The sequence below is a fragment of the Gossypium hirsutum genome, chromosome A05 (assembly GCF_007990345.1).
Source record: "Gossypium hirsutum isolate 1008001.06 chromosome A05, Gossypium_hirsutum_v2.1, whole genome shotgun sequence".
Classification (NCBI taxonomy): domain Eukaryota; kingdom Viridiplantae; phylum Streptophyta; class Magnoliopsida; order Malvales; family Malvaceae; genus Gossypium; species Gossypium hirsutum.
In genome coordinates, this window is record NC_053428.1 from 57,341,251 (window position 1) to 57,413,339 (window position 72,089).

Here is a 72,089-nt window from a genome sequence, read left to right on the forward strand (position 1 = left end):
TGGGAGATAAAGTGTTCCTCAAAGTTTCGCCTTGGAAAAAGGTACTCAGATTTGGCCGTAAAGGCAAGTTGAGCCCGAGATTCATTGGGCCGTACGAAATTTCCGAACGAGTGGGGCCGGTTGCATATAGATTGATTTTGCCTCCTGAACTTGAAAAGATTCACGACGTCTTTCATGTTTCGATGCTTCGGCGCTATAGATCTGATCCTTCGCACATAATTAGTCCGTCGGAGGTTGAAATTCAGGCTGATATGAGCTATGAAGAAGAACCGATTCGTATCCTAACTCGTGAAGTGAAAGAGTTGCGAAATAAAAGGGTTCCATTGGTTAAGGTGTTGTGGCTTAAACACGGGATCGAGGAAGCAACCTGGGAACCCAAGAGCTCGATGAAAGAACGATACCCAAACCTATTTACCGGTAAGATTTTCGGGGACGAAAATTTCTTATGTGGGGGAGAGTTGTGACAACCCAAATTAGACCCTGGTCGGAATGTGGTTTCGAGACCACATTACCGAGCCAAAAATTTATTTTCGTGTTTTAATTGCATAAATTGTTGTGTGACAGTGAATATATGAGAAATTAAATGCTTAATATTAGCATTAGGATTGTGAATTAATTCAAAAAGGACCTAGTTGACGAAGTTAGAAAAGATGATAGATGAATTATAAGGATTAAATAATAACAAGGTGAGAAAGTTTGGGTTTGCATGTCAAGGTGCCCAATTCTTGATAGGTGGCCGGCCAAGCATGGTTCCCTTCCTCCAAGTTTATGTTGATTATTATTTAATATTGGTAAGTGGAGTAGGAAATAAAAGAAATGAATTAAAAAGAAAAGAAAGGATGAATAAAATAAGGGAGGAAGGAGGAGTGTTTGATGTGATCCGGCTCGGTTGATTGAGTCGGTTCACTTGATTGCCCAATCGTCGACGAGGAATAGTTGAGTTATCGGAAATAGGATGAAATAAGGCTAAAGATACGGAAGCTTTCAAATGGTTTTAAAGGTTGGCTAAGGTGATGGTAAATTTATAAGGGTAGTAGGCTCGATTTAAGTATAAAAATAAGAACAATGGAAGTTGATAAATGAAGGCTCGGTTTTGTAAAAAGATATTATAGTTGGGTAAAATCTAGGATAGTCGGTAGAATGGATAAATGAGCTTAAACACCAGAAACGATTCAACACTAAAAGTGTCACCCCGATTTCTATTCGGTTCAAGGTGGGATTGCGGAATTGTAGAAGGTTGAACGCCACACCAAAGCAAGGTGATAAGTTCAAAAGAGAACGATAGACGCCACTAGCACGCTAGATAAGTCAGATCGAAACTCGTACGAATTTAGAGAGGAGAAAACTCACTCTTTGAACAAAGTTCATTCAAATGATCAAAAGTCAAAAGTCCTTTACAAATGAAAGAAAACAAATATTTATAGGCACATAGATGACCATTCAAATTCGGCATCTAGGTGTTCACACAATAATAAAAACGTTCACACTAATGTATTAAAATAGTTCATAAATTCGACAGATTCATGCACTAGCTGAATGGACACTTTCTTCCCCCTTAGTTTGTGCATGAATGCTTAGTCATAAAGAAAGGCTTCAAGTGACTTGTATGTGCACCAAAAGGTTGCATTCATCTCCTTGGGACGTTCATGCACTTGTATGGACCATGTATCTTCATAATTAAACACTTTAATGGCATGTAAGTTCATAAATGGTAGCATGAACCTAGTAAATTCGTTCTCCCCTTTGTGCATGCACTTAATTCAATCAATGTGTTGAATTATTGAGTTAATTCCTTCCCTTGGACGTTCTTGAACCCATCCATGCATGTGTAGTAGCCTATAGGTCAATTCAAAGTGTGAACATGTTCAAGGAGCTCTATGGTCAACATAGAATTAGTTAGCAGCTACTTCTTGGCCGAATAAGTGCCTTGGAAAGTTAAGAGACAGCCACCATACATGCACTTAAGCCATTCATGCATTCTATCATCCCATGCATTTGATCCATTCATGGACTAGCCTTTAATGTCCATACATGCATTCGACACATGCATGAATTTGTAGAAACATTGCATCTAGCCGTACATGCACCAGCATTTAATACTTCTTCATTCATGAGTGTGGAATGCCCAAAAGAGATGTTTCTTCATTCATACATTGTACCGTCCAAAGGAATGTACCTACATGAAATAAACAAGTCATTAAGACATCTCATGAACACTCATAAATTCGGCATGATGTGAACACATTAATGTCATGCATTAATTCGGCTATGTGAACATAATCAATTTATATAATGACAATGACATATTAATAACAAATATTAGTATAAGACAAGTTTAATGCTTAAATGAATATGTGCAAATTTTTATTTAATGTATTAAAGACAAAACCGAGTTTAAACTAAAATGAGCTAAGCTTTAGCTCGTGATCTAAAGTTGAGCTGAGGCTAAACTCCTAAGCTGAAGTTGAGCTAAGGTTTAGCTCGTGAGCTAAATATGAGCTAGGAGTGAGCTCGGTTTAGCTCAGGCAAGTTGGATCGAGCTTGAATAAGCTGGATTTGAGCTAGACGGAGCTCGTGGAGCTGGAAACGAGCTGGGATCAGCTTGCCAACATGTCAATGCTCGGCTTGACAGACTTGTTCGATGAAGTTCGTGGGGCGTGCTCGTATCATTCCCCCCCTTTTCCTTACCACAATAGCCGAACCTAAAGAAAGAAAAAAAGAGAAGAAGGTGAAGCAAAGGCATTCGGCCTTTTGAATGAAGAGGAGGTTAGTAAATTTTGTTAATTTTTCTTTTGAAATAATAGTTGTTTGGGTTAATCATCACGTTTTTCTTACCTAGCCATACTAAAATTTCGAATTTAGAGTGTTGGATGGAGCTTTCGGTTATGGTATGTGTGAGAAGAACTTGATTCTTTCTTACCTTTAAGTTTTGATGGATAAAGAAACAAAAGGTTGTTGATGAAAGAAATTAATGTGTTAAGAGATTATATGAAACTTATTCATGTTTATATATGTTATATGCAACGAAAATGGTTGATGATTTTGGAGGTGATTAGCTTGAATCGGCCACGGTATATCCATAAACACGATCTATGCTTGTTATGTTACTCATGGTTAAAACAATTCGGCTATGACATTCGGCCATGGATGGTTGTATTTCTTTGATGTTGTTTTTGATGCTTTAGGGCATTGAGGGTTGATTATAGATGAGGTGAGTTTCTTGATTTAAAATTTGATGGATGTTAAGCTAATTGGGCAACCAAAGGTTCAATATTTTTGTTATGAGGTCATATGTGCATTTCGGCCATGGTCTTTGCTTGAATATGAGATTTGTAATGTGATTTTCCTAAATTGTCTATGAATTTTTGGTTGTTGATTCCATGGTAATGGTATATTGAATCCATGAAATCTTAGTAAGGTTGCATTCGGCAACTTGCTTGGAATTAAAAATTGATGTCTAAGCTTAGGTGATTTCGATGATGATATATATATTCATAAGTATATTTAGTTGATTCGGCTTTGGTAGTTGCATGAGGTTATTAGCCGAATATACTCACATACATATACATGTGAAATTGGATTGTAAATATTTAGCAAGGTGATTAAACTAGTTAAATTATTGATTTAGCTCAAGGAGTTAAAGGAGGTGAATCGAGCAAAGGCAAAGAAAAGGTTATCGAGTAGCCGAGTTGGAACCGTCTTACCTAACACGAGGTAAGTCATTAAGCATGTAGTTGGTATTATTTCAAATGGTCATAATGTGTATGTATTGATGCTGATTGGAATGAATAAATATACATATATATATATGCATGTACGTATGTGATGATGAAATTGTTGAATGAAAGAAAAGAGGTAAGATGTACTGAGTTATTGATCTCGGCACTAAACGTACGGGATGACCATTTATGACCAAGAGATTGGCGCTAAGTGCGCGGGATTAAATTGTACAGCACTAAGGGTGCGATTCGACTATGTTGCACTAAGTGTGCGAAATGAATATGATGCACTAAGTGTGCGAATTGACCATGCGGCACTAAGTGTGCGAGTTGGACTATGTGGCACTAAGTGTGCGATTTGATTACGTAGCACTAAGTGTGCGAGTTGATTATATAGCACTGAGTGTGCGGGCTCAATAAATATTCGTGAATCATTATGGACACTATGTGATACGGGGTTGCGCGCGGACCAAGATCGAGTTGCCAAGTCACGAGAAACTCCTACGAAAACCCTAAACAATTAGATCTGAAACGAAACAGAAAATTAAAAGATTAGATTTTTGAATTTTCAGATCTGAAATAAAATCCCCAAATCAGCAAAGAATCAAATTGAGAATAGAAATAAGTGTTAGGGTTCTTGAAACCCTCAAGGAGATTGTGATTCTGCCCAATTGAACACCAAGATAGTTTTCCCCAAATTTCGACAATCTAATTTCACCCAAAAAGAGTATGGAAAAACCCTAGAAATTGGGGATTTTTGGGCTGATTCCTTAAGATAGAAAAAGGCTGAAAACACAATAAGAACAGAAAATAGATTAGATAATGATTCAGCACAAGTAGAAATAAAGAAAGAATTGACAGTAAGAAATTAAAAGATAAGTCCTAAGAAGCCTTGAAATCTCGAAAGATCTCACAACTCCCTTCAAACGGCTCTAATCTCCCCTCCAAAGAATATCAATGGCAAGAAGAAGGTTGAAGATGGCTCCCACAATCAAAAAGATTGTTAAAACAACTTCTAAAGAAAACCCAAGAGAAAATCCTTGAAGAACTCAAAGAGAATTTTCACTCAAATCAAATCTGAAATTTTCAATGTAATTGTAATGTAATGTAGGGTGGTTGGCCAAGCCATATAAATAGGCCTTTCAAATGTTTTCCTAATTTAATTAGAACACTAAAACTAAAACTAAAAAAAAACTCCTAATTATTTTAATATGGAAATTCGGCCAAGGGTCTTTTATTTGGGACTCTTGGATAAACATTTAAACTAAGTAAAATAAATAAATAAATAAAAATAAAACTTTACAACTTGGGCCACTTTGACAATTTGGCCTGATTTTCAACTAAGTATGGGTGGATTTCTTGATTGGGCTTGGAATCTTCTTATTGGGCCTTGCCCTCAAGAATTTGGGCTTTTGTGACTCGTATCATTCCCCCCTTCCTCAAAAAGATTCGTCCTCGAATCTGAAAAATCAAATGAACTCGACTTTCCTCTATCGAACGGGACTAATGGCAATTGAGTCCACTGAAAAGAATAGCCATGAGATAGTAAATAGCAACGGAAACAAGCTTGTAGTCCAATCATAAGCATAACAGAACAGGTATAACGCATGTGAATGGACAGATTCAGATTACCATGCAAACAATCTAATTTACTCACCACTGCCTCGTCAAATATTTGAAACAAAGATGGACATGTTTTAAGGCATTCAGTCGTCTCACATTGTTCCCACAAACCATGAATAAATTGCGAGTAATAAATCAAATGGTAAACATAATCGTCACAAGTAGGTATTTGAAAAGATTCACATGGTTCACAGAGTTGCATAATCATACCATGCATTAATCGACGGTCTATAGATTCACTCACACATGCATTATCAAAAACAAGAATCTTTTTATCAACCATCAAAACAGATAGATCATCAATAAATAAAATAGGACAGTCAAGCACGTTTCGATCTAAGTGTTCATCAACACGATCTTTATCACTATCCGAGGAGTACAAAAGTGTTTCAAAGGTTTCAAGCATCTTACCTCGATAAGCAGAAGAATAAGGGTCGATTTTACCTTTTTCATTTAAAACAAACCTTCGCTCATCGGGGGCATAGTGTAGTCGAATCTCCGTTGTTGAGTTAACCTTTGTCAAATGGAACTCAAACCTCATGTACAACCACATAAACTGTTTAAGGCACGAATATAAATTGAAAACAAATTTGGAAAATTTCGTTACCTTATTCTCCAAAACAGATTTGGACAAATTCGAGGATTTTACACAAGGTAAATCAAGAGAATAACAAATCACGCTTCTTTTCGTAATGACTTTATCAACCACAATCGAAGAGTAACAATTAATCGGATCAAAATGAGGGGATCTTTTAAGAACTAAGTCACCAAAAGTTTTATTAATAATTTTCAAATCTGCACTGGACTCGGTTTCTAAAATTTCCTTACCTCGCTTACCTTCGGGATCATGTAGTGTGATTTCATCTTTGCCTAAGTTGATCGTATGAAAGCGTCTTTCATTTGAGAGGTATTGAAGTTGAAAGTTATCTTTCGATCTTTCAGGAACCTGAAAAGTAGCAACACAAGAAAAATTCATATCTTGGTTAGTGGAAACATTCCTCACTAGCCTTTCCTCGTCTTTTTCTTTTGTTTCTTTTTCTAACTCATTTTCTCTTCTTTCTTCAACTTCTTTTTCAATTTTCTTTTCTGTTTCACATTCCTTTTCACTCTCAATCTCTTTTTGCTCTTTTTCATTCTCTTTTTCTTTTTCCTCACTTGTTTTAACAGAATTTTTCAGTTTGATTTGGTCCTCATGGACTTGTTCCAGAGTGAGCGGCACTAAGGTGAGTTTCTTTCCTTGATGCTTGAAAGAATACCTATTGGTACGACCATCGTGAGTGACTTTTCGATCCAGTTGCCACGGTTCTCCTAGCAACAAATGGCAGGCTTGAATAGGCATTACGTCGCACACAACTTCGTCTTGATACTTACCGATAGAAAATGCGATGCGCACTTGTTGAGTGACCCTAAATTGGCCTTCGTTGCTAAGCCCTTGTAGTTGATAAGGTTGTGGATGCTTGGTAGTGGTTAAGCAAAGCTTTTCCACCATCGTCGTGCTGGCTATGTTCGAGCAACTTTCACCATCAATAATAACTCTACAAAGCTTACCTTGTACATGGCAGCGAGTATGAAAGAGATGTTCTCGTTGCTGCTCGCTCCTTGGTTTTGCCAAAGATGATTGTCCACGATCATGAAAATCATCATCCATTCTAGTGACACGTCGAGGGCCGCGCCTTTGGGGTTGGTTATCCCTATCTTCCTTAATTGGATCTCGATATTGATGTTTTTGATTCACTCGTACCTCATTCAAAGTAGTATTCAATGCTTGAAGTGTAGCATTTATTTGTGTGATTGCAGCAGTATGTCCATTTAACTGTTGTTGGACTTTCATAAGTGCATCATTATTATCACCTTTAGACATCTTCAAAACCTGTAAAAAATAAACACTCAACACTCAAAAATAAAAGTTAGCAAACCTCACCATTAATCACTCAAAAAGAAAATTCAAATTCTCAATGAGGTCGAATTCAATCTTGTGAGTTCTTTATCAGAGTTTATATCAACCAATTAGAGAGTGTGAACCAAACTACCAAAGAATCCTAATTTGCACTAGGATGCCAAAAACTGACGAGACACCAATTGATTCGTGTTGCACCGAGGAAGAAGTTGTGCACACGTTTAAATCCTACTAACACAAGAAACAAGGTGTTAGATAACGTAAAGGAAGAATAAAGGTAAACAAATGAAAACCTACAGCTAAGAATCAATAAAAATTGCTGAAAACAGAAAACCCGAAAAACTGCGGAGTAACTTGACAACTTCGTTCGAGGTGTTCCCGATCTCAAAAAATCACAAAATTAAATCTGGAATGTCTTCAAATATTTAATTTTTGATCTGGAAAATTTGGGCACCAAATTCAACCCGCTGAATATTTTTTTAATTTTTTATTGGATTTCGTCTTTTTTCAATTTTTTGACTTTTTCGACTTATTTTTTTGCGGGAAATATTTTTTTATATTCAATAACAGTGCCAAAAATATGTATGTAAAATTTCAGATCAATCAGAAAATGTTTACCCACTCAAATGAATTTTTTTTTCGAAAATTTTTCTGGGTAAAACTGCTGTTTGTAATTTAAAAAATAGAGATCAGTTTAGAAATCAACCAAGAACACCCAAAACGCAACCTGGCTCTGATACCAAATGATACGGGGTTGCGCGCGGACCAAGATCGAGTTGCCAAGTCACGAGAAACTCCTACGAAAACCCTAAACAATTAGATCTGAAACGAAACAGAAAATTAAAAGATTAGATTTTTGAATTTTCAGATCTGAAATAAAATCCCCAAATCAGCAAAGAATCAAATTGAGAATAGAAATAAGTGTTAAGGTTCTTGAAACCCTCAAGGAGATTGTGATTCTGCCCAATTGAACACCAAGATAGTTTTCCCCAAATTTTGACAATCTAATTTCACCCAAAAAGAGTATGGAAAAACCCTAGAAATTGGGGATTTTTGGGCTGATTCCTTAAGATAGAAAAAGGCTGAAAACACAATAAGAACAGAAAATAGATTAGATAATGATTCAGCACAAGTAGAAATAAAGAAAGAATTGACAGTAAGAAATTAAAAGATAAGTCCTAAGAAGCCTTGAAATCTCGAAAGATCTCACAACTCCCTTCAAACGGCTCTAATCTCCCCTCCAAAGAATATCAATGGCAAGAAGAAGGTTGAAGATGGCTCCCACAATCAAAAAGATTGTTAAAACAACTTCTAAAGAAAACCCAAGAGAAAATCCTTGAAGAACTCAAAGAGAATTTTCACTCAAATCAAATCTGAAATTTTCAATGTAATTGTAATGTAATGTAGGGTGGTTGGCCAAGCCATATAAATAGGCCTTTCAAATGTTTTCCTAATTTAATTAGAACACTAAAACTAAAACTAAAAAAAAAACTCCTAATTATTTTAATATGGAAATTCGGCCAAGGGTCTTTTATTTGGGACTCTTGGATAAACATTTAAACTAAGTAAAATAAATAAATAAATAAAAATAAAACTTTACAACTTGGGCCACTTTGACAATTTGGCCTGATTTTCAACTAAGTATGGGTGGATTTCTTGATTGGGCTTGGAATCTTCTTATTGGGCCTTGCCCTCAAGAATTTGGGCTTTTGTGACTCGTATCATTATGTGTGCGACATTATTGAGTCGATCGCGGACAGCGGATCGGGTAAGTGTCTTGAGTACGTGGCTAATAGGTGCTATGCTTATACTTGGTGTTGAGCTCGGTAAGTTCGAACCTATGTGACAAATATACTTGAAGTCACGTACATAAAATTTATCGTAGGATGGGTGAAAGGCCGTATAGTCGTTTGATTGTAACGAAAATAAATCGATTTATGAAATTGCTTCAATGTCCTATTATGAGTATTTAGAATGTGAATGCATGAATTGATATGAAATTGAATCGATAGGTTGGAGGAACTATGGTATGGTTCGGTATGGATGGAGTAAATTGTCTCGTTCCATTTGTTTCCTCTTGTGATAATGTTATTGATAGATGGTAGTGCATTGCTTATGACTTACTGAGTTATAAACTCACTCGATGTTTCCTTGTCACCCATTATAGGTTGCTTGGACTCATCTATTTTTGCGGGGTCGGGCCGTCATCGAAGTCATCACACCGGATAGCAAGTTTTGGTACTTTCTTCTTAGTTGGCTTAGAGGAACATTTTGGCATGTATAAGCTATTACGTTGTGTTTGAATTTTGGCATGTAAACTTTAAGCCATGCGAAAATGGCACGAACGTTCGATTGAGTTGGATCAAGGGTAGGCATGAAATGGACCTAGTTACTTTCGTAACAGATGCTGGCAGCAGCAGTGTCATGAGATTGAAAAATCATTAAAAATAGTAGGAGTGGAATTAATTGATGAATAAATTATGTAATCGAAGCTCGATGAGTCTGTTTTCATGAGGAGGTAACGAAAAGATCATATGGGCAGTATATTAAGAGATAATCAGATTTTTGTGGGACAGGGCCAGAACGGTTTCTGGATTCCCTGCTCCGACTTTGGAAATTCATTAAAAATTAACCAGAGATAATTAGGGGTCGTACCATATATGTACAGATTCCTCTCTGAGTATAGTTTTCATAGAAACAAACGGCATCAGTATTGGAGCCCCGTGCAGGGAGATATCCAAGTCGTAATGGGCAAAGGTCAGTGTAGTCGACCCCTGCAACTGGGGAGACTTTGACTAATAAACTGTACTAATTGGCCCGACCAAAAATTCTAGAAAAAAATATATAGATGGTAACATGAGTCTAGTTTCTGGGAAAAATTACGAAACTGATTTTCGAGTTACAAAACTCAAGATATGATTTTTTAAAACGACTAGTACACAGATTGGGCAGTGTCTGGAAAATAAATTTTGTAAGGAGTTAAAGCCAGTTAACACCTCGTGTTCGACTCCGGTGTCGGTTTCGGGTTCGGGGTGTTACATGCCGAATTTGTTAGGCAAAACTTTTTCTCAAAATTCGTTCAAAGATTCGATTGGCTTCTTAGCGTCTAGTGTGTCAACCGTTGTTCTTTGTCGAAACCGAACTTATCACTACTCGTAGTGTGGCGTTCAAACATACCGAGGTTCCTATCTTGTTAGATAGTGGGTCAAGGTTTTTATTTACCAATTCCAAACCGAACTAAAAGAGCTTATAAACAACGGGTGATACCAAATCGATATTGGTTCTTGTTTGCACTTTTTGTTCAACCCCATTTCTCCATTTACCAATTGTACCTAAACCGACTATTCCATTTCTTCAATTCCCCCTTGCCTAATTGAACCAATTCCTTCATCCATACCTATTCAGACTCCAAACCCGAACTTTCAAATTCTTCTTACCTATTCTAATCCAAACCCAAAACCAATATCCTTCCTTCCTTCATCCGACCTTTTCAATTAAACCCAACGTAACTTCTTGTTGACGATCGGGCACACTAATACGACTCAACTCTTCGAGGTGGATCGTATCATCTGGTATTAGAGCTACCTAAAACGAGAAGCTTAGATGTTCAAAGCGGAAGCGGATCGTATACCGAAGTTTTCTCATTTTGATTGGTTTGTTGTTGTTATTATAAAAGCAAAAAATCTACGCAACCGAGAAAAAAAATCGTGTACAAAAGTGCTTCTATTGTATTTAGTTTGCTGATATAGTACAAAAAAAAGTTATACAAGTTTAAAAAAAATTCAAAAAAAAATTGAAAAAAAGAAAAGAAAAAAAGAAGTGATTTATGCAATTCAATTGTTAGTTGATCGTCAAGCTTTGATTTGATATAGTTTCCGATCCATCCTCTATCCTACTCATCCTAATACGCCACACTTTTAACCCAATTCCCTATTCTTTCAGCCTACCCGAAACTGAATACATCAATCACTTGTTACCCCTTTTGAACCGACCACCTAGACCAAGGATGATATGATCGCGACCTGGAGTGCATCAAGTTCGAGCAAGGACTCAATGGTGCTGCCTCAAGGACCAATTACGCGAGCTTGAGCTAAGCAATTCAAGGAGGCCATTTCAGCCTTAGTTAATCAAGTGTGGGGCGAGGCTTTGGTTGGAGAAATAGATCGAGTTGGGACCAGCTTAATAAAGTGTCCTTGCAACATTTTGCAAACTAATTTCAGCTCAATTTCCATTCCTTGAACCCTTTCCAAGTAAATTGAACTTTTATTTATTTCTTTTAGCTTTGCATTTAGTTTGCATTTTAATACTTGCATTTAAGCCTCTTAGATTAATAAATGAGTTGCTGGTCATTAATACAACTCATCTTAGTTTAATTAAATGAGTTTATTTGATGAATTTAATTTAATGAGTTGCTTCTTTAATTAATCTAGTTACTAGGTTAATTTATTGGTGCATGAGTTAAAGTTCATTAAATACTTCTTTTAATTAACTAGTTGTTGGAATAAATGATGCATAAGTGTGTGTTCATTTATTTACGTAGTTGTTAATTTGTTTAAAGCTTAATAATTGAATAAATGTGACGGTTACATATGTTTTAATTGCAGGTGACTTTTCAATTCACAAAGGCTGTTACGCATTCAATAAAGGAGACTTTTCAAGTTATTTTGGTTACAAAAGAGGGGGCTGTTATAAAGGAAGCATTAAGTGATACGGAGTTGCGCGCGGACCAAGATCGAGTTGCCAAGTCACGAGAAACTCCTACGAAAGATCCTAGACGAACAGATCTAAAATCAAAAACAAAGATTAAGATTAAACCGAATCAGATTTGAATTTAAAATTCCCAAATTCAATTAAAAGAGCAGCAAGAAGAAAAGAAATAGAATCGATGAATCAAACGAAATTGAGAAGAAAGAAAAGATGCGAATCTGCCAAGGAATTGATTCGGCCAAGAATGCCCAATTTCCAGCAAACAATTGATTTCCAAATTGAAAGAAATCCAATCGGCCAAACCCTAGGAATTGGGGATTTTTGGGTTCGAATGGGTGCTGCCAATAGGAGAACAACTTAAACGATGAGATCTTGAGTTTAATCAATGCTGGAAAACAAACAAGAACAGCAAAATATCAGATGAGAAATCGGCACAAGTATAAGTAAAGAAAAGTAAAGAAAGAAATCGAAAACAGCAAGAATTAAAGGATAAGTCCTAAAGATCCTTGAAATCCCGAAAGATTTCACAAATCTCTTCAAACGGCTCTAATCTCCCCTCCAAAGAATATCGATGGCAAGAAGAAGGTTGAAGATGGCTCCCACAATCAAAAGATTGTTAAAACAACTTCTAAAGAAAACTCAAGAGAGAATTCTTGGAGAAAACCCCAAAGAAAATTCTGCACTCAACAAATCTGAAATTTGGTAGAAAAAATAATAATGAGATGTTTTTACAAAGGGTGGCTGGCCAATGCTTATATAGGCCTCCAACAAATCCTAATCTCACAAGTAACTAATAAAAAAAGTAAACCTAATTAATAAAATAACAAGGTAAATTCGGCCATGCACTTATATGGGCTGTTTTGGGCCGAATTTTACATGTAATGCTCCTAAAGATTAAAAAATTAAATTAAACAAGTAAGATGTTTACAAATTGGGCCCTTTGACATTTTGGCCTGATTTTCAACTAAGTATGAAGAAATTTCTTGATTGGGCTGGATTTTGGTTATTGGGCCTCGCCTTCAAGAATTTGGGCTTGTGATCCATCTCCTACCGAAATTGGGTCGTTGACGCTCGTAATGGAGATCCAACGCGCTTTGGCTGCAAGATTCGGTTTCTTGGACCAAGATTTCCAAGATTTGAAATCTTGATTTTCTTGATTCTTGAAATCGCTCTGAACAGCAAAATTGGGCCAAGATTTGATTTCTTGATTTTCTTGAAAACAAGAAAGTGAATCTTGATTTTCTTGATTTGAGCCCATCACCTTCTTAAGCTTGGGTTGGGCCTTTGTGACTCGTATCATTCCCTCCTTCCTCAAAAAGATTCGTCCTCGAATCTAAAAATCAAATGAACTCGACTTTCCTCGATCGAACGGGACTAATGGCAATTGAGTCCACTGAAAAGAATAGCCATGAAATAGTAAATAGCAACACAAACAAGCTTGTAATCCAATTATAAGCATAATAGAACAGGTATAATGCATGTGAATGGATAGATTCAGATTACCATGCATTAATCGACGGTCTATAGATTCACTCACACATGCATTATCAAAAACAAGAATCTTTTTATCAACCATCAAAATAGATTTATCATCAATAAATAAAATAGGACAGTCAAGCACGTTTCAATCTAAGTGTTCATCAACATGATCTTTGTCGCTATCCGAGGAGTACAAAAGTGTTTCAAAGGTTTCAAGCATCTTACCTTGATAAGCAAAAGAATAATGGTCGATTTTACCTTTTTCATTTAAAACAAACCTTCGCTCATCGGGGGCATAGTGTAGTCGAATCTCCGTTGTTGAGTTAACCTTTGTCAAATGGAACTCAAACTTCATGTACAACCACATAAACTGTTTAGGGCACGAATATAAATTGAAAACAAATTTGGAAAATTTCGTTACCTTATTCTCCAAAACAGATTTGGACAAATTCGAGGATTTTACACAAGGTAAATCAAGAGAATAACAAATCACGCTTCTTTTCATAATGACTTTATCAACCACAATCGAAGAGTAACAATTAATCGGATCAAAATGAGGGGATCTTTTAAGAACTAAGTCACCAAAAGTTTTATTAATAATTTTCAAATCTGCACTGGACTCGGTTTCTAAAATTTCCTTACCTCGCTTACCTTCGGGATCATGTAGTGTGATTTCATCTTTGCCTAAGTTGATCGTATGAAAGCGTCTTTCATTTGAGAGGTATTGAAGTTGAAAGTTATCTTTCGATCTTTCGGGAACCTGAAAAGTAGCAACACAAGAAAAATTCATATCTTGGTTAGTGGAAACATTCCTCACTAGCCTTTCCTTGTCTTTTTCTTTTGTTTCTTTTTCTAACTCATTTTCTCTTCTTTCTTCAACTTCTTTTTCAATTTTCTTTTCTGTTTCACATTCCTTTTCACTCTCAATCTCTTTTTTCTCTTTTTCATTCTCTTTTTCTTTTTCCTCACTTGTTTTAACAGAATTTCTCAGTTTGATTTGGTCCTCATGGACTTGTTCCGGAGTGAGCGGCACTAAGGTAAGTTTCTTTCCTTGATGCTTGAAAGAATACCTATTGGTACGACCATCGTGAGTGACTTTTCGATCTAGTTGCCATGGTTCTCCTAGCAACAAATGGCAGGCTTGAATAGGCATTACGTCGCATACAACTTCGTCTTGATACTTACCGATAGAAAAGGCAATGCGCACTTGTTGAGTGACCCTAAATTGGCCTTTGTTGCTAAGCCCTTGTAGTTGATAAGGTTGTGGATGCTTGGTAGTGGTTAAGCAAAGCTTTTCCACCATCGTCGTGCTGGCTATGTTCGAGCAACTTTCACCATCAATAATAACTCTACAAAGCTTACCTTGTACATGGCAGCGAGTATGAAAGAGATGTTCTCGTTGCTGCTCGCTCTTTGGTTTTGCCAAAGATGATTGTCCACGATCATGAAAATCATCATCCATTCTAGGGACACGTTGAGGGCTGCACCTATGGGGCTGGTTATCCCTATCTTCCTTAATTGGGTCTCGATATTGATGTTTTTGATTCAATTGCACCTCATTGATGGTAGCAGTCAAAGCTCGAAGAGCAGCAGCCTGTTCATCCAACTGTTGTTGGAATTTTTTAAATATGTCACTATTATTATCACCTGTAGACATTTTTTTTAAAACCTGCAAAACACTCAACACCCAAAAATAAAAGTTATCAAACCTCGCCGTTAATCACTCAAAAAGAAAAAATCAAATTCTCAATGAGGTCGAATTCAATCTTGTGAGTTCTTTATCAGAGTTTATATCAACCGATTAGAGAGTGTGAACCAAACTACCAAAGAATCCTAATTTGCACTAGGATGCCAAAAACTGACGAGACACCAATTGATTCGTGTTGCACCGAGGAAGAAGTTGTGCACACGTTTAAATCCTACTAACACAAGAAACAAGAAGGTGTTAGATAACGTAAAGGAAGAATAAAGGTAAACAAATGAAAACCTACAGCTAAGAATCAATAAAAATTTCTGAAAACAGAAAACCCGAAAAACTGCGGAGTAACTTGACAACTTTGTTCGAGGTGTTCCCGATCTCCAAAAATCACGAAATTAAATCTGGAGTGTCCTTATATATTGAATTTTTGATCTGGAAATTTTGGGCACCAAATTCAACCTGCTGAATCTTTTTTTAAATTTTTATTGAATTTCATCATTTTTGATTTTTTGACTTTTTTGACTGATTTTTTTTGCGGGAATAATTTTTTTATATTCAATCACAGTGCCAAAAACATGTATGTAAAATTTCAGATCAATCGGACAACGTTTACCCAATCAAATGAATTTTTTCGAACAATTTTTCTGGGTAAAACTGCTGTTTGTGCTTTAAAAAATAGAGATCAGTTTAGAAATCAACCAAGAACACCCAAAACGCCCAAAATCTGATACCAAATGGTACGGACGCACGCGGACCAAGATCGAGTTGCCAAGTCACGAGAAACTCCTACGAAAGCTCTAAACGAACAGATCTGAAATCAAACAAAGAACGAGATTAAATCTGGAAAATTAAAATCTGGAATAAGAACCCTAAAAAATCAGCAAGATCTAATCAAGGAACGAAACACTTATGAAAGAGGTTTCTTGAAACCAAGAACACGAAATTGATTCCCAAGAATGAACTCCCACAAGCCGAATCTGTCAAAGAACACCAAATCAGCAAGCAAATTAGATCGACCAGAATTTCTTGAAACAAATTAGGGTTTATGCGTCAATGAAAAAGAAAGAAATTGAAGGCATAAAACGGCTATTGAGGCTGAGAAAGCGAAGGTGATCTGCTCAATTGACCACCACGAAAGTTTCCCCTAAGTTTCCACAACCAAATTCACCCAAGAAGAATAAGTGTGCATTCGGCAAGAACCCTAGAATTTGGGGATTTAGGGCTGATTGTCAAACTCCAGCAAAAAGTGAAATTGATCAATTCTTTAAGATAAACGAGGGCTGGAAACACAAATAAAACAGCAAATAGATTAGAATTGAGATTCGGCACAAGTAGAAGTAAATAAAAGAAATTGAACAGCAAAAATTAAAGGATAAGTCCTAAAGATCCTTGAAATCCCGAAAGATTTCACAAATCTCTTCAAACGGCTCTAATCTCCCCTCCAAAGAATATCAATGGCAAGACGAAGGTTGAAGATGGCTCCCACAATCAAAAGATTGTTAAAATAACTTCTAAAGAAAACTCAAGAGAGAATTCTTGGAGAAAACCCCAAAGAAAATTCTGCACTCAACAAATCTGAAATTTGATAGAAAAAATAATAATAAGATGTTTTTACAAAGGGTGGCTGGCCAATGCTTATATAGGCCTCCAACAAATCCTAATCTCACAAGTAACTAATAAAAAATTAAACCTAATTAATAAAATAACAAGGTAAATTCGGCCATGCACTTATATGGGCTGTTTTGGGCCGAATTTTACATGTAATGCTCCTAAAGATTAAAAAAAAATAAATTAAACAAGTAAGATGTTTACAAATTGGGCCCTTTGACATTTTGGCCTGATTTTCAACTAAGTATGAAGAAATTTCTTGATTGGGCTAAATTTTGGTTATTGGGCCTCGCCTTCAAGAATTTGGGCTTGTGATCCATCTCCTACCGAAATTGGGTCGTTGACGCTCGTAATGGAGATCCAACGCGCTTTGGCTGCAAGATTCAGTTTTTTGGACCAAGATTTCCAAGATTTGAAATCTTGATTTTCTTGATTCATGAAATCGCTCCGAACAGCAAAATTGGGCCAAGATTCGATTTCTTGATTTTCTTGAAAACAAGAAAGTGAATCTTGATTTTCTTGATTTGAGCCCATCACCTTCTTAAGCTTGGGTTGGGCCTTTGTGACTCGTATCATTAAGCATCATTAAAAGAGAGTTTAAAGGAGCATTTCATGTCCTTTAAGATCTGGTAGTAGCTTGTTCAAATACCCCAACATTTTTATTTGCTACTTAATGGACAATTTATGCATTGCAAATTTCATTAAAATGGCTGGAGTCTATTCAACTAGCCAAAGGGAAAATCAAGAGTCATTTTTCAAGCCTTTAAGGACATTAATTCAGCTAGTTAAAGAGAGGAGTTATTGACTCTAGAATTTCAAAAGTCTTTGATTTATAATTAGCCCTTTAATAGCACTTTACTATGTGTTTCGGTTAGCTCATTTTAGCCTTATAAATTCTTGTAACCAAGCCTTTTGCGGACACTACTTTGTGGACATTTTTGAATGATATTCTGCCAAATTTGTGAGGCAAACTTTTCTCTGTTTTCGTTCAAAGATTTGTTGGCTACCTAGTGTTCTAGTTGTGTCATCCATTTTCTTTGTTGAAAACTGAACTTATCACTACTTGTAGTGTGGAGTTCAAACATGCCAAGGTTAATGATACGGAGTTGCGCGCGGACCAAGATCGAGTTGCCAAGTCACGAGAAACTCCTACGAAAGATCCTAGACGAACAGATCTGAAATCAAAAACAAAGATTAAGATTAAACCGAATCAGATTTGAATTTAAAATTCCCAAATTCAATTAAAAGAGCAGCAAGAAGAAAAGAAATAGAATCGACGAATCAAACGAAATTGAGAAGAAAGAAAAGATGCGAATCTGCCAAGGAATTGATTCGGCCAAGAATGCCCAATTTCCAGCAAACAATTGATTCCCAAATTGAAAGAAATCCAATCGGCCAAACCCTAGGAATTGGAGATTTTTGGGTTCGAATGGGTGCTGCCAATAGGAGAACAACTTAAACGATGAGATCTTGAGTTTAATCAATGCTGGAAAACAAACAAGAACAGCAAAATATTAGATGAGAAATCGGCACAAGTATAAGCAAAGAAAAGTAAAGAAAGAAATCGAAAACAGCAAGAATTAAAGGATAAGTCCTAAAGATCCTTGAAATCCCGAAAGATTTCACAAATCTCTTCAAATGGCTCTAATCTCCCCCCCAAAGAATATCGTTGGCAAGAAGAAGGTTGAAGATGGCTCCCACAATCAAAAGATTGTTAAAACAACTTCTAAAGAAAACTCAAGAGAGAATTCTTGGAGAAAACCCCAAAGAAAATTCTGCACTCAACAAATATGAAATTTGGTAGAAAAAATAATAATGAGATGTTTTTACAAAGGGTGGCTGGCCAATGCTTATATAGGCCTCCAACAAATCCTAATCTCACAAGTAAATAATAAAAAATTAAACCTAATTAATAAAATAACAAGGTAAATTCGGCCATGCACTTATATGGGCTGTTTTGGGCCAAATTTTACATGTAATGCTCCTAAAGATTAAAAAAAATAAATTAAACAAGTAAGATGTTTACAAATTGGGCCCTTTGACATTTTGGCCTGATTTTCAACTAAGTATGGAGAAATTTCTTGCTTGGGCTAAATTTTGGTTATTGGGCCTCGCCTTCAAGAATTTGGGCTTGTGATCCATCTCCTACCGAAATTGGGTCGTTGACGCTCGTAATGGAGATCCAACGTGCTTTGGCTGCAAGATTCAGTTTCTTGGACCAAGATTTCCAAGATTTGAAATCTTGATTTTCTTGATTCTTGAAATCGCTCCGAACAGCAAAATTGGGCCAAGATTCGATTTCTTGATTTTCTTGAAAACAAGAAAGTGAATCTTGATTTTCTTGATTTGAGCCCATCACCTTCTTAAGCTTGGGTTGTGCCTTTGTGAATCGTATCATTAAGCATCATTAAAAGAGAGTTTAAAGGAGCATTTCATTTCCTTTAAAATCTGGTAGCAGCTTGTTCAAATACCCCAACATTTTTTTTGCTACTTAATGGACAATTTATGCATTGTAAATTTCATTAAAGTGGCTGGAGTCTATTCAACTAGCCAAAGGGAAAATCAAGAGTCATTTTTCAAGCCTTTAAGGACATTAATTCAGCTAGTTAAAGAGAGGAGTTATTGACTCTAGAATTTCAAAAGTCTTTGATTTATAATTAGCCCTTTAATATCACTTTACTATGTGACCATTCGGCTAGCTCATTTTAGCCTTATAAATTCTTGTAACCAAGCCTTTTGGGGACACTACTTTGTGGACATTTTTGAATGATATTCTGCCAAATTTGTGAGGCAAACTTTTCTCTATTTTCATTCAAAGATTTGTTGGCTACCTAGTGTTCTAGCTGTGTCATCCATTTTCTTTGTTGAAAACTGAACTTATCACTACTTGTAGTGTGGCGTTCAAACATGCCAAGGTTAATGATACGGAGTTGTGCGCGGACCAAGATTGAGTTGCCAAGTCACGAGAAACTCCTACGAAAGATCCTAGACGAACAGATCTGAAATCAAAAACAAAGATTAAGATTAAACCGAATCAGATTTGAATTTAAAATTCCCAAATTCAATTAAAAGAGCAGCAAGAAGAAAAGAAATAGAATCGATGAATCAAACGAAATTGAGAAGAAAGAAAAGATGCGAATCTGCCAAGGAATTGATTCGGCCAAGAATGCCCAATTTCCAGCAAACAATTGATTCCCAAATTGAAAGAAATCCAATCGGCCAAACCCTAGGAATTGGGGATTTTTGGGTTCGAATGGGTGCTGCCAATAGGAGAACAACTTAAACGATGAGATCTTGAGTTTAATCAATGCTGGAAAACAAAAAAGAACAGCAAAATATTAAATGAGAAATCGGCACAAGTATAAGTAAAGAAAAGTAAAGAAAGAAATCGAAAACAGCAAGAATTAAAGGATAAGTCCTAAAGATCCTTGAAATCCCGAAAGATTTCACAAATCTCTTCAAACGGCTCTAATCTCTCCTCCAAAGAATATCGATGGCAAGAAGAAGGTTGAAGATGGCTCCCACAATCAAAAGATTGTTAAAACAACTTCTAAAGAAAACTCAAGAGAGAATTCTTGGAGAAAACCCCAAAGAAAATTCTGCACTCAACAAATCTGAAATTTGGTAGAAAAAATAATAATGAGATGTTTTTACAAAGGGTGGCTGGCCAATGCTTATATAGGCCTCCAACAAATCCTAATCTCACAAGTAACTAATAAAAAAATTAAACCTAATTAATAAAATAACAAGGTAAATTCGGCCATGCACTTATATGGGCTGTTTTGGGCCGAATTTTACATGTAATGCTCCTAAAGATTAAAAAATTAAATTAAACAAGTAAGATGTTTACAAATTGGGCCCTTTGACATTTTGGCCTGATTTTCAACTAAGTATGAAGAAATTTCTTGATTGGGCTGGATTTTGGTTATTGGGCCTCGCGTTCAAGAATTTGGGCTTCTGATCCATCTCCTACCGAAATTGGGTCGTTGACGCTCGTAATGGAGATCTAACGCGCTTTGGCTGCAAGATTCGGTTTCTTGGACCAAGATTTCCAAGATTTGAAATCTTGATTTTCTTGATTCTTGAAATCGTTCCGAACAGCAAAATTAGGCCAAGATTTGATTTCTTGATTTTCTTGAAAACAAGAAAGTGAATCTTGATTTTCTTGATTTGAGCCCATCACCTTCTTAAGCTTGGGTTGGGCCTTTGTGACTCGTATCATTAAGCATCATTAAAAGAGAGTCTAAAGGAGCATTTCATGTCCTTTAAAATCTGGTAGCAGCTTGTTCAAATACCCCAACATTTTTTTTGCTACTTAATGGACAATTTATGCATTGCAAATTTCATTAAAGTGGCTGGAGTCTATTCAACTAGCCAAAGGGAAAATCAAGAGTCATTTTTCAAGCCTTTAAGGACATTAATTCAGCTAGTTAAAGAGAGGAGTTATTGACTCTAGAATTTCAAAGTCTTTGATTTATAATTAGCCCTTTAATAGCACTTTACTATGTGACCATTCGGCTAGCTCATTTTAGCCTTATAAATTCTTGTAACCAAGCCTTTTGGGGACACTACTTTGTGGACATTTTTGAATGATATTCTGCCAAATTTGTGAGGCAAACTTTTCTCTGTTTTCGTTCAAAGATTTGTTGGCTACCTAGTGTTCTAGTTGTGTCATCCATTTTCTTTGTTGAAAACTGAACTTATCACTACTTGTAGTGTGGCGTTCAAACATGCCAAGGTTCCTACTTTGCTAAGTAGTGGGTCGAGGTTCTCATATTCTCCATCCGACCACCTTGAAAACTTGTAAACATTTGGGTCAATATTTTCTAATATTGGTTCGTGTTTGTTTTTGAGATCATTTTCATTTCCATTCCATTCCATCTTTTCGTTTCATTATAACCAAACCTACAAAAACTTTATATCCATAAACCCAACTACATAAACTTCATATCCATAAACCCATCTTTGAATCCTTTTACATAGCTTCTGCCATTATTTACGTTAAAACATCCTTTTGAACAAATCGAACGCTACTTCTTCATAGACGATCGGGCAAATTCACATACGACTCGACTCACCCTGAGGTGGATCGTATCAAAGGACTAAGCCTTAACGAATCTGCTTATGAAATCACGAGAAAAGGTTTAGAGAGGTAAAAGGCACGAGAGAGTTGTGAGTGTAATAGAGTGGAGGTAAAAGCCTAATTTCGAGTGTAAACACGAGTGTGAGAGAAACATCTTCTTTTCCTTTTCGAGAGATTGTGAGGTTTACGTTAACAACGTTTTAATGTCACAAGAGTCAGATCACAACGTGGAAGATCGTCCGGCAAGACAACCCATTCGCAACGTCCCCGACTTAAACATGCAAGCCTTATTACGAGAAATGGAGCGACTCCTAGATCGAAGGCTCAATCCCATCGAAGACCGTTTGTTCCAAGTTGAGACGAATGGCCAACGTGAAAAAGCACCCGAGGGGGTTAGACCAAGACGGGAGAGGCCAAATCAGAATAGGGGAAGACGAAGGGTCCAAGACGATGAAGCAAATGACCTTAGTGATCTTGAAAGTGAACAAGAGTCTAATGCTAGTGATCGACGTAGGCAACACCGACAACGAGATCGAAGACGCGAAGATGATGATGATACGATCTCGGTTTAGTAGTTGAGTCCGAGTCGTTTAGTTCTCGATCGTAAACGGAGAAGTAGAATAGACGAGAAGGAGATAGAATATATTTGTGTTCAAAGAAGTAAGATAAGTTCGTGCAAAGTTGGATGCGGATTTGGTTTAAGTCGAAAAGGTATGAATAGAATGGACGAGTTCGGTTTAGGATAATTAAGAAATGGTATTTGGTTTTGGTACGTTTTGGTATTTGGGAATTGGTTCGAAATAGTATGGAATTGGTACGAAATGGTATGGTATTTGGTACGAATTGGTAATGGTTCAAAGAGGTCAAGAATGAACCAACACTAAAGAAAAGTGTCGACCCAAAACTTATAGGACCTAAATGAATTAGAAATGGTTGAAAAGGACCTTGACCCGATACTTACGAAAGTATGAACCAAAGGTATCAAAGGTGAACACCACACTCGGGTTTAAGGAGTGATAAGTTTGGAAAAGACTCGGAAAGACGCCACTAAAAAGCTTAGATAAGTCTTACGGGTCTCGAATGAAATTTGAGAGAAAATGCCTCACAAATTTGGCAGCAATTCGCTAATTAAAATGTCAAAAGTCCTTTTACAAATTGAATTTAACAACTATTTATAGACAAAGACTAGGCTAGCCGAATAGTCATATGAATGCTTAAGAATTAAGCAAATGAATTCCTTTAATGTGCTTAACTAAATTCGGCTGAATGGAGCTCCAATGGTCATCTTCTAGAAAGAGCAATGAACTTAGAAGCTTGGAAAGATGCATGGCAGCAGCTAGGTTCGGTTAATGGACTTAAACAAACTCAATTAATTGGCAACTTTTGTTGAAAAGTGATCAGCAATTAAAGGAGGTAATGAGAAGCCACCAAGGTGTGAAAACTCAGCTTTGAAGAGTCATGGCATGTGAACATATAGAACCGAACAGCCAAGATGAATCCAGCAATGTGAAAAGAATTAAAAGTCGGCTGAATGGTCAACTTGGGAGTAGGAAACAATAGCTTCTTTGGCCGAATGGTCACCTAGGATACTTCAAACAGCAGCCAAATTTAATTCCCCAAACATGCATGTGCCGTCCCCCTTACATGTATCTTCTTTTAATTCATTCATGCACCAAGGACGTCCAAATGGGATGTACCTACAGCAAAATTTATTCAATAAATCAAATACATTTTTAAACACATTAATTTGGCAGCAAATGACACAAAAATTATGCACATTAAATTCGGCCACCTTAGGACATAATTAAAACATGTAATAAAATTGACACATTAAAACATGCATAAAAAACATATTAATGAGCTGTAGAAATTAAGACAAATTAAAAACATATAATTATAACTCAATTATCATGCATAATTAAATTTGTCCAGATTTTAAACCAAATAAATAATGAATATTAATTGAGCTGTAATAAACTAATTAAATGACTCAAATAATTATTTCAGCTACTATAATAAGGTCTTAATGAAATTGAGCTAGTTCGAGCTCATTGAGCTTGAAAGGAGCTGGAAACGAGCTAAATGAAGCTCCACAAAATAAGATTGAGCTACGTCCAGCTTGCAAACACGATGAGCCTCGCCTGTAGGCTGAAACAATAGCCGTTCCCGGGGGCGGGTCATATCAGATGATCTCAAGAACATTAAACTGTTTATTCCACCGTTTCAAGGTAGATCGGATCCGGAGGCCTATCTTGAGTGGGAAAAAAAAGATAGAGTTGGTGTTCGATTGTCACAATTACTCCGAGAATAAAAAGGTGAAACTAGCAGCAATAGAGTTTTCGGACTACGCCATGATTTGGTGGGAAAAACTAACCACTAGTCGGAGGCGTAACGGTGAACGTCCTATCTCTACATGGATCGAAATGAAGGCGGTGATGAGGCGACGATTTATCCCTGCGTACTACCACCGGGAGTTGCACCATGATGTGAGCACGCCCGGGGCATCCTCGAGTGCAAACCAAGATCTAAACGAGCTGCCTAAAGGACCTATAACTCAAGCTTATGCTAAACATTTCCTAGAAGCTATTTTAGCTTCTAATGCAAAACCTTGGTTCGAACCAAGGGCCAAAGCTCACAAAATCAGCTTGAAGCAACTATCCAAAGGGCCCGTGCATTGTTGGCAAGCTGATCCTAGCTCATTTCTAGCTCCTCGAGCACCGTCCAGCTCAACTCAGCTCATTTGAGCTTGTTTCAGCTCGTTTGAGCTCAACCGAGCTTACTTTCAGCTCCTTCTTTCTTTCTTTCAATAAACTAAGTCTTAATTTAGTTTATAATTAAGTTTATTACAGCTCATAATTATGTTTTGATTTATTTCTTGTTTTTAAAGTTGTCTTAGCCGAATTTAAGATGTTTAGCTTAAGACTTTATTAAATTTGTCTATTTTAAATTTATGTGTTAATTAATATATCTATTTTAATTAATTTGTTCATGTTTCATGTAGGTACAGCCGAATGTGGAGATTCATTCAAGCTAGGTGCATGAACGTCCACTTACAATGCATGATGTGGGAACACAATTAAAGATGATTCATGAATGGGCTGGTTCAATGAACGTAAGGATGATGCATGAATGAGTTAATACAATGAATGGAAGAATGCATGAATATTCACTTACATGCATCGGTTGCTGTCCATTGATCTCCTAAGTACCTATTCGGCCAAAAGGTATCTCTTGGAGTGTCCATTCACACCTTGGCCGAACCTAGACATGTCCATTGCTCTCCCATACATTCACCAAGCCTTCAAGTTTATTTCCTTAGCCATGAAGCTGCCCATTGAAGTTCCATTCAGCCGAATTTGGACATAGCCTTTAAAGATACATTTCTAGATTAGTTTTACACATTTAAAGCTGAATTACTTAGTCTTTAAGCTTGTTTAGTATGACTATTCGGCTATCACCTGAACTCTATAAATAGTTCATTTCTCTTTGTAAAAAGGTTACAGAATTTGATTATTGAAAACTTGATTGTGAGGTTTCCTCCTATCCTATTTCGTACGAGTCTCGTTCTGACTTATCTAGCTCGCTAGTGGCGTCAACCCGACTTCTTGAACTTATCACCATCCTGGTGTGGCGTTCATCCACCTTTTTATACCTTTGGTTCCTACCTCTCTATAGGTAACGGGTCAAGGTTCGCTTCTATCCTTCATCAAATTTCATCTTAAGCAATATAAGACTCGGGCAATACTTTTTAGTATTGAACATTCTTGACGTTTAAGTTTTATTTTCCATCTCCATAATTACCTTTTTCTAACCTACCTTGTTTCTATTCTAAACCGAATTTATCAACACCAAACCACTCATCTAAACCCTCTCAAAGCTTCCGCAACCCTTAGCCTAAATCACCCAATTTTGACAATCCAACTACTCCTCGTAGACGATCGGGCAACTTTGTGAAACGACTCGATTAACCTGGGTCGAATCACATCACACCAAAAACTCCAAAATCTCACGTAAGGGTCCAAAAGTGTCGAGGATTACTACAAAGAGATGGAAATCGTGATGATTCGAGCGGATGTCCAAGAAGATCCCGAAGCAACGATGGCGCGATTCCTGGCTGGTCTAAATCGAGATATAGCAAACGTAGTGGAATTACAACACTACATTGAAGTGGTTGATATGGTCCATATGGCCATCAAGGTGGAAAGACAACTCAAGAGAAAAGGCCCAAGTCGAGGGTTTCCCACTTCCAACCCTTCAAAGTGGAGCCAAGGATCAAGTAAAGGACCTGCCAATCCTCGAGGGAAGGAGACCACGGTACCTCCAAAAACCAACAAGCCCATCGCCGAAGTAAACAAAGGCAAGGCACCCGAATCGTCATACAATTGAAATCGGGATATTAAGTGTTTTAAGTGTCTCGGAAGAGGCCACATAGCAAGCCAATGCCCAAATCGGAGGACCATGGTATTGTGAGCCGATGGCGAGATCGAAACAGAGGATGAGGAGGAGAAAGAATCTGAATCGACTTTCGAAGTTGAGGAGGACGTGGAACAACCCATGGAAGGAGAACTACTTGTTGTAAAACAAAGTCTAAGTCTCCAAGGCACGGAGAATAATCTCTAACGAGAGAATATCTTCCACACTCGGTGCCAAGTTGGAGGCAAAGTCTGTAGCGTCATTATCGACAGAGGCAGCTGTACCAATGTAGCAAGTACCATGATGGTTGAAAGACTTGGTTTGCCTACGACCAAGCATCCGAGCCCCTACAAACTTCAATGGCTCAATGACGGAGGAGAGCTTAAGGTAACGAAACAAGTACTTGTCTCTTTTAACATCAGTAAGTATTCGGATGAAGTTCTTTGTGACGTTGTACCGATGCATCGGGGCATTTGTTACTTGGCTGACCGTGGAAATTTGATAGACGAGTTCAACACGACGGGTATACCAATCGGTATACATTCAAATTCATGGGAAAGAATGTGACGTTGGCACCGTTGACTCCCAAACAAGTGTATGAAGACCAAATCAAGCTAAAAGCTTCTGTTGAGCAAATGAGAGAAAAAGAAAAAGAAAGTTGTAAAAAAGTAAAGGAAGAGAAAAATAAGAAAAAAACAAAAGAGAGTGACAAGAAAAATATCCAAGAAAAAGAAGAAAAAGAAAAGAAAATCGAGAAAATGAGTGTTTTTGCAAGAGTTAGTGATGTGAGGAAGGCTTTGGTGATGAATCGAACTGTTCTTGTACTTTTGTACAAGGAAGCATTAATTTCTACTAACGATTTACCCGATACCCCGCCCCCTCCTATTTTGTCTTTGTTGCAGGATTTCCAAGACGTTTTTCCGGAAGAAACCCCGAGTGGTCTTCCACCACTTCGTGGAATCGAGCATCAAATTGATTTTGTGCCAGGAGCGGTTATTCCAAATCGACCTGCTTACCGAGCCAATCCAGAGGAGACCAAGGAGTTGCAAAGACAAGTCAATGAACTGATGGAAAAAGGCTACATTCGCGAGAGCCTGAGTCCTTGTGCTGTTCTCGTATTATTGGTACCAAAAAAGGACGGAACATGGCGCATGTGCGTGGATTGCCAAGCCGTTAACAAGATAACAATCAAATACCGTCATCCCATTCCTCGCTTAGATGACATGTTAGATGAGCTTAGTGGGGCCAAAGTGTTCTCAAAAATTGATTTGAAGAGTGGCTACCACCAAATTCGGATGCGAGAAGGAGACGAATGGAAAACAGCATTCAAGACCAAGCATGGACTATACGAATGGTTGGTTATGCCTTTTGGCCTTACCAACGCTCCAAGTACGTTCATGAGACTAATGAACCATGTCTTAAGGCCTTTCATTGGTAAGTTTTGTGTGGTATATTTCGATGATATATTGATTTACAGCAAATCTATGGAAGAACACGTAAGTCATCTCAAATCTGTTTTAGAAGTTTTGCGAAAAGAGACCTTATATGCTAATTTAAAGAAATGCTCTTTTTGTTCTAACAAAACTATTTTTCTAGGATTTGTGGTTAGTGCGGATGGTCTCGAGGTAGACCAAGAGAAGATTAAGGCCATACGAGAATGGCCAAGGCCTACGAGCGTTACGCAAGTTCGAAGTTTCCATGGCCTAGCAAGTTTTTACCGACGATTCGTTTCGAATTTTAGCACTATTGCTGCTCCACTTACGAGTGTTATTAAGAAAAATTCTTCTTTTATTTGGAACGATGAACAAGAGAAATCATTTATAAAAATCAAAGATTGTCTCACTAACGCTCCTTTGCTTGCCCTTCCAGATTTCTCGAAGACTTTTGAGATCGAGTGCGATGCTTCGAGCCTTGGAATCGGGGCCGTGTTGACACAAGACGGACGTCTTGTGGCTTACTTTAGTGAAAAACTCAATGGAGCCGTACTCAACTATCCGGTGTATGATAAAGAGATGTACGCGCTCATACGAGCCCTTGAGACATGGCAACATTACTTGTGGCCTAAGGAATTCGTTATTCAATCCAATCACGAAGCCTTGAAGCACATCAAAGGCCAACATAAGTTGAACCGACGCCACGCGAAGTGGGTTGAATACCTTGAGTCGTTTCCGTATGTCATCAAATATAAGAAAGGTAAAGATAATATCATGGCTGATGCGCTTTCAAGAAGGTATACTCTGTTATCATATTTGGATTCTAAGATTCTTGGTTTTACATTATTAAAAGATTCCTATGTAAACGATTCCGATTTTGGAGAGATATTTGTTTCTTGTGAGAAAGGTCCTTTTGAAAATTTTTATAGGTACGAGGGCTATCTTTTCCGAGAAGGTAAATTATGCATTCCTTGTGGATCTGTCCGAGACCTATTAGTGCATGAGGCGCATAGTGGCGGGCTTATGGGACACTTCGGGATCAATAAGACGCTAGCCACTCTCCACGAACATTTTTATTGGCCGCGGATGCAAAAAGACGTGGAGCGAGTTTGCGAAAGGTGTATAGCCTGCAAAAAGGCTAAATCAAAGGTTCAACCCCATGGCTTGTACACACCATTGCCCATTCCTGAAGCACCGTGGATTGACATTTCCATGGATTTTGTTCTTGGACTTCCGCGCACAAAACTGGGGAAGGATTCTATTTTTGTTGTTGTTGATAGATTTTCAAAAATGTCTCATTTTATTGCCTGTACTAAGACTGACGATGCCGTTCATGTTGCAAACTTATTTTTCTGGGATATCGTTAGACTACATGGCATTTGGTACGGACGCGCACGCGGACCAAGATCGAGTTGCCAAGTCACGAGAAACTCCTATGAAAGATCCTAGACGAACAGATCTGAAATCAAAAACAAAGATTAAGATTAAACCGAATCAGATTTGAATTTAAAATTCCCAAATTCAATTAAAAGAGCAGCAAGAAGAAAAGAAATAGAATCGATGAATCAAAAGAAATTGAGAAGAAAGAAAAGATGCGAATCTGCCAAGGAATTGATTCGGTCAAGAATGCCCAATTTCCAGCAAACAATTGATTCCCAAATTGAAAGAAATCCAATCAGCCAAACCCTAGGAATTGGGGATTTTTGGGTTCGAATGGGTGCTGCCAATAGGAGAACAACTTAAACGATGAGATCTTGAGTTTAATCAATGCTGGAAAACAAACAAGAACAGCAAAATATTAGATGAGAAATCGGCACAAGTATAAGCAAAGAAAAGTAAAGAAAGAAATCGAAAACAGCAAGAATTAAAGGATAAGTCCTAAAGATCCTAGAAATCCCGAAAGATTTCACAAATCTCTTCAAACGGCTCTAATCTCCCCTCCAAAGAAAATCGATGGCAAGAAGAAGGTTGAAGATGGCTCCCACAATCAAAAGATTGTTAAAACAACTTCTAAAGAAAACTCAAGAGAGAATTCTTGGAGAAAACCCCAAAGAAAATTCTGCACTCAACAAATCTGAAATTTGATAGAAAAAATAATAATAAGATGTGTTTACAAAGGGTGGCTGGCCAATGCTTATATAGGCCTTCAACAAATCCTAATCTCACAAGTAACTAATAAAAATTAAATCTAATTAATAAAATAACAAGGTAAATTCGGCCATGCACTTATATGGGCTGTTTTGGGCCGAATTTTACATGTAATGCTCCTAAAGATTAAAAAATTAAATTAAACAAGTAAGATGTTTACAAATTGGGCCCTTTGACATTTTGGCCTGATTTTCAACTAAGTATGAAGAAATTTCTTGATTGGGCTAAATTTTGGTTATTGGGCCTCGCCTTCAAGAATTTGGGCTCGTGATCCATCTCCTACCAAAATTGGGTCGTTGACGCTCGTAATGGAGATCCAATGCGTTTTGGCTGCAAGATTTGGTTTCTTGGACCAAGATTTCCAAGATTTGAAATCTTGATTTTCTTGATTCTTGAAATCTCTTCGAACAGCAAAATTGGGCCAAGATTCGGTTTCTTGATTTTCTTGAAAACAAGAAAGTGAATCTTGATTTTCTTGTTCTCTCGTGTATGCATCTAAGGCCTTGCTAACAAGCTCTTGAATGGTCCCATTTAGTTTGGATCGCATTTGTCGGGCCTTTGATCTTGTTATTGGGCCTTGTGGCAATTTGAGCCCATCACGTTCTTGAACTTGGATTGGGCCTTTATGACTCGTATCATTCCCCCCTTCCTCAAAAAGATTCGTCCTCGAATCTGAAAAATCAAATGGGGACAAGTCAGCCACATTAAAAGTAGAACTTACATTGTACTCACCAGGTAGATCAATTTTATAGGCATTATCGTTGATCCGCTCGAGTACTTGGAAAGGCCCATCGCCCCTTGGGTTCAACTTAGTCTTCCTTTTTGTAGGAAATCGTTCTTTCCTCAAATGGACCCAAACCCAATCTCCGGGTTCTAGTACAACCCGTTTGCGCCCCTTGTTTACGTTGTTGGTGTTGGCGTCATTTGTTTTGGCTATTCGCTGTCTAGCCTTCTCATGTAAGGATTTCACCAACTCAGCTTTCTGTTCGCCATCTAAATTCATAACGTGTTCAAGAGGTAATGGCGTAAGATCAAGTACTGTTAGTGGGTTAAAACCATAAACAAGTTCAAATGGGGAATAACCAGTTGTAGAATGAATAGATCTATTATATGCAAATTCAACGAATGGTAGGCATTCTTCCCAATTTCTAATGTTCTTTCCCACAACAGCTCGTAATAGAGTCCCTAAGATTCGATTAACTACTTCAGTTTGACCATCAGTTTGGGGGTGACATGTAGCAGAATAAAGCAATTTAGTACCAAGCTTACCCCACAATACCTTCCAAAAGTGGCTAAGGAATTTGACATCTCTATCAGAAACAATTGTTTTAGGGATGCCATGAAGTCTTACCACTTCTTTAAAGAATAAGTCTGCCACATGTGTAGCATCATCTGTTTTGTGACAAGGAATAAAATGTGACATCTTTGAAAACCTGTCAACAACAACAAATATACTATCTCTTCCTTTTTTTGTTCGAGGCAAACCTAAAATAAAATCCATGGAGAAATCTACCCAAGGTGAAGTAGGAATCGGTAGAGGAGTGTAAAGGCCATGAGGCATTACCTTAGATTTTGCTTGTTTGCATGTAATGCACTTGGAACATACCTTTTCCACATCCTTCTTCATATGTGGCCAATGGAAGTGTTCTTGCAATATGTCTAGTGTTTTGGCCACTCCAAAATGTCCCATTAATCCCCCACCATGGGCTTCATGAATCAACAATTCTCTCATGGAAAACTTTGGTATGCATAACCTATTTAAACGAAAAAGCAAGCCATCTACAAGATAAAATTTTTCAAAAGCAGTATGTCCACAATTCTTATAGATATGGCTGAAATCAGTATCATCAACATATAACTCTTTAATATGTTCAAACCCTAAGACTTTAGCATTCAATTTAGTTATTAAAGTATATCGTCTAGACAAAGCATCTGCAACTACATTATCGTTACCTGTTTTATATTGAATCATATAAGGGAATGTTTCAATGAATTCTACCCATCGGGCATGTCTTTTACTCAACTTACCTTGTCCCTTTAACCATTTAAGAGACTCATGATCTGTATGTATGACAAACTCATTAGGCAGCAAATAATGTTGCCATACTTGAAGTGCACGAACTAATGCCAATAGTTCTTTGTCATAAGTCGAGTAATTTAACTGTGCACCGTTCAATTTCTCACTAAAATAAGCAATAGGTTGCTTATCTTGCATTAAAACAGCGCCGATTCCAATTCCTGAAGCATCACACTCAAGTTCAAAAGCTTTAGCAAAATCAGGTAATTTAAGCAAAGGAGCAGAACATAACTTAGCTTTTAGAGCCTGAAAAGCTTTTTCTTGGGTTTCACCCCATTTGAAACCCACTGATTTCTTTATAACTTCAGTCAATGGGGCAGCAATAGTAGAGAAATCTTTCACAAATCGTCTATAAAAACTGGCTAAACCATGGAAAGATCTCACCTCAGTTACCGATTTAGGAGTCGGCCACTCCTTAATTGCCTTAACTTTGTCCTCATCGACATGAATACCTTGAGCACTAACTATGAAACCTAAGAATATTAGTTTATCACAACAGAATGTGCATTTATCAAGGTTGGCAAATAATCTTTCAGTTCGTAGAATATCCAAAACGGTTCGAACATGGAAAACATGATCATCTAATGACTTTGAGTAAATTAAAATATCATCAAAGTAAACTACTACAAATTTACCCAAATGTAGCCTCAAAACATGATTCATTAATCTCATAAATGTACTAGGTGCATTAGTAAGGCCGAAAGGCATAACTAACCATTCATACAATCCAAATTTTGTTTTAAAGGCTGTTTTCCATTCATCCGCTTCCCTCATTCGAATTTGATGATAACCGCTTTTTAAATCAATTTTTGTAAATATTATTGAACCATGTAATTCATCAAGCATATCATTAAGTCTAGGGATTGGGTGTCGATACTTTACCGTTATCTTGTTGATTGGGCGACAATCAACACACATACGAAACGTACCATCTTTCTTTGGCACCAATAAGACAGGAACAGCACAAGGACTTAGGCTCTCACGAATGTACCCTTTGTCTAGTAATTCCTCAACTTGCCTTTGCAATTCCTTTGTCTCCTCGAGATTGCATCTATAGGCTGGTCGATTTGGGATTGAAGATCCGGGTACTAAGTCAATTTGATGTTCTATCCCTCGTAAAGGTGGTAAACCTTTAGGGGCCTCACTAAAAACATCCTCATAATCCTGCAAAAGAGATTGAAACACACTAGGCAAATTTTCATTAATGTTAGATAAAGATAAATAATTTTGCCTAAACCTTACAAGGATACAAGGCTATTTATTAAGTAGGGCTCTCTTCACATCTTTTTTTGTTGCCAAAAGATTTTTTCCGCTCATTTTACCACTAGAGGATTCACTCACCTTTGGGCTTTTTAAATTTTGACTTTTTCCACTACTATTAGCCTCTTTTCTCTCTGTCTTTTGTACTTGCTCTTTCTCCCTTACCCCGTCACAAAATTTTATCATCCTCAATTGATCTTTATATACATCAGTAGGATTTAAAGGAGCAAAAGTGAATTTCTTGCCTTAAAATACAAGGGAGTATCGATTAAGTTCACCTTGGTGTGTAACATCGCGATCAAATTGCTAAGGTCGTCCAAGGAGCAAGTGTGCCGCATGCATGGGGACTACATCACACCATACGTCATCCTTATAATTGCCGAGTTTAAAAGTGACCAAGGACTATTTCGTAACTTTAACTTCGGAACATTCATTAAGCCACTGAAGGTGATATGGCATAGGGTGTTTGGTACAAGGCAACTTTAAAGAATCTACCAAATAACTACTCACTACATTCGAGCAACTCCCACTATCAATAATGAGTGAACATAAGTTACCTTTAATAAAACACCGAGAATGGAAAATATTGGTCCTTTGGCTCTCATCATCTTTCATCTGAATGTTAAGGGTTCGGCGAACTACAAAGCAATGGAAAATAGCAAAGTCCCCTTCTTTTGGTGGTTCGACCAACTCTTCGCCATTATCACTGTCATACACAAGTTCTGGCATATCTGGATCTGTTTTATCAGAGTCGGAAGTGTACTCACCATTATCTTTCAGAAGAAGTAATCTCGTGTTAGGGCATTCCCTACTATAATGACCACGCCCTTTGCACTTAAAGCACTCAATCTCACGAGTCCTCTTCGCACTCGAATCTCCTAAATTGGGCTGCTTAGAAGGTGTTTGCGTTTTAACAGGAGCCCCTTTTTTCCAATCTGATTGCTTGCTTCCATTACTCAAAGAAGGCTTGTTAGTAACGAAAGGTGATTTTGAGCTCTTAAAATCAGAATTGGAATTGTTACCTTGGTAATATTGTGAAGTCGAGAAGGAACCAAACCTTTGTTCCTTTAGTTGTTGCTCGATCTCAATGGCTTTATGAACTGCTTCTTCCAAATTAATGTAAGTTTGTAGCCTCAATGTATTAGCTATCGGCCTGTTCAAACCATCAATAAATCGAACCATAGTTGTTTCTTCATCCTCCTCCACATTAGCTCTCTGAATGAGCATCTCCATCTCTTTAAAATATTCATCCACTGTCCTACTACCTTGGATAAGTCTTCTCAGCTTTGTTTTAATTTCTCTATAGTAGTGAGGTGGAATAAACCTTTTACGCATAATCTGTTTCAACTCATCCCATGTCAAAATCTCACCTTCATAATTCCGATGGCGGTTTACCCCAAGTTGAGTCCACCAACTTAATGCATAATCAGAAAATTCCAGTGTTGCTAACACTACCTTTTCATCATCCGGACATTTATAATACCGAAACATAAGTTCAATCTTAGATTCCCATTCACAATAAGCGTCAGGATCATTCTGACCACGAAATTGGGGAATTGTGAATTTCGGTTTTGCCAAAGAAGGTTGCCCACGATCATGAAAATCATCATCCATTCTAGTGACACGTCGAGGGCCGCGCCTCTGGGGTTGGTTATCCCTATCTTCTTTGATTGGATCTCGATATTGAGGTTCTTGATTCAATCGCACCTCATTGATGGTAGTAGTCAAAGCTCGAAGAGCAGCAGCCTGTTCATCCAACTGTTGTTGGAATTTTTTAAATATGTCACTATTATTATCACCTGTAGACATTTTTTTTTAAAACCTGCAAAACACTCAACACTCAAAAATAAAAGTTATCAAACCTCACCGTTAATCACTCAAAAAAAAAATCAAATTCTCAATGAGGTCGAATTCAATCTTGTGAGTTCTTTATCAGAGTTTATATCAACCAATTAGAGAGTGTGAACCAAACTACCAGAGAATCCTAATTTGCACTAGGATGCCAAAAACTGACGAGACACCAATTGATTCGTGTTGCACCGAGGAAGAAGTTGTGCACACGTTTAAATCCTACTAACACAAGAAACAAGAAGGTGTTAGATAACGTAAAGGAAGAATAAAGGTAAACAAATGAAAACCTACAGCTAAGAATCAATAAAAATTGCTGAAAACAGAAAACCTGAAAAACTGCGGAGTAACTTGACAACTTCGTTCGAGGTGTTCCCGATCTCCAAAAATCACTAAATTAAATCTGGAGTGTCTTTATATATTGAATTTTTGATCTGGAAATTTTGGGCACCAAATTCAACCCACTGAATCTTTTTTTAAATTTTTATTGAATTTCGTCTTTTTTGATTTTTTGACTTTTTTGACTGATTTTTTTGCGGCAATAATTTTTTTATATTCAATCACAGTGCCAAAAACATGTATGTAAAATTTCAGATCAATAGGACAACGTTTACCCACTCAAATGAATTTTTTTGAACAATTTTTATGGGTAAAACTGCTGTTTATGCTTTAAAAATAGAGATCAGTTTAGAAATCAACCAAGAACACCCAAAACGCCCAAAATCTGATACCAAATGGTACGGACGCGCACGCGGACCAAGATCGAGTTGCCAAGTCACGAGAAACTCCTACGAATGATCCTAGACGAACAGATCTGAAATCAAAACAAAGATTAAGATTAAACCGAATCAGATTTGAATTTAAAATTCCCAAATTCAATTAAAAGAGCAGCAAGAAGAAAAGAAATAGAATCGATGAATCAAACGAAATTGAGAAGAAAGAAAAGATGCGAATCTGCCAAGGAATTGATTCAGCCAAGAATGCCCAATTTCCAGCAATCAATTGATTCCCAAATTGAAAGAAATCCAATCGGCCAAACCCTAGGAATTGGGGATTTTTGGGTTCGAATGGGTGCTGCCAATAGGAGAATAACTTAAACGATGAGATCTTGAGTTTAATCAATGCTGGAAAACAAACAAGAACAGCAAAATATTAGATGAGAAATCGGCACAAGTATAAGCAAAGAAAAGTAAAGAAAGAAATCGAAAACAGCAAGAATTAAAGGATAAGTCCTAAAGATCCTTGAAATTCCGAAAGATTTCACAAATCTCTTCAAACGGCTCTAATCTCCCCTCCAAAGAATATCGATGGCAAGAAGAAGGTTGAAGATGGCTCCCACAATCAAAAGATTGTTAAAACAACTTCTAAAGAAAACTCAAGAGAGAATTCTTGGAGAAAACCCCAAAGAAAATTCTGCACTCAACAAATCTGAAATTTGATAGAAAAAATAATAATAAGATGTGTTTACAAAGGGTGGCTGGCCAATGCTTATATAGGCCTCCAACAAATCCTAATCTCACAAGTAACTAATAAAAATTAAACCTAATTAATAAAATAACAAGGTAAATTCGGCCATGCACTTATATGGGCTGTTTTGGGCCGAATTTTACATGTAATGCTCCTAAAGATTAAAAAATTAAATTAAACAAGTAAGATGTTTACAAATTGGGCCCTTTGACATTTTGGCCTGATTTTCAACTAAGTATGAAGAAATTTCTTGATTGGGCTAAATTTTGGTTATTGGGCCTCGCCTTCAAGAATTTGGGCTCGTGATCCATCTCCTACCAAAATTGGGTCGTTGACGCTCGTAATGGAGATCCAATGCGTTTTGGCTGCAAGATTTAGTTTCTTGGACCAAGATTTCCAAGATTTGAAATCTTGATTTTCTTGATTCTTGAAATCTCTTCGAACAGCAAAATTGGGCCAAGATTCAGTTTCTTGATTTTCTTGAAAACAAGAAAGTGAATCTTGATTTTCTTGTTCTCTCGTGTATGCATCTAAGGCCTTGCTAACAAGCTCTTGAATGGTCCCATTTAGTTTGGACCGCATTTGTCGGGCCTTTGATCTTGTTATTGGGCCTTGTGGCAATTTGAGCCCATCACGTTCTTGAACTTGGATTGGGCCTTTATGACTCGTATCAGCATTCCTCGTACGATAGTGTCGGACCGAGATGCAAAATTTTTAAGTCACTTTTGGAGGTCCTTGTGGGGTAAATTAGAGACCAAACTTCTGTTTTTGACCACCTGCCACCCCCAAACCGATGGCCAAACGGAAGTTGTCAATAGAGTTCTATCTACTTTGCTTCGGGCCATCGTTTGAAAGAATTTGAAGATGTGGGAGGATTGTCTACCCCATATTGAGTTTGCGTATAATCGTTCTGTCCATTCTTCGACTAAATTCTCCCCATTTGAAATTATTTACGGTTTTAATCCCTTGACTCCTTTAGATCTATTGCCTTTACCTACTGATCAGTTTGTCCATGTAGATGCGAAGAAAAAGGCAAATTTTGTCAAGGATTTACATAGCAAGGTGCGGGCCAATATCGAGGCTAGGACTGAGTCCTATGTGCGTAATGCGAACAAAGGCCGAAAATGAGTAGTTTTTGAACCCGGAGAATAGGTTTGGATTCATATGCGCAAGGAGCGTTTTCCGACCCAACGGAAATCTAAGCTACTGCCTCGCGGAGACGGTCCTTTTCAAGTTTTAGAGCGAATAAATGAAAATTCTTATAAAATTGACTTGCCAGGAGATTATAGTGTCAGTGCTACTTTTAATGTGTCAGATTTAACCCCTTTTAATTCAGATTTCGACTTGAGGACAAGTCGTTTTGAAGAGGGGGGAATGATGTGATCGCGCCCCATGGTTCAGCTAGTTCGAGCGAGGATTCTATGGTGCTACCACAAGGTCCTGTTACTCGAGCTCGAGCCAAGAAGTTTAAGGAGTCCATCACAGCTTTTGTAGCTCAACTTTGGATGGAAACGCCATTAGGACGCTCCGAGAAAGCTGATTCCAGTTCCTTGAACTCACCATGCAACTACCTGCAAGTCCAGCTCAACTCATCGAGCTCGCCACCAGCTCACTTCCAGTTCCCCAGCTCGGGTCCAGCTCACTACCAGCTCATGGGTCCAAGTCCAGCTCGGTTTTAGCTCATGAGTTGAATTCTAGCTCATGAAGACTACTTTGACTTCATTTGACTGCTATTAAATTTTTATTTAATAAGTTCATTAATTAGTTAATTAATAAACCACATATTAAATTTAGTTCACATTTGTTTTATTAAATATGTCTTAAAAGTGTTTATTGATATTAATTCAATTGTCATAACCGAATTTAATGTTTACATTTGTGTTCACATTAGCTTGAATTAATTCTGTTCACATTTTCTTGTAGAAACTCAATGGATGTATGGAGCTTGAAGCAACATGTCTTTTGGAGGGTGCATGGACGGCTAAGGTGCATGGATACTCAAGATGCATGAATCGGTGGAATGCATGAATGGCAAGGTACATTAATTCCAAAGGTTCATGAATGACCAAGAGCCATGAATGTTGTGCTACCTCTTCATCTACACAAGTGACTATTCGGTCAAAGGGACATAATACATGCATGAGATGGTTGGCCGAATGACTTCCTCCATGAACCTCTACATTCCGTTCACATTGTGTTCACACAACAAGTCCTTTTGGTTCACCATGTTCACACCTATTGACTCTTCAGGTTACGGCATTCACACCTATTTTTGCCCTTGGAGTTACACCATTTAATTCATGATTTTTGGGTAAAGGTTGCCACTTAATTGCTTCATTAAACAAGGAAGGCCGAACCTAGCAAGTGTCCCTTGGAGCTTCATTCATTCACTTGTCATTTCTTAAACATGAAGCATTCACAATTCATGTTCCATAGCAGAATCTAGTCATGCACATTAAGGATTAATTTTCTAGAATTTTCTTGTACTTAATTTGTAAGCATGAAAAGCCATTCGGCTACCTAGACTTTAGGCTTATAAATACTTGTTATTTTTTTTCATGTAAAGAACTTTTGAGACTTTTGCTAATGTTATGCTGCCAAATTTGTTAGGCAAAACTTTTTCTCAAATTTCGTTCAAAGATTCGATTGGCTTCCTAGCGTCTAGTGTGTCAACCGTTGTTCTTTGTCGAAACCGAACTTATCACTACTCGTAGTGTGGCGTTCAAACATACCGAGGTTCCTATCTTGTTAGATAGTGGGTCGAGGTTTTTATTTACCAATTCCAAATCGAACTAAAAGAGCTTATAAACAACGAGTCGATACCAAATCGGTATTGGTTCTTGTTTGCACTTTTTGTTCAACCCCATTTCTCCATTTACCAATTGTACCTAAACCGACTATTCCATTTCTTCAATTCCCCCTTGCCTAATTGAACCAATTCCTTCATCCATACCTATTCGGACTCCAAACCCAAACTTTCAAATTCTTCTTACCTATTCTAATCCGAACCCCAAACCAATATCCTTCCTTCCTTCATCCGACCTTTTCAATTAAACCCAACGTAACTTCTTGTTGACGATCGAGCACACTAATACAACTCGACTCTTCCGAGGCGGATCGTATCACCACTTGCACAAGCCAGATAAGTCTTTCGAAACTTGTACGAGATATGAGAGGAAGCAACCTCACAAGAACAAATGTTCATTAACAATTTTGGCAAAAAGTCCCTTACAATTGAAAGAAAACAAATACTTATAGGCACATAGATGACCATTCAAATTCGGCATCTAAGTGTTCACACAATAATAAAAACGTTCACACTAATGTATTAAAATAGTTCATAAATTCGGCAGATTCATGAACTAGTTGAATGGACACTTTCTTCCCCCTAAGTGTGTGCATGAATGCTTAATCATAAAGAAAGGCTTCAAGTGACTTGTATGTGCACCAAAGGTTGCATTCATCTCCTTGGGACGTTCATGCACTTGTATGAAACATGTATCCTCATAATTAAACTCTTTAATAGCATGTAGGTTCATAAATGGCAGCATGAACCTAGTAAATTCGTTCTCCCCTTTGTGCATACACTTAATTCAATCAATGTGTTGAATTATTGAGTTAATTCCTTCCTTTGGACGTTCTTGAACCCATCCATGCATGTGTAGTAGCTTATAGGTCAATTCAAAGTGTGAACAGCTACTTCTTGGCCGAATAAGTGCCTTGGAAAGTTAGGAGAAGCCACCATACATGCACTTAAGCCATTCATGCATTCTAACATCCCATGTATTTGATCCATTCATGGACCAGCCTTTAATGTCCATACATGCATTCGACACATGCATGAATTTGTAGAAACCTTGCATCTAGCCGTACATGCACCAGCATTTAATACTTCTTCATTCATGAGTGTGGAATGCCCAAAAGAGATTTTTCTTCATCTGTAACGCCCCCACACCCGAGACCATCGCCAGAGTCGAGTATGAGGTGTTACTAAGCTTAGTTTAACATTTTTAGAACTTTGGATTATTGTTTCTACATTCATAGCTTTTAAGCTACTTGCGTCATAGTCACAAGAAAAATCATATCTCGAGTTACGAAACTTAAAATCAAGATCCGTAAATTTTCCCTGAATGTATACTCATATACCTATCTACTAAATATTTTCTAGAATTTTTGGTTGGGCCAATTAGTACAGTTTATTAGTTAAAGTTACCCCTGTTCAGGACTCGACTGGTCTGACCTCTGTTTACTACGAACCACATTTCTCTCTAGAAAAAATTCATATGACTATGAGATTTGTTTCTACTAAAACTAGACTCAATAAGGATTCTGAGGATATAAAATATACCACATAATTATATCTTTATAATTTATAATTAATTTCTAAAGTTGGAATAGGGGATTCAAAAACTGCTATGACCCTGTTTCAGTAAAATTCAAATATCTTCTAACATATAATTCCTTTACCTGTTTTATTTGTTTCATGTGAAACTAGACATAATAAGCTTCAATTTGATATGTATTCCATCACTAAATTCAATTTCTATGATTTGTAATAAATTTTCAAACTCGCGTCAATGTTGTTGCAGTATTCTGTTTATGGCAAATTTCATCCTTTTTATGAGTTTTTATGCACTAAGTATCTTAATAGTTTTCCTTAACATCAAACATAATCTACACTAACCATTTTCATAATTTATCATTATCAAGCATTTCCTCAACCATTCCACAACCATATCATAAGATCATTTACACAAAATAGGTATATTGCTATACATGCCATACTTAAATTTACAAGCCATTTACCAAAAGTCTTCTGGATAGTGTGACTGAGCCTTCGACCTATCCCGACTCCTGAGTTGGCTTGTCCAAAACTACAATGAGTAAGAAGAAGGGAGTAAGCATAAATGCTTAGTAAGTTCATATGCAAATAATAAGTAACATAACAAACAGTTATACCAATCAACATTAGCATACATCACTAAAACACATATCACATTTCTGATCATTTTTCATCATCTTATTACCTTATAGTGGTTGTATCAATACTCAACCCGAGGGTTAAATACATACCTGTCCAAAATATCCATTTCACATCACTCACCAATACTTCTCTTTACATCTCGAATATTCCTCCATTGAGTAGAACTTTACCCGTTGAACACATCGGAATATAATTCGGATACATGGATAATTTGCATATAAGTGCCACATATTCAATCAAGCAATCATGTAACCCGCCCATAAGCAAACTCGGACTCAACTCAACGAGCTCGGGCGTTCGTATCCATAAGTGAACTCGGACTCAACTCAACGAGTTCGGATGCCTAGTTAAATCTCACGAACTCGGACTCAACTCAACGAGTTCGGACATTCGCATCCATAAGTGAACTCGGACTCAACTCAACGAGTTCGGATGCTCAACCATCCTAGTGACATGTCACTTGTATCCTAATCTATTCCTAAGGTTCAAACGGGATTTTTCTCGAACACTTATTGATACGAGTCACAAAAGCCCAAATTCTTGAAGGCGAGGCCCAATAAGCAAATTCCCAGCCCAATCAAGAAATCCATCCATACTTAGTTGAAAATCAGGCCAAATTGTCAAAGTGGCCCAAGTTGTAAAGTTTTATTTTTATTTTTATTTATTTATTTACTTAGTTTAAATTTTTATGTCAATATTCAGTCCAAGAGTCCCAGATAAAATGACCTTTGACCGAATTTCCATATTAAAATAATTAGGAGTTTTTTTTATTTTAGTTTTCTAATTAGATTAGGACTAGTTATAAGGCCTATTTAAAGGCATGGCTGTCCACCTTGTTAAACACTTATCATTATTATTAAAATTTCAGATTTGTTGAGAGCAGAATTTTCTTTGAGTTTTCTCCAAGATTTCTCTCTTGAGTTTTCTTTAGAAGTTGTTTTAACAATCTTGTGATTGTGGGAGCCATCTTCAACCTTCTTCTTGCCATTGATATTCTTTGGAGGGGAGATTAGAGCCGTTTGAAGGGAGTTGTGAGATCTTTCGAGATTTCAAGGCTTCTTAGGACTTATCTTTTAATTTCTTACTGTCAATTCTTTCTTTATTTCTACTTGTGCTGAATCATTATCTAATCTATTTTCTGTTCTTATTGTGTTTTCAGCCTTTTTCTATCTTAAGGAATCAGCCCAGAAATCCCCAATTTTTAGGGTTTTTCCATACTCTTTTTGGGTGAAATTAGATTGTCGAAATTTGGGGAAAACTATCTTGGTGTTCAATTGGGCAGAATCACAATCTCCTTGAGGGTTTCAAGAACCCTAACACTTATTTCTATTCTCAATTTGATTCTTTGCTGATTTGGGGATTTTATTTCAGATCTGAAAATTAAAAAATATAATCTTTTAATTTTCTGTTTCGTTTCAGATCTAATTGTTTAGGGTTTTCGTAGGAGTTTCCCGTGACTTGGCAACTCGATATTGGTCCGCGCGCAACCCCGTATCACTTATCCTTGCCGTCTTCCGTAGAATGCCGAAATCAATACTCGGTAACAATTATATTTAACAAGTAGCTCACATAATTTACATATTATTTGAAATTAACCACAAAGCATACATTTCATAATGAAATTCAGCATAACACATAATTAATATCAATAACTTAAAAATAACAATTATGCTACATTATTTACACATGAACTTACCTTGGTACCAAAATACAAGGATTTTGCAATTTAGTCCACAATATTTTCTTTTCCTCGATTGAGGTCGATTCCACGTCTTTCTTGATCTAAAATAACACATTTAGCTCATTTAATACTCACATTATCAAATTAATCCTTAACTCAAATTTTGGCAAAATTACAATTTTTCCCCTAAACTTTTGCATATTTACATTTTTGCCCCTAGGCTCGGGATTAAACTTTATTCCTTATTCTTATGTTTTACAACATGCTGATCACTTTTCTCTTCTATGGCAACATCAAATTCTCACTCTAACATGTACTTATGACTATTAGGTATTTTTACCGATTAAGCCCTTTTACTCGTTTTCACTCAAAACCGAGTAGCACAAGTTGTCTAACATAATTTAAAACCCCATATTCTATCATAAAACATCAAAATACACAAATTTCACCTATGGGTATTTTTCCAAATATGAACCCTAAGTTGAATTATTATTAGCATAAGCTTAATCGAGCTACCGGGATCTCAAAAACGTAAAAATCATTAAAAATGGGGCTTGGAATCACTTACTATGGAGCTTGGAAGCTTGAAACAAACCCTAGCTATGGAGAACCCTTGAAATTTCGGCCTAATGAAGAAGATGGACAAAAATTGGCTTTTAATTTTGTTTTTAATTCATTTTAATAACTAAATGACCAAAATACCCTTACTACTAAACTTTCCAAAAATTCCTTCCATGTCCTAATTTTGTCCATGAACTTAAAATTGGTCAAATTGCTATTTAAGACCTCCTCAATAATATTCCAAAACAATTTCATACTAAAAACTTCTAGAATGCAAGTTTTACAACTTATTCGATTTAGTCCCTACTTTCAATTTAAGCACTTTAGGCATAGAATTTCATCATGAAATTTTCACACAATCATGCAATCATATCATAATCATCAAAATAATTACAAAATAATTATTTCTATCTCAGATTTGTGGTCACGAAACCACTATTCCGATTAAGCCCTAATTCAGGATATTACAACTCTCCCCCCTTTTAAGGATTTTCGTCCTCGAAAATCTTACCGGTAAACAGGTGTGGATATTGGTTTCTCATAGTTTCTTCAGGTTCCCATGTAGTCTCTTCTACCCCATGCTTTTGCCACAACACTTTCACAAGTGCAACACTTTTGTTTCTTAGTTGTTTGACTTCTCGAGCTAAAATCTTAATCAGTTCTTCTTCATAAGTCATATCCGGTCGCAATTCAATTTCTGTCGGTGAAATTATATGTGAAGGATCCAAACGATACCGGCGTAACATAGATACGTGAAACACATCATGAATCTTCTCTAATTCGGGTGGTAACGCTAGCCGATATGCTACCGGTCCAACTTTTTCAATTATTTCATACGGTCAAATAAAACGCGGACTTAACTTGCCCTTTCGTCCAAATCTAAGGACTTTCTTCCATGGAGACACTTTTAAAAATACCTTATCACCAACTTGAAACTCCATTTCCTTTCGTTTCAAATCCGCATAAGATTTCTGTCTATCTGAAGCAGCTTTCAAACAATCTCGAATCACTTTCACCTTTTCTTCGGTTTCTTTTATTAAATCAACTCCATAAATCTGATTTTCCTTAAGTTCAGTCCAATACAATGGCGTCCGACATTTACGACCATATAATGCTTCATAAGATGCCATCTTCAAACTTGTTTGATAACTATTATTATAAGCAAATTCTACTGATACGAGTCACAAAGGCCCAACCCAAGCTTAAGAAGGTGATGGGCTCAAATCAAGAAAATCAAGATTCACTTTCTTGTTTTCAAGAAAATCAAGAAATCGAATCTTGGCCCAATTTTGCTGTTCGGAGCGATTTCAAGAATCAAGAAAATCAAGATTTCAAATCTTGGAAATCTTGGTCCAAGAAACCGAATCTTGCAGCCAAAGCGCGTTGGATCTCCATTACGAGCGTCAACGACCCAATTTCGGTAGGAGATGGATCACAAGCCCAAATTCTTGAAGGCGAGGCCCAATAACCAAAATTTAGCCCAATCAAGAAATTTCTTCATACTTAGTTGAAAATCAGGCCAAAATGTCAAAGGGCCCAATTTGTAAACATCTTACTTGTTTAATTTAATTTTTTTAATCTTTAGGAGCATTACATGTAAAATTCGGCCCAAAACAGCCCATATAAGTGCATAGCCGAATTTACCTTGTTATTTTATTAATTAGGTTTAATTTTTATTAGTTACTTGTGAGATTAGGATTTGTTGGAGGCCTATATAAGCATTAGCCAGCCACCCTTTGTAAACACATCTTATTATTATTTTTTCTATCAAATTTCAGATTTGTTGAGTGCAGAATTTTCTTTGGGGTTTTCTCCAAGAATTCTCTCTTGAGTTTTCTTTAGAAGTTGTTTTAACAATCTTTTGATTGTGGGAGCCATCTTCAACCTTCTTCTTGCCATCGATATTCTTTGGAGGGGAGATTAGAGCCATTTGAAGAGATTTGTGAAATCTTTCGGGATTTCAAGGATCTTTAGGACTTATCCTTTAGTTCTTGCTGTTTTCGATTTCTTTCTTTACTTTTCTTTGCTTATACTTGTGCCGATTTCTCATCTACTATTTTGCTGTTCTTGTTTGTTTTCCAGCATTGATTAAACTCAAGATCTCATCGTTTAAGTTGTTCTCCTATTGGCAGCACCCATTCGAACCCAAAAATCCCCAATTCCTAGGGTTTGGCCGATTGGATTTCTTTCAATTTGGGAATCAATTGTTTGCTGGAAATTGGGCATTCTTGGCCGAATCAATTCCTTGGCAGATTCGCATCTTTTCTTTCTTCTCAATTTCGTTTGATTCATCGATTCTATTTCTTTTCTTCTTGCTGCTCTTTTAATTGAATTTGGGAATTTTAAATTCATATCTGATTCGGTTTAATCTTAATCTTTGTTTTTGATTTCAGATCTGTTCATCTAGGATCTTTCGTAGGAGTTTCTCGTGACTTGGCAACTCGATCTTGGTCCGCGCGCAACCCCGTATCATCTACCAACGGTAAATACTTTCCCAACTTCCTTGAAATTCCAATACACAACATCTGAGCATGTCTTCAAGAATCTGAATTACTCTCTCTGATTGTCCATCAGTTTGTGGATGAAAAGCAGTACTGAAATTTAACTTTGTACCTAACGCGTCTTGCAACTTTTGCCAAAACCGCGAGGTAAACCTTGGATCTCTATCTGAAATAATCGACAATGGTATTCCGTGTAATCTAACAATTTCTCTAATATATAGTTCAGCCAACTTGTTAAGAGAATAATCCGTACGTACCGGGATAAAATGAGCCGACTTAGTTAATCTGTCAACTATTGCCCAGATGGCATCTTTCTTTCCTGGAGTCAATGGCAATCCTGAAACAAAATCCATAGTAATCCGATCCCATTTCCATTCAGGAACCATAATAGGCTGAAGAAATCCCGAAGGCACTTGGTGTTCAGCTTTCACTTGTTGACAAATTAAGCATTTGGACACAAACTCTGATATATCTCTTTTCATTCCATTCCACCAATACATTTTCTTCAAGTCATTATACATTTTCGTACTACCCGGATGAATCGAGAAATAACCACTATGTCTTTCCTGTAGGATCTTTTGAATCAATTCCTCATTCTTCGGTACACAAATCCGATCTTTAAACATTAAGCACCCATCAGAACCAATTTTGAAATCTGACTCTGTATCAACTTCACACTGTTTTCTCTTGGCTTGCAAATCTTGATCATCTTTCTGAGCTTCAGAAATCTCTTGCAAAAACATTGGTTTTGCTCTTAACTCTGCTAGAATCGAACCATCATCTGACACTTTCAACTGAGTGTTCATAACTCTCAAAGCAAACAACAACTTTCTGCTCAAAGCATCAGCATCCACATTCGCTTTTCTCGGATGATAATCGATAACAAGCTCGTAATCTTTCAATAACTCCAACCATCTTCGCTGTCTCAAATTCAAGTCTTTTTGTGACATCAAGTACTTAAGACTTTTGTGGTCAGTATATACCCGACATTTTTCACCATACAAATAATGTCGCCAAATTTTCAAAGCAAACACCACCGCAACCAATTCCAAATCGTGAGTAGGATAATTCCTCTCATGAGGTTTTAACTGCCTCGAAGCATATGCCACCACTTTTCCTTCCTGCATGAGCACACACCCCAAACCATTTAGAGAAGCATCACTATACACCACAAATTCTTTACCTGATTCGGGCTGTACTAACACTGGTGCCTCTGTTAATAACTTTTTCAATTCTTCAAAACTCTGTTGACATTCTTCCGTCCATTCAAATTTAACATCCTTTCGGAGTAATCTAGTTATAGGAGCAGCAATTATAGAAAATCCTTTTACAAACCGCCGATAATACCCAGCTAGCCCCAAGAAACTTCTAACTTCAGTTACATTTTTCGGTGGTTTCCAATCAACAATGGCTGAAAGTTTACTAGGATCAACCCGTATACCATCACCTGAAACAATATGACCCAAAAATCCAACTTCCCGGAGCCAAAATTCACTTTTACTAAACTTAGCATATAGCTGCTTATCTCTCAAAGTTTGTGATGTGATCCTGATCGCATCATGTAATGTCACAACCCAACGCCGTCGAGATTGGCCTAAACACGAGGGCCCCAAGTGCAAGATGAAGCTAATTTTTAGCTCATTTGAATTTCTTTTCGTGTGGTTCAACTCATTCGAGCTCAAGTTAGCTCATTCGTGCTCAAGTCAGCTCATTCAAGCTCAATTTAACTCGTTGAGCTCGTTATTAGCTCTTTAGCTCTTTTAATTTAATTTGCCGGAATAAATTAATTAGTTGAGTTAGTTATTTTAGCTCAAATAATTACTAAGTGTTTAATTAAGAAATCTGGACATTTTAATTATGTTTGTTTATTGCATGTTTAATTTGTTTTAATTATTACCTAGCATAAATGTGTTTGCCTTATTACAATTATTTAATGTGTCTTATTGCTGATTTATTATGCCTAAGCTGTTATTTAATGTTCAGCCAAATTTAATTAACTTGTCTAGGATGCTGAATTAAATGTGTCTTAGTTGCCCAATTTATTGATGTTTTTCATTAGTTTCAGCCGAAATTATGAGAATATTTATTGATCAAATTGCTGCCAATTTAATTTGTCTTAAATGCTGATTTTTAATGAGCAGATATTAATGACCGAATTTAATTATTTGGCTGCAGGTTTAATGGCTTGGACGGCAATTTAAGGAAGTGGATGTTGGCCGAATTTAATGTACAGCAAGACATTCATTAAAGATGCTGTTCTACATGCAAGGAACGGCATTAAAGGAGTTGTTTGTGCTTTTTCATGTGGCCATTTAATGGACGAAATTAAAGAAGTTGCTTGCTGATTTAATGTGCAGCAAAGACATGAATTAAATGAGATGTTCCCATGTATGGAACGGCATTTAAAGGGAAGCAAAACATGAATTAAATGAGATATTCACCATGCATGGACGGCATTAATGAAAGCATGCAAGGGGGGACGTTATTGAACAGCATTAAAGCTGGTATTGCTTCGGGTACAGCAAAGAGCTGTTGTTTGGGGAATTTCCAAGTGACCATTCGGCCAAAGCATGTCTGTTGCTTAATTAACCAAGGTTGACGTTTCATACTCCCAAGAAGCATTTAGGAGCTGTTTTGTGTGCCCAAAACGTCAATAAAAATGGTCAAGCTGTTCAACTCACAAGGAGGCTTCATTAAGGTGCATTCAACTTCATTGGCCGAACCAAGACCCCTTATTCAGCTCACCAATACTTCCATTAATGTCCAGCTGAATGGATTACATCTAGAAGCTGTCCAATTGACTTCTTCATGCATGAAGCTTCCCAAAAATGTCTTAGGAAGGTTGCTGGAAATTTCTAGTCTCTTTTGTTTTAATTTTGGCTGACCATTCAGCATCTTATTAGTCCATTCGGCTACCTTAGGAATTTTGCTAGAAATAGCTTGCTTTGTATTCGTTTTAAGGTTAGACAATATACTTTTAAACTTTATATGAAATCTGATTACTTTGTGAGTTGTTTTCAACTCTCATTGTTCTCCAAAGACTCGTCTGACTTATCAAGTAACCCTTGTGGTGTCAACCCGTCTTTCTATCCGAACTTATCACTTTAATCCCGAAAGTGTGGCGTTCGATTCGTACTAAGGTTCTTATCATTTTTGATAGCGGGTCGAAGTTTCTATCCACTTAACAAACCTTCCATTGACACCTTACCAACCTAAGCATTCTCATAAGTTACGGGTTAACACACTACTATTGTGTTAGTTCGGCTTTTGAATCCTTAGCCAAATTACATCCATTGTCTTCTAATTCATTTCCTAAACCAACAAAACTCTTTTGAGCCTAAATAATTCCTTTTCTTCTAGCCTATTTTGTAAAGCTTTCAAATTACTCCAATTCACGATCGAGCACATCTACGACTCGACTCTCCTTCCCGAGCCGGGGCGTATCAGTTTGCAAAACTATCCTCAAATGCTCAGCATGCTCTGTCTCATCTTTTGAATAAATTAAAATATCATCTATAAACACCACAACAAATCTGTCCAAGTATGGCCGAAATATGCGATTCATTAAATCCATAAACACAGCAGGAGCATTTGTCAATCCGAATGGCATAACTAAAAATTCATAATGACCATACCTTGTTCTAAAAGCAGTTTTAGGCACATCCGACTCTTTTACCCGCAGTTGGTAATACCCAGATCTCAAGTCAATCTTTGAAAACCATGTCGCTCCTTTTAGCTGATCAAACAAATCATCAATTCTTGGCAACGGATACTTGTTTTTTATTGTCACCTTGTTTAACTGCCGATAATCAACACACAACCTCATAGAACCATCCTTCTTTTTGACAAATAACTCGGGAGCACCCCAAGGTGAAAAACTCGGTCTCACAAAACCTTTATCAGTCAACTCTTGCAACTGCGACTTTAATTCCTTCAACTCTACTGGTGCCATTCTATACGGAGCAATCGAAATCGGAGCTGTTCCCGGTATCAAATCAATACCAAATTCTACTTCCCTGACTGGAGGCAAACCCGGCAATTCTTCTGGAAATACGTCCGCAAATTCACACACAACCGGCACTGATTCAACTTTCTTTTCAACTTCTTTTGTATTAATTACATACGCCAAATAAGCTTCATAACCCTTTCTCAAATATCTCTGAGCCGACATCGAAGAAATCATACTAGATAATGCCTCTGATTTATCTAATTCAACCCGCAGAGTTTCACCATTTCCACACTTTAATTCTATAATCTTTTCTTTGCAATTTATTTTAGCATCATGCAATGTCAACCAATCCATACCCAAAATAACATCAAACTCATCAAACGGCAACAACATCAAGTCGGCCGAAAAGTAATGATCCCGAATCATTAAAGGACATTTCTTACATACTTTATCGATAGTCACACATTTACCTAACGGATTCGACACTCTAATCATAAATTCTGTGTTCTCAACAGGTATATTCATACTAGACACCAATTTCATGCACACATATGAATGAGTAGAACCAGGATCAATCAAAGCAATAACATTAACATTATAGAGGGAAAATGTACCGGTAATCACATCAGGTGAGGAAGCATCTTCACGCGCTTTAATAGCATAAGTTCTAGCTGGAGCCCTTCTGATACGAGATCAAAGGCCCGACAAATGCGTTCCAAACTAAATGGGACCATCCAGGAGTTTGTTAGTAAGGCCTTAGATGCGTACACAAAAGAAAGGGAAAATCAAGATTTCAAATATTGGGAATCTTGGTCCAAGACACCAAATCTTGCAGCCAAAGCGCATTGGATCTCCATTACGAGCATCAACGATTCAATTTCGGTAGGAGATGGATCACAAGCCCAAATTCTTCCAAGCCCAATCAAGAAATCCACCCATACTTAGTTGAAAATCAGGCCAAATTGTCAAAGTGGCCCAAGTTGTAAAGTTTTATTTTTATTTATTTATTTATTTATTTTACTTAGTTTAAATTTTTATATTCAGTCCAAGAGTCCCAAATAAAAGACCCTTGGCCGAATTTCCATATTAAAATAATTAGGAGTTTTTTTTTTAGTTTTAGTTTTAGTGTTCTAATTAAATTAGGAAAACATTTGAAAGGCCTATTTATATGGCTTGGCCAGCCACCCTACATTACATTACAATTACATTGAAAATTTCAGATTTGATTTGAGTGAAAATTCTCTTTGAGTTCTTCAAGGATTTTCTCTTGAGTTTTCTTTAGAAGTTGTTTTAACAATCTTTTTGATTGTGGGAGCCATCTTCAACCTTCTTCTTGCCATTGATATTCTTTGGAGGGGAGATTAGAGCCGCTTGAAGGGAGTTGTGAGATCTTTCGGGATTTCAAGGCTTCTTAGGACTTATCTTTTAATTTCTTACTGTCAATTCTTTCTTTATTTCTACTTGTGCTGAATCATTATCTAATCCATTTTCTGTTCTTATTGTGTTTTCAGCCTTTTTCTATCTTAAGTAATCAACCCAAAAATCCCCAACTTCTAGGGTTTTTCCATACTCTTTTTGGGTGAAATTAGATTGTCGAAATTTGGGGAAAACTATCTTGGTGTTCAATTGGGCAGAATCACAATCTCCTTGAGGGTTTCAAGAACCCTAACACTTATTTCTATTCTCAATTTGATTCTTTGCTGATTTGGGGATTTTATTTCAGATCTGGAAATTCAAAGTTCTAATCTTTTAATTTTTCTGTTTCGTTTTGGATCTGATTGTTTAGGGTTTTCGTAGGAGTTTCTTGTGACTTGGCAACTCGATCTTGGTCCGCGCGCAACTCCATATCATTTGGTATCAGATTTTGGGTGTTTTGGGTGTTCTTGGTTGATTTCTAAACTGATCTCTATTTTTTAAAGCACAAACAGCAGTTTTACCCAGAAAAATTGTTCAAAAAAAATTTATTTGAGTCAGTAAACGTTGTCCGATTGATCTGAAATTTTACATACATGTTTTTGGCACTGTGATTGAATATAAAAAAATTATTCCCGCAAAAAAATCAGTCAAAAAAGTCAAAATAATAAAAAAGACCAAATTCAATAAAAATTTAAAAAAAGATTCAGTGGGTTGAATTTGGTGCCCAAAATTTCCAGATCAAAAATTCAATATATAAGGACACTCCAGATTTAATTTCGTGATTTTTGGAGATCGGGAACACCTCAAACGAAGTTGTCAAGTTACTCCGCAGTTTTTCGGGTTTTCTGTTTTCAGCAATTTTTTATTGATTCTTAGCTGTAGGTTTTCATTTGTTTACCTTTATTCTTCCTTTACGTTATCTAACACCTTCTTGTTTCTTGTGTTAGTAGGATTTAAACGTGTGCATAACTTCTTCCTCGGTGCAACACGAATCAATTGGTGTCTCGTCAGTTTTTGGCATCCTAGTGCAAATTAGGATTCTTTGGTAGTTTGGTTCACACTCTCTAATTGGTTGATATAAACTCTGATAAAGAACTCACAAGATTGAATTCGACCTCATTGAGAATTTGATTTTTTCTTTTTGAGGGATTAACGGTGAGGTTTGATAACTTTTATTTTTGAGTGTTGAGTGTTTATTTTTGCAGCTTTTTTGGAAGATGTCTAAAGATGACCATAATGATACACTTATGGAAGTCCAACAACAGTTAGAAGGACACGCTGCTGCAATCACACAAATAAATGCTACCCTTCAAGCATTGAATACTACTTTGAATGAGGTACGAATGAATCAAGAACTTCAATATCGAGATCCAATCAGGGAAGATAGGAATAACCAACCCCATAGGCGCGGCCCTCGACGTGTCCCTAGAATGGATGATGATTTTCATGATCGTGGACAACCTTCTTCGGCAAAATCGAAATTCAAAATTCCCCAATTTCGTGGTAAGAATGATCCTGACGCTTATTGTGAATGGGAATCTAAGATTGAACTCATGTTTCGATATTATAAATGTCCGGATGATGAAAAGGTAGCGTTAGCAACACTGGAATTTTTTGATTATGCATTAAGTTGGTGGACTCAACTTGGGGTAAACCGCCATCGGAATTATGAAGGTGAGATTTCAACATGGGATGAGTTGAAACAGATTATGCGTAAAAGGTTTATTCCACCTCACTACTATAGAGAAATTAAAACAAAGTTGAGAAGACTTATCCAAGGTAGTAGGACGGTGGATGAATATTTTAAAGAGATGGAGATGCTCATTCAGAGAGCTAATGTGGAGGAAGATGAAGAAACAACTATGGTTCGATTCATTGATGGTTTGAACAGGCCGATAGCTAATACATTGAGGCTACAAACTTACATTGATTTGGAAGAAGCAGTTCACAAAGCCATTGAGATCGAGCAACAATTAAAGGAACAAAGGTTTGGGTCCTTATCTACTTCACAATATTATCGAGGTAACAATTCCAATTCTGATTTTAAGAGTTCAAAACCACCTTTTGTTACTAACAAGTCTTCTTTGAGTAATGGAAGTAAACAATCAGATTGGAAAAAAGGGGCTCCTGCAAAAACGCAAACACCTTCTAAGCAGCCCAATTTAGGTGATTCGAGTGCGAAGAGGACTCGTGAGATTGAATGCTTTAAGTGCAAAGGGCGTGGTCATTATAGTAGAGAATGCCCTAACACGAGATTACTTCTTCTAAAAGATAACGGTGAGTACACTTCCGACTCTGATAATACAGATCCAGATATGCCAGAACTTGTGGATGACAGTGATAATGGCGACGAGTTAGTCGAACCACCAAAGGAAGGGGACTTTGCTAATTTTCAATGCCTTGTAGTTCGTCGAACCCTTAACATTCAGATAAAAGATGATGAGAGCCAAAGGACCAATATTTTCCATTCTCAGTGTTTTATTAAAGGTAACTTATGTTCACTCATTATTGATAGTGGGAGTTGCTCGAATGTAGTGAGTAGTTATTTGGTGGATTCTTTAAAGTTGCCTTGTACCAAACACCCTAAGCCATATCACCTTCAGTGGCTTAATGAATGTTCCGAAGTTAAAGTTACGAAACAGTCCTTGGTCACTTTTAAACTCGGCAATTATGAGGATGACATATGGTGTGATGTAGTCCCCATGCATGCGGCACACTTGCTCCTTGGACGACCTTGGCAATTTGATCGCGATGTTACACACCAAGGTAAACTTAATCGATACTCCCTTGTATTTAAAGGCAAGAAATTCACTTTTGCTCCTTTAAATCCTACTGATGTATATAAAGATCAATTGAGGATGATAAAATTTTGTGAGGGCGTAAGGGAGAAAGAGCAAGTACAAAAGACAGAGAGAAAAGAGGCTAATAGTAGTGGAAAAAGTCAAAATTTAAAAAGCCCAAAGGTGAGTGAATCCTCTAGTGGTAAAATGAGCGGAAAAAATCTTTTGGCAACAAAAAAAGATGTGAAGAGAGCCCTACTTAATAAACAGCCTTGTATCCTTGTGAGGTTTAGGCAAAATTATTTATCTTTATCTAACATTAACGAAAATTTGCCTAGTGTGTTTCAATCTCTTTTGCAGGATTATGAGGATGTTTTTAGTGAGGCCCCTAAAGGTTTACCACCTTTACGAGGGATAGAACATCAAATTGACTTAGTACCCGGAGCTTCAATCCCAAATCGACTAGCCTATAGATGAAATCCCGAGGAGACAAAGGAATTGCAAAGGCAAGTGGAGGAATTACTAGACAAAGGGTACATTCGTGAGAGCCTAAGTCCTTATGTTGTTCCTGTCTTATTGGTGCCAAAGAAAGATGGTCCGTTTCGTATGTGTGTTGATTGTCGCCCAATCAACAAGATAACGGTAAAGTATCGACACCCAATCCCTAGACTTGATGATATGCTTGATGAATTACATGGTTCAATAATATTTACAAAAATTGATTTAAAAAGCGGTTATCATCAAATTCGAATGAGGGAAGGGGATGAATGGAAAACAGCTTTTAAAACAAAATTTGGATTGTATGAATGGTTAGTTATGCCTTTCGGCCTTACTAATGCACCTAGTACATTTATGAGATTAATGAATCATGTTTTGAGGCTACATTTGGGTAAATTTGTAGTAGTTTACTTTGATGATATTTTAATTTACTCAAAGTCATTAGATGATCATGTTTTCCATGTTCGAACCGTTTTGGATATTCTACGAACTGAAAGATTATTTGCCAACCTTGATAAATGCACATTCTGTTGTGATAAACTAATATTCTTAGGTTTCATAGTTAGTGCTCAAGGTATTCATGTCGACGAGGACAAAGTTAAGGCAATTAAGGAGTGGCCGACTCCTAAATCGGTAACTGAGGTGAGATCTTTCCATGGTTTAGCCAGTTTTTATAGACGATTTGTGAAAGATTTCTCTACTATTGCTGCCCCATTGACTGAAGTTATAAAGAAATCAGTGGGTTTCAAATGGGGTGAAACCCAAGAAAAAGCTTTTCAAACTCTAAAAGCTAAGTTATGTTCTGCTCCTTTGCTTAAATTACCTGATTTTGCTAACACTTTTGAACTTGAGTGTGATGCTTCAGGAATAGGAATCGGCGCCGTTTTAATGCAAGATAAGCAACCTATTGCTTATTTTAGTGAGAAATTGAACGGTGCACAGTTAAATTACTCAACTTATGACAAAGAACTATTGTAACACCCCGTACCCGAGACCGTTGCCGGAGTCGGACACAAGGGGTTCACAGACTAAATTCGCTTACTATCGCAGTCCATTTAAAAAATTTCCAGGCAGTTGGCTAACTGCGTCGCTGTCACCTTAAAAATCATATCTTGAGTTTCACAACTCTAAAATAAGTTTCGTAATTTTTCCCTGAAACTAGACTCATATGCCCATCTACATATTTTTTTCTAGAATTTTTGGTCAGGCCAATTAGTACAGTTTATTAGTCAAAGTCTCCCATGTTACAGGGATCGACTACACTGACCTTTGCGCATTACGACTTGGATATCTCCCTGTACAGGGCTTAAATACTGATGTCGTTTGTTTCTATAGAAACTAGACTCAGATATGAATCTATACATATATGGAATGACTCCTAATTATCTCTGGTTAATTTATAATGAATTTCCAAAGTCGGAACAGGGAATCCAGAAACCGTTCTGGCCCTGTCTCACGAGAACCTGAATATCTCTTAACATACTGTCCATATGATCGTTTCGTTACTTTCCTATGAAAATAGATTCATCAAGATTCGTTTACATAATTTATTCAGTATTTAATTCCATTCCTACTATTTTTAGTGATTTTCCAAATCTACATCACTGCTGCTGTCAGCATCTGCCTTTAAGGTAGACTTTACCTATTTCATAGTTTCTATGATTCAACTAGCCCTTTTAGCATAAATAGCACAAATTATGATAGTGATTAACCATTCCCATGGCCAATCCTTGTTAAGCATATCCACACCTCTCAATAACCATATCCATACCAAATGATTATAACATTATGCTCAAACATATATAAGCCATTTTCGCATGGCTATCCAAAATTATACAAATCCAAAGGGTCCATGACCCACAACAAAAAGGGTAGTCCTATACATGCCATTTTCAGAGTTCAACCAAAAGTGTACCAAAAGGGCTTTGATAGTGTGGGAGACTTCGACTTCCAAAAATCCCGAATCCGATAGCTGACGAGCCAAAATCTATAAAACAGAGAAACAAAGAAACGGAATAAGCAATTTATGCTTAGTAAGTTTTGAGCAAAGGATTCCAGCACAACAAAAGTATAGCATTCATATAGCTAAACAGATAATTTCATATGCACAAATTTTCAATATCATACTTACTTCACATTACCAACCCTTATGTTCATACACAAAAGATCAACTTAGCCAAAGGCCGGTAGCTCATTTATCAACTGAGCGAATACTTATTTGTAAGGGCTCAACTAATTCAAAGCACATACGAAACATACCTCAATGTTGGGATGTTACAAGTGTATTAACTGAAATTTTTACAGCAAGATCATTCATTCCCAAATCACGTACCTTCGGAATTTAACCGGATATAGCTACTCGTTCAAATGCCTTCGGGACATAGCCCGGTTATAGTGACTCGCACAAATGCCTTCGGGACTTAGCCCGATTATAGTAACTCGCACAAATGCCTTCGGGACTTAACCCGGATTTAGTAACTCGCACCAATGCCTTCGGGCTTAGCCCGGAATTAGTAACTCGCACAAATGCCTTCGGATCTTAGTCCGGATATGGTCACTTAGCACAAAGCCTTCGGGACTTAGCCCGGACATCATTCAAATAACCATGCACATTTAACAATAAATCATGACACATTCGTATTTCATTTTCATTAGCAAAACTCAAACACAAGACACTTATCATTCTTGCAATTTCGGCTCAATAGCCACACACAAAGAGCATGATTTTGATTTGCTTAAAACATGATCTAATCAAATCATAATTTAAGCTCTATTACTCAAGAACTTACCTCGGATGTTGTCGAACGATTTCGATGGCTATTCGACCACTTTTTCCTTCCCTTTATCGGATTTAGATCCCATTTGCTCTTGAGCTTAATTAAACAAAGAAATTGATTTAATCATTTGAGCATCGAAAAGAGGAACACTAGGCACTTAGCCCATATTTATACATTAGACATTAAAGTCACATACATGTGAAATCATGCATCAACTCAACATATTAACCCACACTCCCTTTTAGCCGATTGTCCTAACCAAGATATAGGCATCAATATGTTTGCCTCTAACCGAATGCATGCAACACAAATCTTCTTATGTGGCCGAGTATGCATGTATATGTTGAGGCCAATTATATGCTTAATACTTCCCACAAGTATGGTTACTTGTATTAGTTATATACCGTTTCGTTTCAAATTCAAAACTCGGCTAATACGCATTTATACACTAGTAATCAAATACTAACATTTTGCATTTTATCTTACTACCATTTCACTTTTACTTTCTACCATGGCCGAATGCATCAAGACACCATTTACCCTTGCAAGGCATAAATTTCATCATCAAAACTAACAAGCTTATAATCCCATGACCGAAACTTCTAACAACACCAATTAAAATACTTCATGGGTTTGAGGTAAAACCAAGAAAGAAACTCATGAATATCGAGATATAAGCACTAACATTGTTCATCTAGATTTAGCATGACACAACATCCATCACCCTTATATTTACCATAGCTGAAAACCTTACTCATTCCAAAAATTCAAATCTCAACTTGGTCACAAAAATAACTTGGTATCTCACCAACACAACATCAACACCAAGCAAGAATGATGCATCCATGGCCGAGTGTCATTTCCATCACATAGCAAGATTTAGACCATGGGCTAGGTAGAACTCAAGCTAACAACTAAAACATGCATGCATCTCATGGAACATCATCAAACATACCTTAGCCTAGTTACATGCATGGCCGAACCTCTTCAACCTTTCTTCTTCCTTCCTCCTTAAAATTTTCGGCCAAGGATGAACCAAAGGATGAACACTTTTTTTTTGTTTTTCTTTCTAGTTTCGGCAAAATGGGGGAACAACCACACACTTTTTGTTTTTTTTGTTTTCATCATATTCCCTTTCATTAATTTATTCCCATGCTCCTTATTTTATCATACTTCCCATGAAGCACTAACTTAACATGTTTATGACATGTTCTTGCCCATCACACTTGGTCTACCATACTTGTCTTGGCCGGCCACTACTAATTAGGGGGGAAATTGACATGCAAGTCCCCCCTTTTTTATTTCATGCACTAATAGATCCTTATGCTTTGACCTACCACATTTCAAAATTTTCTCACATAAGTCCTATTTACTAAAATTCACCTACAATTAAACAAAATTCAAATATGAAATTTTCACACATGCATATATACATATAATAAGCATCAAATATGACAGCTAATTATTTTTATGACTCGGTTTAGCGGTCCCGAAACCACTTCCCGACTAGGGTCAATTTTGGGCTGTCACAACTATTGGCATTAGTTCGTGCACTTCAAGTATGGCAACATTATTTGCTGCCTAATGAGTTTGTCATACATACAGATCATGAGTCTCTTAAATGGTTAAAGGGACAAGGTAAGTTGAGTAAAAGACATGCCCGATGGGTAGAATTCATTGAAACATTCCCTTATGTGATTCAATATAAAAGAGGTAAAGATAATGTAGTCGCAGATGCTTTGTCTAGACGATATACTTTAATAACTAAATTGAATGCTAAAGTCTTAGGGTTCGAACATATTAAGGAACTATATGATGCTGATGCTGATTTCGGCCATATCTATAAGAATTGTCTACATACTGCTTTCGATAAATTTTATCTTGTAGATGGCTTTCTTTTTCGTATGAACAGGTTATGCATACCAAAGTGTTCCATGAGAGACTTATTGATTCATGAGGCCAATAGTGGAGGTTTAATGGGACATTTTGGAGTGGCCAAAACACTGGATATCTTGCAAGAACACTTCCATTGGCCACATATGAAAAAGGATGTCGAAAAGGTATGTTCCAAGTGCATTACATGCAAACAAGCAAAATCTAAGGTAATGCCTCATGGCCTTTACACTCCTTTACCGATTCCTACTTCACCTTGGGTAGATTTATCCATGGACTTTATTCTAGGTTTGCCTCGAAATAAGAAAGGAAGAGATAGTATATTTGTTGTTGTTGACAGGTTCTCAAAGATGGCACATTTTATTTCTTGTCACAAAACAGATGATGCTACACATGTAGCAGACTTATTCTTTAAAGAGGTGGTAAGACTTCATGGCATCCCTAAAATAATTGTTTCTGACAGAGATGTCAAATTTCTTAGCCACTTTTGGAAGGTATTGTGGGGTAAGCTTGGTACTAAATTACTTTATTCCACTACATGTCACCCCCAAACTGATGGCCAAACCGAAGTAGTTAATCGGATCTTAGGGACTTTATTACGATCTGTTGTGGGAAAGAACATTAGAAATTGGGAAGAATGCCTACCGTTTGTTGAATTTGCATATAATAGATCTATTCATTCTACAACTGGTTATTCTCCATTTGAACTTGTTTATGGTTTTAACCCACTAACAGTACTTGATCTTGCACCATTACCACTTGAACACATTGTTAATTTAGATGGTGAACAGAAAGCTGAGTTGGTGAAATCCTTACATGAGCAGGCTAGGCAACGAATAGCCAAAACATATGATGCCAACACCAACAAAGCAAACAAGGGGCGCAAATGGGTTGTCCTAGAACCCGGAGATTGGGTTTGGGTCCATATGAGTAAAGAACGATTTCCTGCAAGAAGAAAGACCAAGTTGGACCCAAGGGGCGATGGGCCTTTCCAAGTACTCGAGAGGATCAACGATAATGCCTATAAAATTGATCTACCTAGTGAGTACAATGTAAGTTCTACTTTTAATGTGGCTGACTTGTCCCCATTTGATTTTTCAGATTCGAGGTCGAATCTTTTTGAGGAAGGGGGGAATGATACGAGATCAAAGGCCCGACAAATGCGTTCCAAACTAAATGGGACCATCCAGGAGTTTGTTAGTAAGGCCTTAGATGCGTACACAAAAGGAAGGGAAAATCAAGATTTCAAATATTGGGAATCTTGGTCCAAGACACCAAATCTTGCAGCCAAAGCGCATTGGATCTCCATTACGAGCATCAATGATTCAATTTCGGTAGGAGATGGATCACAAGCCCAAATTCTTCCAAGCCCAATCAAGAAATCCACCCATACTTAGTTGAAAATCAGGCCAAATTGTCAAAGTGGCCCAAGTTGTAAAGTTTTATTTTTATTTATTTATTTATTTATTTTACTTAGTTTAAATTTTTATATTCAGTCCAAGAGTCCCAAATAAAAGACCCTTGGCCGAATTTCCATATTAAAATAATTAGGAGTTTTTTTTTTAGTTTTAGTTTTAGTGTTCTAATTAAATTAGGAAAACATTTGAAAGGCCTATTTATATGGCTTGGCCAGCCACCCTACATTACATTACAATTACATTGAAAATTTCAGATTTGATTTGAGTGAAAATTCTCTTTGAGTTCTTCAAGGATTTTCTCTTGAGTTTTCTTTAGAAGTTGTTTTAACAATCTTTTTGATTGTGGGAGCCATCTTCAACCTTCTTCTTGCCATTGATATTCTTTGGAGGGGAGATTAGAGCCGTTTGAAGGGAGTTGTGAGATCTTTCGGGATTTCAAGGCTTCTTAGGACTTATCTTTTAATTTCTTACTGTCAATTCTTTCTTTATTTCTACTTGTGCTGAATCATTATCTAATCTATTTTCTGTTCTTATTGTGTTTTCAGCCTTTTTCTTTCTTAAGGAATTAGCCCAAAAATCCCCAATTTCTAGGGTTTTTCCATACTCTTTTTGGGTGAAATTAGATTGTCGAAAATTGGGGAAAACTATCTTGGTGTTCAATTGGGCAGAATCACAATCTCCTTGAGGCTTTCAAGAACCCTAACACTTATTTCTATTCTCAATTTGATTCTTTGCTGATTTGGGGATTTTATTTCAGATCTGGAAATTCAAAGTTCTAATCTTTTAGTTTTTTTGTTTCGTTTCGGATCTGATTGTTTAGGGTTTTCGTAGGAGTTTCTTGTGACTTGGCAACTCAATCTTGGTCCGCGCGCAACCTCGTATCACCTTCCTTCAGGTCTAACTGGTGCATCCCTGGCTTCATTCTTACTACTTGCTTCGCTCCCAGCTTTTCTTGGATATCTTCCTCTCGAATCCGCCCCACTTGTTTTGTATTCTGAAATTTTTCTTTTTCAGCTCTCTCTGGGTAGTCTCTAATAAAATTATCTGGCGAACCACATCGAAAACATTCATTTGCTCTACACGGACCAAAATGATTTCTACCACACCGCTGGCACTCAGGTTTAACAAATCTCGAGTTCCCTACACTGGCTGCCGAAGTAGTCTGGGATTTAGGACCCACATTTTGCTTCCTATAATTCCCATATGATTGCCCAGCTGAAGCTTGGGAACAAGGATTCATATTCCTTGACTTTCCAGGTTGCTGTGAAAATGAACCGCTCATCGGTCTTTTCTTCCAATTTCTAGTCTCAGCCTCTACCTTTTTCTTTTCTTTAAGTAATTCTTCGGCCTTACAAGCTCGATCAACCAATACTACCATTTCTTTTAATTCAAGGATCCCAAAAAATACCTTAATGTCTTCGTTAAGCCCGTCTTCAAATCGTCGGCACATCTTGGCTTCTGTAGGAACATATTCCCTAGCATACTTACTTAATCGAACAAACTCTCTTTCATATTCTGAGACTGTCATATTACCTTGCTTCAGCTCAAGAAACTCTTTACATTTCTGATCAATAAATCTTTCACTAATATATTTCTTCCGAAACTCTTCTTGAAAGAATTCCCAGGTTACCCTCTCTTTCGGTACCACCGAAATCAAAGTCTTCCACCAATATAGGCTGAATCTCTCAACAAAGATGTAGCACATTTCAAACATTCTTCAGGTGTACAAGATAATTCGTCAAATACCCGGATTGAATTTTCAAGCCAGAACTCTGCTCTCTCGGCATCATCATCAATATTTGCTTTAAATTCTTCGGCCCCTTGCTTGCGAATTCTATCAACTGGAGTTCTATGAAATTTCATCAGATCCATACCTTGAGGCATCAGGGGTACAGGTTGAGGAATTGGGGGAGGTGGGGGAGGTTGTACATTCGGGTTCGTACGAACGAACTCAGTGTACCATGCACTCATCATTTGGAGAAAGGCTTCCCGACCCCTTTCTCCTCCTCCCTGACCAACAGTAGGAGGTGGATTTTCAGTCGGCGCTGCTCCTTTAGCCGGAGCTGGCGCATTACTCTCTACTTCATTTGTCACAGCTGGATCGGGATCCATTTACTATATAAAAATCTTTTAAAAATGTCAGAAGTCGTCACACTATCACAATTCATACATATGGCATGTATAGCAAAATCTGTACATACAACACGTAGTCCGAGAACTGACTAAACCTGCTCTGATACCACTAAATGTAACGCCCCCACGCCTGAGACCATCGCCGGAGTCGAGTATGAGGTGTTACTAAGCTTAGTTTAACTTTTTTAGAACTTTGGATTATTGTTTCTACATTCACAGCTTTTAAGCTACTTGCGTCACAGTCACAAGAAAAATCATATCTCGAGTTAAAAAACTCGAAATCAAGATCCATAAATTTTTCCTGAATTTAGACTCATATACCTATCTACTAAATATTTTCTAGAATTTTTGGTTGGTCCAATTAGTACAGTTTATTAGTTAAATTTACCCCTATTTCAGGACTCGACTGGTCTGACCTCTGTTTACTAGGAACCACATTTCTCTCTGTAAAAAATTCATATGACTATGAGATTTGTTTCTACTAAAACTATACTCAATAAGGATTCTGAGGATATAAAATATACCACCTAATTATATCTTTATAATTTATAATGAACTTCTAAAGTTGGAACAGGGGATTCAAAAATTGCTATGACCCTGTTTCAGTAAAATTCAAATATCTTCTAACATATAATTCCTTTACCTGTTTCATTTATTTCATGTGAAACTAGACATAATAAGCTTCAATTTGATATGTATTCCATCACCAAATTCAATTTCTATGATTTTTAATAAATTTTCAAACTCGAGTCAGTGTTGCTGCAGTATTCTGTTTATGGCAAATTTCATCGTTTTTATGAGTTTTTATGCACTAAGTATCTTAATAGTTTCCTTAACATCAAACATAATCTACACTAACCATTTTCATAATTTATCATTATCAAGCATTTCCTCAACCATTCCACAACCATACCATAAGATCATTTACACAAAATAGGTATATTGCTATACATGCCATACTTAAATTTACAAGCCATTTACCAAAAGTCTTCCGGATAGTGTGACTGAGCCTTCGACCTATCCCGACTCCTAAGCTGGCTTGTCCAAAACTACAATGAGTAAGAAGGAGGGAGTAAGCATAAATGCTTAGTAAGTTCATATGCAAATAATAAGTAACATAACAAATAGTTATACCAATCAACATTAGCATACATCACTAAAACACATATCACATTTCTGATCATTTTTCATCATCTTATTACCTTATAGTGGTTGTATCAATACTCAACCCGAGGGTTAAATACATACCTGTCCAAAATATCCATTTCACATCACTCACCAATACTTCTCTTTACATCTCGAATATTCCTCCATTGAGTAGAACTTTACCCGTTGAACACATCGGAATATAATTCGGATACATGGATAATTTGCATATAAGTGCCACATATTCAATAAGCAATCATGTAACCCGCCCATAAGCGAACTCGGACTCAACTCAACGAGCTCAGGCGTTCGCATCCATAAGTGAACTCGGACTCAACTCAACGAGTTCGGATGCCTAGTTACATCTCACGAGCTCGGACTCAACTCAACGAGTTCGGACATTCGCATCCATAAGTGAACTCAGACTCAACTCAACGAGTTCGGATGCTCAACCATCCTAGTGACATGTCACTTGTATCCTAATCTATTCCTAAGGTTCAAACGGGATTTTTCTCGAACACTTATCCTTGCCGTCTTCCGTAGAATGCCGAAATCAATACTCGGTAACAATTATATTTAACAAGTAGCTCACATAATTTACATATTATTTGAAATTAGCCACAAAGCATACATTTCATAATGAAATTCAGCATAACACATAATTAATATCAATAACTTAAAAATAACAATTATGCTACATTATTTACACATGAACTTACCTTGGTACCAAAATACAAGGATTTTGCAATTTAGTCCACAATATTTTCTTTTCCTCGATTGAGGTTGATTCCACGTCTTTCTTGATCTAAAATAACACATTTAGCTCATTTAATACTCACATTATCAAATTAATCCTTCACTCAAATTTTGGAAAAATTACAATTTTGCCCCTAAACTTTTGCATATTTACATTTTTTCCCCTAGGCTCGGGATTAAACTTTATTCCTTATTCTTATGTTTTACAACATGCTGATCACTTTTCTCTTCTATGGCAACATCAAATTCTCACTCTAACATGTACTTATGACTATTAGGTATTTTTACCGATTAAGCCCTTTTACTCGTTTTCACTCAAAACCGAGTAGCACAAGTTGTCTAACATAATTTAAAACCCCATATTCTATCATAAAACATCAAAATACACAAATTTCACCTATGGGTATTTTTCCAAATATGAACCCTAAGTTGAATTATTGTTAGCATAAGCTTAATCGAGCTACCGGGATCTCAAAAACGTAAAAAATCATTAAAAACGGGGCTTGGAATCACTTACTATAGAGCTTGGAAGCTTGAAACAAACCCTAGCTATGGAGAACCCTTGAAATTTCGGCCTAATGAAGAAGATGGACAAAAATTGGCTTTTAATTTTGTTTTTAATTCATTTTAATAACTAAATGACCAAAATACCCTTACTACTAAACTTTCCAAAAATTCCTTCCATGTCCAAATTTTGTCCATGAACTTAAAATTGGTCAAATTGCTATTTAAGACCTTCTCATTAATATTCCAAAACAATTTCATACTAAAAACTTCTAGAATGCAAGTTTTACAACTTATTCGATTTAGTCCCTACTTTCAATTTAAGCACTTTAGGCATAGAATTTCATCACGAAATTTTCACACAATCATGCAATCATATCATAATCATCAAAATAATTACAAAATAATTATTTCTATCTCGAATTTGTGGTCACGAAACCACTATTCCGATTAAGCCCTAATTTAGGATATTACATCATCCATACATTGTACCATCCAAAGGGATGTACCTACATGAAATAAACAAGTCATTAAGATATCTCATGGACACTCATAAATTCGGCATGATGTGAACACATTAATGTCATGCATTAATTCAGCTATGTGAACATAATCAATTTATGTAATGACTATGGCATATTAATAACAAATATTAATATAAGATAAGTTTAATGCTTAAATAAATATGTGCAAATTTTTATTTAATGCATTAAAGACAAAACCGAGTTTAAACTAAAATGAGCTAAGCTTTAGCTCGTGAGCTAAAGTTGAGCTGAGGCTAAACTCCTAAGCTGAAGTTGAGCTAAGGTTTAGCTCGTAAGTTGAAAGTGAGCTAGGAGTGAGCTCGGTTTAGCTCAGGCAAGATGGATTGATCTCGAATAAGCTGGATTTGAGCTGGACGGAGCTCGTGGAGCTGGAAACAAGCTTGGATCAGCTTGCCAACATGTCATTGCTCGGCTTGATAGACTTGCTCGATAAAGTTCGCGGGGCGTGCTCGTATCATTCCCCCTCTTTTAGGCGACTTGTCCTCAAGTCGAGCTGTTTATCCATGGGAGAACTTTGACTCGTGCATGGTTTTCCTCGATCAAATGGGATGGAAGATGTCACACAAACCTAAAAAATTCTTACCACAGCCGGTAAAAAGAAACTCAAAGGAGTCAAATTCAAATGTGTTCGATAGTTCATAAAATATTCATTCAATCGAACATATGCCAAAAATCTCAATTGGACAAAGCAAGCATACATAAATTTATCAAAGAGTTTCGTTAGACCATCGTTACAAACATGAAAACTAAGTTGGATCAAGGGATAATTGGTTGAAAATGATGGTAGGCACTTAAACACATTATTCCTCATCCAAAACATTTTAATTTCTTTAATCGAATATAGTAACTCATTTGGTCCCTTGTCTTGCTCATGCAAGGTATGCCATGGCCAAAGGTATGCTAACTCTTCCTTTCGTTTTTGAACACATGAGGGGAGTCTCCAAATTCCAATGTAATAATCACATCATGATACGAACCGCCTCGGGGAGAGTCGAGTCGTATACGAGTTTACCCGATCGTCTACAAGAAAGTATCGTTCGGTTTGTTCAAAAAAGATGTTTCTAAATAAATTATGCGGAAGCTATTCAAGGGGTTCAAATGAAGGGTTTAAAAAAATATGAATATTAAGGTTCGGTTTAAAGTAAATGAAAGAATGGAAAGAAGGAACTCAAAAGCAAGCACGAACTAATATTAGAAAATATCGACCCAAATGCTTATAGGCTTTCAAGGCGAAAATGAAAATAATAGAACCTCGACCCGCTACTTAGCATAGTAGGAACCTCGGTATAAGGGCCTTAGAAAGTTAAGAGACAGCCACCATACATGGACTTAAGCCATTCATGCCTTCTATCATCCCATGCATTTGATCCATTCATGGACTAGCCTTTAATGTCCATACATGCATTCGACACATGCATGATTTTGTAGAAACATTGCATCTAGCCGTACATGCACCAGCATTTAATACTTCTTCATTCATGAGTGTGGAATGCCCAAAAGAGATGTTTCTTCATCCATACATTGTACCGTCCAAAGGAATGTACCTACATGAAATAAACAAGTCATTAAGACATCTCATGAACACTCATAAATTCGGCATGATGTGAACACATTAATGTCATGCATTAATTCAGCTATGTGAACATAATCAATTTATGTAAAGACTATGGCATTATAATAACAAATATTAATATAAGACAAGTTTAATGCTTAAATAAATATGTGCAAATTTTTATTTAATGCATTTAAGACAAAACCGAGTTTAAACTAAAATGAGCTAAGCTTTAGCTCGTGAGCTAAAGTTGAGCTGAGGCTAAACTCCTAAGCTGAAGTTGAGCTAAGGTTTAGCTCGTGAGTTGAAAGTGAGCTAGGAGTGAGCTCGGTTTAGGTCAGGCAAGATGGATTGAGCTCGAATAAGCTGGATTTGAGCTGGATGGAGCTCGTGGAGCTGGAAACGAGCTTGGATCAGCTTGCCAACATGTCATTGCTCGGCTTGACAGACTTGCTCGATAAAGTTCGCGGGGCGTGCTCGTATCACATCATCACAATGCCAAAAGGAAAAATCCATCACATCAAAGTATAAATAATTTCCAAACAACCAATCAATGGAATTTTCAACTTCAATCGAATTGAGCAAAGATATTTGAAAATTTTTAGATGACTTACCTTGACGAATATGAAGAGAAGACAATTGAGGATTGGATTTACCTTTCTCGATCAAAATGAATCTTCTCTCTTTGGATAGATAACGTAAGACAAACCTATTACTCCGATAAATTTGAATAGGTGGTGACGCACCATGACATGTCTTGCTCCTCGAGGGGTGGAATTCACAAAAATAAGACTGGTTAGTATTATCGAAAACTATGGACTTGAATGGAAAAGGAAAGTTACCATGGAAATTTGATTCAATTCCAAAAACATAGGTTGGCCTTACCTTCTCGAAATAAAACGAAAATTTCAGATGTGGCCAAACAAGGTAATTAATAAATGACTCAAAATTGAAACCCAAATCATTGAATTTCACCTTCTTATCAAAAGTTTGAACATCAAGCAAACATATTTTGATTGCAAATGATGCAAAGTGCTTAATGTTTCTATAAAATGAATTCATGTAGCAAATACCAGGCTTGAACACACGAACTTGTTTAGGAATTCCAACAAGCAACATATTAGAAAAAGATATAATCAACTCACCACACGAATTATATTTCACTAGTTTAAACACACATGTTGATTTGACAAAACCGAGCATACCAAAATGCAAAGGTTTATACTTCACGAGTATTAATCGGGAATACAAATCACTACATGGAAATTTCGCACAAAAACTCAAAGATTGTTCATGAAGAACACAATTGCACATATCATGTGAAGATCTTTTAACATGGATGCCAAACAAAGAATTTTTAACGAACATACAACTTTTCAAATAGGCAGATTTATCACAAATCAATTGAGCAGGCATATTTAAACATAAAGATTTAACACATGAGTTCAAAAAGTTTGCAAGGTCAAACACATGAGAATTTTTACGTGACAGACTTTGATCAAACATGTTCAAAATTCGCTTAGAGAAAACTAATCCAATGTTGTCAACAAATTTGCCAATGTAGTAATCGTCATAAGAAAAGCTGTATATGGCTCCTTTTAAAACAAATTCGTTAACAACAGTAAGTGAACAAGAATTATCCAAAACAAGTGACTTTATTCGATAAACAAAGAATCCTTACCTTCCTTACCTTCGATCGCAAGTGGGTGGTAGTCATTCGCGAACTTACCTTTTTCGAACAACCTAAAACACCTCTCGTTTAGAAGGTAATGTAGATGGAATTGGTCGCACAAACTTCTAGGAACCTGAAAAGTTAACTCACAAGAAGATCGAACAAGTGGGTTAGTAGAAATAATCCTCACTTCCTCACTTGTTTTCTCACTCGATTCTTTTTCTTCTGAATCACTCGTTTCTTTTATTTCAATTTCTTTTTCATCTTCTTTTTCACTCTCAAATTTCTTTTCGTTCTCTTTTTCAATCTCATTTTATTTTTGCTTTTCAAAGGCTTTTTCAAAGGCTTTTTCAAGTTCTCTCAAGATTCGCTCATTTTCTCTCTTACTTGCCTCTTGCCTCTCTTTTCTTTTTATTTCATTTTCTTTTTCTTCTTTTGCCTTTTCTTTTCTTTTCTTTATTTTCTCTTTACAAGAATGTACAAAAGAACGATAAGAATACAAATCTTGTTCAAAAGATGAAGAACTATTTGTGTATGATTCACAATCAAAACTTCGTGAAGAATACTCCGAGTAAGTTTTCTTTGAAGATCTAGTAGGAGTATGTCTTTCTCTTCGAATGCCATCTTGGAACGAATCAAAATCATAATCGACTTCTTGTCTTCTCGAATTTCTTGATGAAAAGGACTTTCGATCGAAGTCACTTCTCGAATTCGCTGATGAATATGAGTCATAGTATGAATCTCTTTGTCTCGAAGTAGATGACGAAAAGGAATCATGATTGGAACTTTTTTTTCAGGTAGTAGTCGGGGGTGTATATCTCCGTGGGGTTCTTGGTTCCATTTTACGACTTGAAGAAACTCGATCACTTTGGTCTCGTTTAGTCGCCATTCTTCGCATTTCTTGAACCAAGTATTGGTATTCCGATTTGGTGAACTCTCCGTGTGACATGATTTTTGTTGCTAAAAAGAAAATGTTAGATCACAAAACAAAAAAAAATTTAAGTACCTCACCACAAACCTCACAATTTCGCTCGGAAAGAAGAAGAAAAAAGGTGTCACTCCCGCTCGTGTTTACACTCGTTTGGCTTTACCTCCACTCGAATGATCTCACTCGCTCTAGCCTTTTACCACTCAAGCTTACTCTCATAACCTCGTATTTTGTTTCTTTCGACTTGTCTTGGTGCCTTGGGGTCGGTTTCAAGATGGTTACAAAGGTTAGAATGTCACGGTGTACGGGTAGGCTAAAAGAAAAATAGTCTTTGGTGTAGTGTGGCGTTTTGGAAATGGGGTGCAAAGTTGATGAAAAGAACACTTTGTCGATCGGATCAAAATATAAACAAAAGAAGAACTTGATCACTTCACTTTTTTTTTATAATTTTGTTTTTTTTGTCCTTTTTTTTAATACTTCACAATATCACTATTACAAGAGAGAATGAAAATTACAACTTGAAATTTTTTTTTTCACAACGAACCTAGTTCGATCTTGTTACGAACGTCAGCGCCTCTCGATTTACAAGCTCTGATACCAAATGATGTGATCCGGCCCGGGTAGATGAGTCGAATTCACGTAGTTGCCCGATCGTAGTTCGAAAGAGTCGTTCGTGTCTCGGATTTTAGTAATAAAAGTAAAATAATTGATTAGAATAAGCGGAAGGTTTCAAGAAGGGTAAGTTTAGTAATAGGTTCGGTTATGTGTAGCAAAGATGGGTGATGGATAAATGGGTCGGTTTGGTATAACAAGAAAATAATTCGAAGGATGGGAATGAAAAACGAACTCAACGTCAGGAATGATTCAACACTAAGAAGTGTCACCCCGGTTCCTATATTGTTAAGGTGAAAGTATGGGTAGATGGATAGGTGAACGCCACACCAAGATTGGTGATAAGTTCAAACAAGACAATTGACGCCACTAGCACAAGCCAGATAAGTCTTTCGAAACTTGTATGAGATATGAGAGGAAGCAACCTCACAAGAACAAATGTTCATTAACAATTTTGGCAAAAAGTCCCTTACAATTGAAAGAAAACAAATACTTATAGGCACATAGATGACCATTCAAATTCGGCATCTAGGTGTTCACACAATAATAAAAACGTTCACACTAATGTATTAAAATAGTTCATAAATTCGGCAGATTCATGAACTAGTTGAATGGACACTTTCTTCCCCCTAAGTGTGTGTATGAATGTTTAATCATAAAGAAAGGCTTCAAGTGACTTGTATGTGCACCAAAGGTTGCATTCATCTCCTTGGGACGTTCATGGACTTGTATGGAACATGTATCCTCATAATTAAACTCTTTAATAGCATGTAGGTTCATAAATGGCAGCATGAACCTAGTAAATTCGTTCTCCCCTTTGTGCATACACTTAATTCAATCAATGTGTTGAATTATTGAGTTAATTCCTTCCTTTGGACGTTCTTGAACCCATACATGCATGTGTAGTAGCTTATAGGTTAATTCAAAGTGTGAACAGCTACTTCTTGGCCGAATAAGTGCCTTGGAAAGTTAGGAGACAGCCACCATACATGCACTTAAGCCATTCATGTATTCTATCATCCCATGTATTTGATCCATTCATGGACCAGCCTTTAATGTCCATACATGCATTCGACACATGCATGAATTTGTAGAAACCTTGCATCTAGCCGTACATGCACCAGCATTTAATACTTCTTCATTCATGAGTGTGGAATGCCAAAAGAGATGTTTCTTCATCCATACATTGTACTGTCCAAAGGGATGTACCTACATGAAATAAACAAGTCATTAAGATATCTCATGGACACTCATAAATTCGGCATGATGTGAACATATTAATGTCATGCATTAATTTAGCTATGTGAACATAATCAATTTAT